The sequence below is a fragment of the Dipteris shenzhenensis genome, chromosome 10 (genome assembly GCF_047967505.1).
Source record: "Dipteris shenzhenensis isolate YYH24624 ecotype China chromosome 10, Dip_SZ_1.0, whole genome shotgun sequence".
In the NCBI taxonomy this organism is placed as follows: domain Eukaryota; kingdom Viridiplantae; phylum Streptophyta; class Polypodiopsida; order Gleicheniales; family Dipteridaceae; genus Dipteris; species Dipteris shenzhenensis.
The window spans coordinates 51,385,518-51,457,606 of NC_141605.1; the positions used below are offsets into that span (position 1 = coordinate 51,385,518).

The window sequence follows — 72,089 nt, forward strand, 5'->3', positions numbered from 1 at the left end:
GTGATTCTTTACCAGTTATTGTAAGAGCAAGCACACTATTATGATCAGAATCTCACTATTTTACGATCAAAACTGAATACAAATGCTCATATAAAATTGCCCAGAATACTCACACAGTTAAGGGCCAGATTTTAATCACACAGTTAAGGGCCAATTATACTATCGGCAAATTTTAGTGAAGGCAATCACCCTTCTTCCTAATTTGATGACATTGTTAACATTCAATTACACTAACTAGCTTTGTGAAGGGTTGCAATAGTTTGCATAATATACCTTTCCATTCCATGAGGCCTTCGTGTGGGCTAGACATAGCACTTAGGACATCGCTATCCATTCCTAGAGATTGAGAAAGCTTATCATAGAGTAGACTGGGTTTCTTGGAAGGTGCATTCATGGATTTTTTAATTGTGATCCTTGGATCAAACAGGTATCCTCACTTTATAGATTAGCCCATAGTCAAGTTCTTATTAGGGACTTTAGATGGGACAGATTTCAGATTTTTAGATCACTCCAACAAGAGTGTTCACTCACTCCTTTTTCGTACTTATTTGTGGCGCTATGAGTCTTTTTCTTAAATCCCAGACATCCTGTTTAAGACCCCTCCTTAGCTTGTTGGATAGCAAGCTTGCAACTTTGGAGCATGACATCACTCACCTAGTCATGGAGGCAACATCCTTAAACCTTGCAACCTCCTCCAATAGTACACCTCTCGATTTTTTGGAGCACATCCAACCAACCTTAGTCCAGTTTGCTGCCTCTGCACAGTGTGCCACCGTGCAACATCAGCATGAGCCTATTCTTCTGGCCTTCACTATCATCAAATTTGGAGACTTGTGCTTCTAAAACAAAGACACTCCCAGTGAGAAAAAGAGATTCTGCAAGTAATGAATAGAAAGGCGATGGGAGGGATGGGATGGGAATGAAAGAGTAACGGGAGAGATGGGAAAGAATGTGAAATGGGAGCCAGGTTAAAGGAAAGAAATAGTGTTGCATGTCTACATAGCATCTAGGATGGAGCAAATTGGATGTCTACATAGCATCTAGGATGGAGCAAATTGGAGCTGATTTGGTGGTCAAGGCAAAGCAGAATCTATGCATCTAGAGTTGGACTGATACGTGGCAGAAAGATGGGCTATTCTAAGGAAAGGTTGGAGGTGTTTTACAGGTCAGACCATGTTGGAAAGAGTCTGCAAACAGATGAGATGCCTATGCAAAAGACAGTTGTAAACGATGCAATAGTCAAGTCCACTTTGGAGCTGTCAGATAGGTCACTTGCAAAGCACAAAAAGTGTTTGACAATAAGCCAGTTCATAATGAGGTCTCAAGAGATGTAGTAATGGTACGATATGCAGAGCATGCACTTTGTAAGGAAGGTCTGAATGCACTCTAGTTCATGCCTAGAGGTACTATCACCACATGATATAGGCCTTGTGTAGGGCACAAAGACCCACCAGCAAGGGGTCAGCTCCCTGCCTACATACCCAACCCTATGGTGCCCAAAATTGACCCTCAAGTTGGCCTATTTGTTGGCCCACTTGGCTGACCTTGAATGGCTAGTAGGCATGGACTATAATTAGGCCCATGTGTTGAGCACATGGACTGCTACTACGAGTCCCATATGCATCTCTACAGACCCAGATGATGGCCCTACTGCTGCTCATCAGATGGTGCCACAAAAGCTACGACATGCTGCCCTTAAATGTTACGCTAGTAAGGGTGGATAATCTACTAGGAGCTACGAGCAGAAAGGTTGGATTGTATGTGCTACCTGCCTAGAATGCAACCTACAAAGAGTGTCTAGAGCTACCATGTCTGGCCAACTTTTTGGTCTATCCATCCGACTAGATCTGGTTAGCTAATGTGGCCGACTTAGTCAGCCAAGCAAGGCTGATTGGATTGGTTGCAACTAGCTTTTCTATGCCCTCTTGTTGCCCCGATGGGCCCTAGTCTTACTGTGCATGAGCTAGCCCTAGAGGACCCCATAAATCTACACCGAATTGGCATTGAAGAGCTTCAAACTTGCAAATGGATACCTTGACCTGTGGATCCACATGGTGGCTAGGGAGATCTGGAGGGTGATGCAAGGCATGGAGCCAAAACAAATTGATGTGTTGGCTACCTCAGGGAAGATTACCAAGCAAGACAAGGAATTGATCTAACCTGGTCCAATCAATTGTGAGTGATTTTTTGGATCAATTTTTTGAACATATTCCATTAACCCTCTCTAACAATCTGAGCATATATATATGAAGCCTTGGTCACTGCTCAGATGTTGCTACATAATTTAATATGGATATCCATTGAATTTGACACGAAATTGGTTTACATTTTCATCAATGCCTTGCCATCCAAGATACCTAGATATGCATGATATGACCTAGATAAAGACACCAAATTATATCTGTACAAGACATCGTTTATCCTATAACTAACTCTACCCAACCACATGTACATAGTCTATTGGAAGAAATTTGAGAATACACTCACCATCAACCTCTATTGGTGAAGATTGCCATGCAATGCGAAACCTTTAATTGCAATCAGCTTGCCCATTGCCATCTCCATAAGCCCTTCAAGTTCAGCCACAAGTATAATTTATCAACAATCAAGAAGAAATGCAGAATGATAGCCCTCACTTTGAGATGACTTCAAAATTCATCCGTAGATAGTGCATGATTAGGATGACTTTGAAACCTATGAGGTGGCTTGAAATTATGTAAAACATTCAAGGTTGCAAAGGACAAGAGAGTTGTGACAAAAGAATCACATTTAGCTTCATATAATCCTTGAGGAAATATATCTTGCCTGCCAAGGATTGCATCAACAATGTAGTCCCATCACACATGGCCACCTTGAAAGTCAGAAATATAGTTGAGCCCTACTAGTTTTAAATAGGACATGAGGGGAAGGCTATGGCATCAAAAACAAAAATCCTAGGATATAAACCCTACAAAGCACATGAAATACAAGACCAAGCATATTTCCAAGGTAGTGCATAGCTATCTTAAAAAAGTTGTGAATTTCAGCCCCAAAGTTAGGAGAATAAGAGCCACAGCTTCTGGTAATTTGTCACTAAAGAGGTTGTGATGCCCTCCAGAGAAGATATTTGGCAATCGGCAAGCCTACATCATCAATGCCAAATATTGCTTCACCTTGGGAAAAAAACTATCTCCAGTTCCAACTCTTTCAATCTTCCTGGGAATACTCCAAGATATGGATCTGCAGTCATTCACCAGCATATGATTCAGTGAACATCATAAAAGCATGCTTGCAATAAGGCAATGTTCCTTTTAATTCTCTTGAAGCTTGCACTACAGAGAAAATTCTAGAGCTTTTTAGAATGTTTCCACCTCATTTTGGCCCATTGTCACAAGATTGAGAAAGCCATGAAATAAGATAGGTTCCCATGCTGCTTCCAGCTAGAACACTTTCTGGCACGTCTACATTGTTAGACAAAGTAGTAGCCTTCTCCACACTAGAGGGAGGACCCTTGACCACTTTGATGACATCAAAAACCTTTGAAGTCGTTGAAAACATTTTTCTTCCCATAGATGACTGCCAGTAGTGTATATGCATATTTTCTAGTCTTAAATGCAGCTTCTGATTCATCATTCCTCAAAAACATGATAACCCAAACCACCACAATGTCAAAAAAACAAATTCTATGTACAACCTTAAAAGTGCCCCAACAGATGAGCGGAACCTAAGCTCCATGATGCTATCCTTGGTCCTTGGAAACTCGGGAAATTCCTTCACTGCAAAACAGTTCTACTAATAAAAAATGCCCAAGTTGGGTGGTAACAACACTGAGCTGCCACAGCTAGAAACGTTAAGAGGATCCTTTGCCATGGAAGTTGCTAAGATTACATAGCTGCTGCTAAGACACTTCCTGGTCAGAAATGTGGTAGCTACCCAAATTTATCAGATCATGGAGATCGCACACCAAGCTAGGATGGGCAAGGCATTTAGGGCATGAGGGTAGCTCCGCTTGCTACTATTCAGGGAATTGTTCTCCATTGCCTAGAGTTCTTGCTCTGGATTACGAAAGCGTCTTGGCTGCAATAAAACGACTAGGCAGTCTTATATTGAGCCACAAGCTCTTGAATCGTCTCCCCTTCCTTTTTGCTTCTATACCATGCCCATCAACTTCTCATCTTCTCTCTCTCGATCCCTTACCTTATCTCTTTCTTCTTCTTTGTAGCATAATCAATAGGCCAAAGGCAATGAAGGGAGATGAAGGGACCAGACAGCCTCAATAGGCACAATGAAAATCCCCTCATGAAACCGAGCAGGACAAAGGCAGGTGTGAGGAAAGGAAGAGCTGAGCGTCATAAGGAATGGATGCGATAGCAAATTGCCCATGTTCTAGAGAACATGGGTCGTAAGGTCCTCTCTAAACATGGGTTGTAAGGTCCTCTCTAGATCTCCATGAAACTTGGATGGGGTTACCCAAGCTCTACTAGGTAATTCCAACTACATTGCAACCTACCAATGCCTTCATAGAGGATGCATGGGACAAGCTAGGCCCTTCAATGATGTAAGTGATGTAAGCCATTATACCGATGGTTGTGATCATTTGGATGCTTCCATGTGGATTTATCTGCTCATCACTCATCTAGGAGGTGCTAAGGCTCCAATATGAGGTGACATTAGGTTACTAAATTGCCACTATCTCAAATCATAGCTTAAAAGATACAATTTGAGTCCTCTCTCTCTCTATGTGTGTGTGTGTATGTGTGTGTGTGTGTGTGTGTGTGTGTGTGTGTGTGTGTGTGTGTGTGTGTGTGTGTGTGTGTGTGTGTGTGTGTGTGTGTGTGTGTGTGTGTGTGTGTGTGTGTGTGTGTGTGTGTGTGTGTGTGTGTGTGTGTGTGTGTGTGTGTGTGTGTGTGTGTCTCGCTGAATCCAACACCAATATCTTATTATCATGACTACAAGGTCTAGTCAGCACATTAAAACTTTGAGCTACCCATGAACAAATTATGACATCTCTTACACATCATCCTAGATGAGAGAATATTTAAAAAATAACTTTTAATTTGGATTTGAGAATAAACACACCCTACCTGTTAATTTTAAAACGGTGTATAAAATTACCCCTACTATAAATATATTTCTATAAGTCTTAAGAATTAAAATACCCCTCATTTTGAACTCTCATAGTATACTTACATTTCCCAGATGGACCCCTCGAGTTGTGGACACAAATTCACAGGTGGTTCTACTCGCATCAAGCAACATTTTCTCAGAATAGGTAGTGATGTTGGAGCTTGCACATGCACTAGGATCCATGCTTGTAACTCCTCAGCAATAACACCTTGTTGACGGAGAGGTATGCCAGATGTGGCCAAGTTAACAAGATCACTGTGTGCCTGGGGAGTTAGCACATGAGGTCTCTGAGACACGGGCTCTCTGTTCTTTGTCCTTGCTTGCTTGCGCTCTATAGGACGTCCCTTTCTTGTTCCTAACAAGTGATACTTGTCATTCCAATCCACGCATCGATGCAAGACATCATAGACATACACCTGTTGGATGAAATACATGGGTATTTGCTAGTTATTGGGGATGCTTCCTTCCACCTCTATGAATCATTGGAGAAGGATGTGGGCTAGGGTTTTGTACCACAAGTCCGACAACTTGGTCTGTGCATATTTATTCCTAGCACTTCCTGAATGAAGAAACAAGGTGTTTCTTACAAACTCTGATGGGCATATTCTCTGTACTTGTCGAAGAGAGACCATGTCGCCTTGCATGGTATCGTCATCCACTGGACCAGTAGCAAAAATATCTAGTAGCTCTCTGTCCAGCATCTCTCTTTGTGCTTGTACGATAGCCTGAGCCTCGATGTGATTTAGCTGGTCTACTAAATCAGCCTCTTGAGGCACAAAAGCACCTTGTAGGCCCTCTTGGACTGGAGGTTGTGGGGAGGGTCTTGTGGGAGAATGTTCTCTAAGTTCTTTCCCTCCATGCTCATACTTAGCCTAAAAAATGACAACAAGATAAAATTAATTTGTAACCACCAAAAATATTAAATATTTAAACAATATTAAACAATTAAATAATATTAAGCAGACTACAAAATCATTGCTTTGAATAAATTTGGCAAGATTCTTCTGATAGAAGGAATAATTGCTATTGCACTAATGATGAAAGAAATGATCGAAAGGCTAACACAAGGCTCAAAATTACGCTGGTGCTACTAGGCTTAATAGTCGTAGGCTAGTAGTAGTACTAGTGTATTTACTAAGTAGTGTGCATGCCTCTCCTCATTCAAATTCATAGTCTTTAAAAATATATAATACATAAGTCAAGACTCAAAATATTCTAATTAGTTTTATCATCCTAATGTTGAAACTAACCTAAATTCATAGTCTTAAAAAAGGTATAATACATAGTAAAAATATTCCAATTAGTTTTATTGTCCTCATGTTGAAACTAGCTTCTCTTCCTTCATCTCCTATGAGCCTCAAACCTTCAATCCATTAATCTCTTAAATAGTAAGAATGGTCTTGTATAAAGAGGTGATGATATCTAAAGTGATCTACATATACTAAGAATGGTCTTGTATTAAGAGGTGATGATATCTCAAGTGTTTTACAAATCATAAGAATTGTTTTGTATTAAGAGGTGATGATATCTCAAGTGTTCTACAAATAGTAAGAATGGTCTTGTATTAAGAGGTGATGATATCTCAAGTGTTCTACAAATAGTAATAATGTTTTTGTATTAGGAGGTGATGATATCTCAAGTGTTCTACAAAACTATTAGGTACCTCTTAGTGGTTGAAGGGAAGGGATTGGAAGTATAGGAAAAATCTCTAGGAACTACAGGATGGTTGCAAGAACAATTTTGAATGTCATAAATGACACTTGGGTTTTTCAACATATGAGAGAAGAACCATTTTGAATTTCATAAGTGTTGATGCAATCCCATGCTATAAAGTCTACAGACAGTTTTTTTTCCCCGCATATGGGTGAAGTGATGTTTACATTACTAAGATCAACATATCAAGCAACGCATTTGTTTTGATTATTGAAGGAGTTGTGATAATAAGACCCATTTCAAATGCAAAAGAATTGTTGTATCAATAATGGAATCCTATGCTTTGGAGTGGAAATTCGATTTCTTTCAAACCCACATACTATTGTTGCATAATGTGAGTATGGCTCCAATTAGAAGTTAAGGTAGACTATAATTCGCAATGTTGGTATAGTTACACATAGTAAGATAAGTTTTATTTTCAAGAATCTTCCCAAATAGCGGTTTCCTTAAAGCTACATTGAGTACCTCGATAAGGAAATTGTGGAAAAAGCTCACTCACTTTTTTGGGCCCACTCGCTTTTCCTCATTCACTCTATCGATTGCCTCAGCTCCACTCAGCCGAAGAGGCTAGGAGGAAAGCCATGCGGGTTGCTATTCCTATGGACAAAAGCTCACGAGAAGCACCCAACTGGTCAAAATTCTCTGAAGCAGGATGCCTTGGTCCTTTGAGTGTAGAGGTCACCTTTGTAACCTGTTGTAGAAGGCGGATGGAGCGGCATTGTAGAAGGGCCATTGAGCATGAAGCTTATTGCAGTTAAGCCGAAAGCTATTGATGAGCAGGATGGAGTTCTGTTGCTTCGTCCTTGGAGAGCCAGTGCATTTCTGTCGTTACATTTCTGATAGATTTTCTTTCAGCATATTCTTCAAGTCATTCAATTTACATGTGCAATGCAGTAGATAGACATGGAGTGCAGAGGTTGGCCTTGGAAAAAAAAGGTCACCAAGAAGATTGCTTTTGTTACTAATGAATTCAAACAGAGAAAGGAGCAACTGGTAATCTACTTGCCGGAGGAGTTCTTGGGTAGGTTCTAGTGCCAAATTTTGGATCTTCTTCTCACCATGCTATACTTGTGGTAAGACCCGTGTTGAAGCACCTAAGTGCCTAGTTGATGGGTGGAGAGCACTTGTTCAAGGTGCATTCAACTAATGAAAACACAAAACACACGTCAACACAAATGCAACCAGTGCAAGGAGTTGGACAAGAGACTGATAGGAGTCAGACTACATGTAGACTGAACTAAACAACGTAAGAACAACAAAAAACTTATGAACTTTCAAAATGGATCTTTGGTATTATGCTTTAGCAGAGATAAACAACAACTCAATCTCAAAATGGGTTGTTATAGGAATTTTGTAGCTGTTCGGATCCCTTCCGATTGTTAGAAGTCTACAATCAGTTATATTTTTTAGTAATAGCCCTTGTTACAAAACATCATACTATTGCATTAGCCCACTACTTATCCGTTATAGACAGTGGTATTCACTACATGCTTAGTAATCGCCTTTTTCATGGGACTGACTTATCCTTGTTGAGATATCGAGCTCCACTCGTGATATGCCAGGGTGACTGTTGTGCATTTATGTCACCGACTTGTTAGCTGCAGATGCAGTTGGTACACTGCCCATGAATAATAGCTGGATGACAGCTATCTTTACGTACTCTAGTTAGTGGCTCAGTTAGTATGCCACCTAGGTTACCTGAGTTTGGTTTGAGACCCACATATAGGGTTCATCTATTCCTTTTGTAATAAGAGAGTTCTTTTGGCTTTCACAACTAAGAAGAGGAAAACTATTTTCAGCCTCCACCTTTGTGTGTATTCCCCCATTGTGTATCTGAGAAAGCTGCAAGTGAGACTCCTTACTTCTCTCCCACTCTCTTCGCATGGTATCAGAGCTCGATTTGTGGTAAGGAGCTCAAGAAAGCAAACCAAGTTCGTGGTGTCTTGGTAAGAGGATCAGTGTTGCTTTTCTTTTTCGAGTTTGGGAGCAAACTTTGCAAGTAGCACAACCGAAAAGTGCAAGAGTGCACTATCTCAGATTGGGACACCCTTTGCGGTGCAGTGAGAGGGCAGTATATTTTTTTTTATTCGAGGTCATTTTGGGGCCCGTTTTGGTGACGGAAGTTTTCTGCAGGCACTCAGGAAAGTGCCCTATTTTTTGTTGTGCAACCACTATTCTGTAGGTCGGTGAAAAGTTGCCATAAAAATTGCATCGTATGCTTGTGTGCAGAGATATTAGGAGTGGTAGGATCATTCTTATTGCTTGTTAATGCAAAATCGTCACTAGGAAGTGACTGTGTGGTCAAATACCACTTTCATTAGATTTGCAGATTTACCCTTGTGAGGCAGAAGTTGTGTTTTTTGCAGTGACAGAGTATTTTTGCAGTGTTCTGTAATGGTGTCTGATGCTCTTTCACAGATTGTCACTGAAAAGCTTGACAAGAACAACTTCCCAGCATGGAAGTTTAGAATGACGAATTTCCTCAAGGGAAAAGGCTATTGGGAGTTCATTACTAGAGCTGAACAAGAACCAATAATTCCTAATGTTCCAAATCAATAGGAGTTGCAGGCATTTAAAGGATGGCATGAGAGAGCCAGAAAAGTTATGTATTGGATGTCTATCAGTATATCAAATTCTATGGTTGTGCATATTCAGGATGCAAGCACACCGAAGGAGGCGTGGGATACTTTGACAAAAATGTATAGCACAAATACGCAAGCCAAGAAAATTCAGCTCAAGCATGAGTTACATAATGTGCAGAGAGAAAATATGAGCATCAATGACTACCACATGAAGGTGAAGAATATTGCAGATGCACTTGCTTCTATTGGGTCGCCAGTGGAAGATGATGATTCAGTTTTTGTGACCTTGAATGGTCTAGGAAATGATTATGCACAGTTTCGGACGTTCATTGCCATCTGTGAGAACTTTTCTAATTTTGGGGAGTTGATTGCTCTTCTAATTTCTGAAGAGCAGAGAAATGGTAGTGCATCTTCTTCAGGAGGAACTTTAAAAGAAGTTTTCTACTCAAATGCTGGAAGAGGTAGAGGCAGAGGTAGAGCAAGCCGATCTGGAGGCTGTGGCAGAAATCAAAATATGCAGCAAATTCAGGAAAACCAATCCTATGGAGGAGGACGTGGTAACTTTAGAGGTAGGGGGAGCCGAAGAGGTCATGGTGGATGGCAGAGAGGCCAAAATGCAAACAACAATGTTGAATGCTACTACTGTGGTAAATGGGTCATATGGCTAAAGACTGCTATAAAAAGCAAAATGACATCATGAATGGAAAATTGCAGCAAGGCAATTATGCATCCTCTAGTAGACAGGGTGATGATAGAAATGAGCATTTGTTTATGGTGCAGAACATGATCAATTCTATGAAAAGTGCAAAAGAAAGCAATGATGTGTGATATGTTGACTCAGATGCATCAAACCACATGACAGGTCATGCGCAATGGATGCAAGATGCAAGGAAAATGGAAAGACCAAGATTTGTGGAGACTGGTGACATTCCCTTGTAAGCTCATCAATGCTGAAGGCACGTATTGCCAAAGATTGTTTCATGTCTTCAAGCTTGCCAAAGATTGTTTCATGTCTTCAAGCTTGTCTTTGCAATCTTGGAGCTTGTCTTCTTTGTGAATTAGAGTGAGTCGAGCTTGTGCCACTACCTCCATTTGTTGAGCATGTGCACATGTCAAGGAGTTATAGTAGGTCTGTAGGATTGCCGTTGCTTGTACTGCTACTGTCAGCTGTGTTTGACTTTGGTGGAGGTTAGAGGTCACATCCCTCACTGCCTTATCTTGAGCTTGGAGAGCTTGGTTCATGCACACTTCTTCTACCTCCTTCTCATCTATCTGTGTCCGAAGTGCCTTAACCTCTATGGCGATTGGTCTTCAATTTCTGTTGTAGTCTGTCTATCCAATTCTCTTGCATATTCTTCCTTGGCCAAGCTAGTGAATAGTTCTGACATTTGGATCATCTGGCTAGCTTGATGTTGGAGAATGACAAACGGTGATGAGGTCTGGCGATACTACTGATACAAGTGGTGCCCATGTAGCCATCCCAATGATTCTGTAGTACTTGGGGGAGGTTGTTTCAATGGTATTCCAGTCCCTTGTGTACAATAGTCATACTATTGATCTGGCACTAGCTCCCCTTGTGGCTCATCGACTGGCATGGCATCGATGGGTAGTTCTAGTGATGATGTAGCCTCATGCTCTGGTGCCGATCTTTCCTTAGGTTTTGGTGCCAATCTTGCCTCAAGCTCTGGTTGCTGCTATTGTTGGAGATATATTGGTTGCAGTTGTGCACCGAGCTATAGCATCTTGTGGGGCAATTCCTCAATCCCGAACTCCAGAATAGGTATTTCTTCTAAGGCATCTCTCAGGCATCTGCACTCATCAATGTGATAGTAGGAGAAGTTGGTGACAGCTCCCATACTGGTGAGAAGGGTATGTCCAACTCCTCAATTGGTTTTGGTGACTGGGGCAGAGTCGTTTCTCTTTCTTGTAGTCCGTTTTTTATGATTATAGCCAATAAGTGTGGAGTTTTACATTTTTGTCCTGATGAACCATCTAGTTTCTTTGTAAAGAAGATGACTAAGTGCTGGACCCAATCTTGTTTTAGCTTCCTACTTACCAAAACAAATGTGCGGAGTGGAAGGGATTGATTCTTTCCACACTTAACCCCCAAGATTTTGGATAGGAATTGTGCTACTTCCTTGAGGCAATGGTTAAGGATTGTGTGAAGCAATATGCAGGCCATGTAGGGTATTTGGCACCTTGTATTGGTAGTGAGAAAGCCCTTTGAATGACTGTACTATCGAGGATAAGGTTTAGTGGGCTCTGATGTACAGTGATTGTGCCATACTTGCCAACCTTTGCATTGCTGGAGTGGTAAGAATGGAGATGTAGAAAACTATAACACTCTTGAATATTCAAGAAATTAAAAGGTTTATATAGACATGAGACATGATGGAAGCCTCTTTTGTACTCCAAAAAATAGCAATAGCTATGCTTGCAATTTGACATTATCATATAATAAGTATTACAACAAATATTGCTCTGGATGAGTCTTTGTACAAAGGATCTCCTGTGGCCTTTTCAATAATTTATTTTTCCTTTACAGTGAGTTTAGTACAAATGGGTGATCCTAACATTTGCTTGTTTGAATGTCCTTTTCTATCATCACAGAAATGAGTGATCCAAACATTTGCTTGTTTATGGGGGTGTGCCCGCTTGAGGATGGGACTAGTTTTCTAATGGGTAGTCTTTCTTATGTTCACCAGGTTGACAAAGCACACTCCCAATTGCATACTTGGATCCATCAATATGAACATAAAAATCAATATCCAATTGGGAGATATAAGGATGGGTGCTGCGATTAGGCACCACTTTAAAAGCTCAAAGGCTTGGTCGCACTCTTCGGTCCATAAGAATTCCACTAATAATTTGTACAATGGTCTAGCTATCATGGCATACCGTAACATAAATCTTCTATAATAGCCGGCATGTCCCATAAAGACCTTACACCTTTGGAATTTGTAGGAGCAAACAATTCCTTTCTGTCATCACTTGTCGCTTGGGTGCCATCTTCATTCACTCTCATCTGACTACCACCACCACCTTCACTCTTTCTCGATATTTGAATGGTGTTATCATGGGCATACTTCATTTGTGCTATCTCCTACTTTTTCTTGGGTGAGCATCTTTATGAACTCTGTAATGTGCGAAATAATTGGTTGTGGTAATTTTATTTTGTCTTCTACATCATACCCCATGTGCTTCTTTGTTTTCTTTGACCTTGATTTCCAGGATACTATGACTGTCTATATGGATAGTCTTGAAATTGCATCATGGTTTGGGACCCATTCCTTTTTCAGACAACTACTATACAATGTATTGTTATCTTGGTTCTCCTTCCTATCCCTTGGCTCATACCATACTGTTGTAAATGTTGTAGCTCTCCCCCGGTCATCCATGCTCACGTCAACTACTTTCGCAACCCAAAACTTCACATTCTCATGTTCATCATCCGATGGTCGAACTGTAACAAAACAATGGACGTCTATGTCTATTTATGGCATAAAATCTCTCCTCTTGGGTCCACAGTATGGACGTGGGAGTAGCGATTCAAACTCATTTTCAAAGAGACCACATGCTGGATGCAAGTCATTACCAACATTTGGCCAAAATAAAGGCCGTTTTGCCTTAATATCATCTTCTCGCATTTTTGCAAGGTCCTTTATCAATTGGTAGGTCTTGCTAATTACAACAGTAGTGTGTTCCTTCCAAGAGGGCTTCCAATCAGGAAATCTCCGGAGCATTTCCTCTTTGTATGTAATAAAAGCTTTCAAGCCTTCTATTTCACCTTTGGATTTCTCGCTGAATTCTTTTATAGGAGCCCATGTTGGATGCATTTCTTTGCTCGAGATTGAAGTGAAGAGAGAGTAAGGTTCTTCAGGTTCCCATTTTGTATCAAGAGAATAGTGTTGCCATTGCATCACTGGTTTTTCATCCTTTAAGAAAAAGTGAAAATAGTGTGGAGCGCTATGACGGTTAAGTCTTGCCAAATGATGTTTAATATGAACACGACTTGGATCAGGGATTGTGATACATTTTTCAACATTGTATCCATGCTTCTTTGTAAACCTTCGTGCCCTCGATTTCCAGCAATGAATAATGCTACTGACTTCCACATTTGTTAATCCCTTATTATTTGGAACCCATTCATGTTTCTTTTGCAAGCATCGCTCATAGAGTTGTTTTATTGTATATCTTCTTGGGACATTTTTCAATGGCTTTGGTTCATACCATAAAGCTATAAATGTTATAGGAGTTCCCTTGTCATCCCTTTCTATCTTAGCAACCTTTGCAACCCAAATTGGGCCACCTTGGTCATCCAACTCTGAACCTAGATCAGATGCCCAAACTGCAATAAATAGACCCTCTTTAATCTCATTAGATGGTATAAACTCTGGTAAGGGTTTATCTCCCTTTCTGCTACAATAATTTCGAGGTAAAATGCATTCCTCTTCTTCCTCCTTATCTACTAACATATTTATATCCAAAGGAAAACTTGGTGACCTAGCTTGTTCCGACCAAAAGGATTCACAGTATTCAATGCTCATTAAGTTTTCTTATCTTTCTAAAGATTGGATAAGTGCTTCAGTTGATTTAATTGTCTCCAAATTCTTAGTTGATTGCTCAGGATATTTCTGCATCATACTTTGAAGATGTTTAATGAAGGCTTTCAAGCCTTTCACTTCATCTATGTCAAGTGATTTGTTTTTTGCAAGAACAAATCTAGTTTCCTCCAATGGAATTATTCATTGTAATAAAGCATATGACTCACTCCATAAATGATCTCCATCTAATGAGTAGTGCTTCCATTGCATCACTGGAATATTGTTATGCATGTGAAACCGAAAGTAGTGTGGATTTGTGTGTCCTATTAGGGCATCATCTCCTGCTTGTAAATGTGGCTCTATGAATGCTCTCCAATCTACCATCCTCTCTAAGATAGCCACTTCTGATTCCTCCTTGTGAGACCCTCCAATTTTTTTCCCAATTCGAAATAGCATATTCTCCATTGTCAAAACATCCATTGACTTCAACTCACTAGAGATAACACTGAAGATTTGATCTATGTCTTCATGTGTATGGCCGACAAGAAGAAAGCCAACTTCCACTTCTTCAAATATTTTCAAACCAACCAACATAGAGCATAAAGCAAATGTATATTTACTCTTGTTCTCTCTCCAAAAGTTAGGTAAACATCCGCGAGCATCTTTGACCTTTCTTATTGCTTTCATGATTGATGTAACAACCTGGTTACTATCATGGTCATGCAAACTATCAATCCATACGTCACAAAAGATTCGGTATCCATGTACTAATACTCCACACAAGTGTGTTTTTAGTCCACGTTTGCCCTCCAATGCTAGTGGGATATGTCTATATCATAGCAAAGTTGTATTCTGGTCCATGCCATCAATGGTGATGCACATGGACTTATCGACATGTGAAATAGCTTCCTCTCTCCAAGAAGCATACAACTTTTGAGCATCCTGCACATGATGTAAATGGATTGATTGCCATTTAATATATCTTCCTCGTTGCTACTGCTCACATTTACTATGTTCAATGGCATTTTTTAATTCATCACATGTCTTACATTTTGAAATCCTTTGCTTTGATGGTGTCTTGACATGGCAAAAATCTCTATGCCAAATTTTGTATAATGTTGATCGTGAAATCATACTCTCGTCTCTATCTTGTAAAGTTTTATTGATAGTTCCTAGGATGACCTTCTTTGTCATTCCCAAAGGAAGATGTTGTTGACATTCGACACGTCCATCTAGCATTGTTTGTTGAAGATGAGGCTGTGGTAATGCATGGTCTTTGAGAACTTGCTTTAATGTTGCGGTTGCATTTATAGTGCTTCCATGGCATTTAAGCTTGTAGGTATTTCCATGAATTGTATGAACCACTTTTTCTTTCACCTCTTCCCAGATGGTCCAGTATGTGCCATGTGATAGTCTAGTTAACCATTGATATTCTCGATTGCAAATGGGTCTTCCATTAACCATGGGTTTCAATCTAGGTTTGCAGTGTCTTGTGCTCAAATCTTGATCAGTGCCTTGATGAAGAAAGCTTGAAAACTCTTGAAGAATATAGTTATGTCTATTAGGCACTGTCTTACTCCAAATACCAAGGCGTATGGCTACACAATGATCTTTCCCAACCTTTCTAATGCAAAGTCTCTTGCATGACAAACTCGCATAAGCATCCTTTCCATATTTTCCTCGGATAACATTACATGTCTCTTTGGTTCTGAAATTAATGCCATGATTCTTCGCCTCTTCACACTCACATACTTTCTTTTTGTAAATAGTGTCTTGCGTTTTCCAGTTGTAAGACCATCAAACCTCGAATCCATTTCCCTTGAATCTTCATCTCTATAATCAAATGCTATGTGGGCTTGAGAATTATTTGATGCCTTATAATATCTTAGAAATGTAAGAAAATAATACAACGTCTATGCTCAACAGATAACAGGATCTCGTATGCAAGAGAGAAAACAAGATAGTATGGAGAATCAAAAATTTGATTACTGTAGAACTGATACAATAGATGGCGCTGCCTCCCAACCGTGCGCTCCTGTGAAAGAAGCTTCGATGGCATGCTGGAAACAGTAGAAGACGGAGGCTAGATGCTAAGGAATCAGGGTGGTTGTAGCCAATGATGAAATGGGCTTCACGGGCTTGCTCTTATATAGCCACCAGTCATAGTCGGTTAGGCTCAATTGGGTGACCGACCCAGTCCGCCCAAAACGGTCGACTGGGGGTCGGTCCCGAAATAGGCCACTGACCATATGATAGAATTGATGCGCAAAACAGAGCAACTAACCTACGGTGTCCGTTCGGCTGAGAGCCACCCAGGATCATCTGAGGCTCCAAACAGGCCTCGCAACCCGAGAGTGGACTGGCCCTGAGAAATGCTCCGTCTATCCTTAGAGCGATCAATCAAGGGATGCCTTCCCGCACTTGCATGTAGCCTAGTTGGCGGTGTGCCAACTCTATCTGAAGCCATCCAGCCATCAGGCCACACATGGTCCCCATCTGGTGTGCAAACCAGGACCTACTATATAACAAAGCTACTCAAATGCCTTCTCCTCATATGGGGGGCTTACAAGTAGAGTTAGCTGGTTCCCACGTAGTTACACGAGAGTGGAGCATTGATATCTAACAAGAAATGGCAATCTAGTAGACATGTTCATTGATGTCAATTTGTTGCCAATGCCTCTTGAATTTTGTGGTTGAACTCTTTCTCCTTCGTAACTCAAGATTCTCCCATCTATATTCTTTAGCATGCTAATAACAATATTACGAACAACATGACAAGTCTCAAATTCTCTGTCCCCTTTGCCCTACATTCGAATGTTAACATCATAATCATTGTCACACTAATATCATCAATTCCTATTATTGCATCACGTATCCCATCGATCTTTGCATGTATTTTTCTTTGTGGTCCTATCTTATTATTCTCAACACAAGACAAGTCTTCTATATCAGTAAGCATGTTTGAGTCACTTGCAACACAAGACATGTCTTTTATACCAGTGAGCCTGTTTGAGTTACTTGCAACACAAGACAAGTCTTCTATACTAGTGAGCCTGTTCGAGTCACTTGCAACACAGGACAAGTCTTCTATACTAGTGAGCCTGTTCGAGTCACTTGCAACACTAGACAAGTCTTCTATACCAGTGAGTATATTTGAGTCACTTGCAACACAAGAAACCTTTTATGCATCAACATCTGTTACTATAATGTCCTCAATACTTGTGAGCATGCCACTATGATACTCTTGATCACTACTATAGCTTCTTATCAATTTGGATCCCATTTGTGTTATAGTCCTTTTCTTCTTATAATATCATTGTTCTATCTTCCATGACATTGAAGGAAACTATCTTGGGCAAACTTGATTTCAAGAAAGCTAACCCTTATTTACAAGTACTATGAACTTATAGATGAGACGTAGTATTATGGACGTCTAGATGTACGTCTAGATGTGAAGTACTATCCATTGCATTTTGAATGACACCTGCACTAGTCAACTTAATTATCTCCACTATATAGAGAAAACTCTGAGCATAGCCCTTAACGTTACCAATTGCTTAAACTTCTCCGGAGCAAGATAACATCTCTACTTTTTTCCTCTTAAAATAAGTTTTCTTGATATCTTGAAAGTATGTCTTTGGAACAATTTCATCTTGGTCCTAGAGCATTCTGTGTGCTTGCATATCAAATATGTCACATTGTAAGATATCTCCCAATGTTTCAAAGTCTCCATGTAGATATTTTAAATGTACTTCAGGATTTACAACGTTGGTGATTATCACTACACATTTTCTCTCACCACAACGTTGGAAACATCACACATTCATAGGATCAAGACTATGAATTCGTCCAAAAGCCACCACTTCATTCTTCTTATATAACACCACATCCATACCCTTTGTTTAAGTGAATAACTGTAGCAACTCAAAAAAAAACAATAAATAATCATTGAGCTTATTATTACTTAATAACTTTTATATCAAAACTAGCAGAGAAGGCATTAAACCTAAACCCTAGATCCTAAACTTTAAACAATTAATACCAAAACACTAAACCCTAAATCTTAAACTCCTAAACACTAAATCCTAAACCCTAAACCCTGAACTCTAAATCCTAAACCCTAAATCCTTAATCCTAAATACTAAACCCTAAACCCCAGCCCTAAAATACAACCAAAATTTAATGATTTTTTTTTATTTATGCAATTAATTACCTTTTCTAAAGCTAAGCTCAAAACACTCATGAGATTCGAATAGTGCTCAAAGGAATTACCATTTCCAAAAAAGCACATTAGGTTGTTCGAGCTTAAAGGAGCAACATGATTCGTCAAACAACATGAACATATTAAGACACATTGGCCATCAATCAAAGCACATTAGTTGCAAAATTTTGCACACGAAAGTGTCACTTGAATGGCATTACAATAACTTTGACAATTTGTTGAAGAACATACTACCCAATTTTTAGTTAAACTAACTAATTGCTCCTATAAGCATAGATCCTCCGTGCCCAAAGACATGAAGATTTTCTTTATGAGGCCTTATCTAAGACATGATATCTCCCAAAAATCCAATGATCAAGGTTTAAGAACTTTTCATGAAGCTATCCAAATCATATTCTTTACATCTTTCACACTGATTAAGAACTATCATATCTTTCAATGCCATCAAATGCTACCTGAATTTTTTTGTAATTTGTTAATGAGTTAAACGAACCCCTTGGTATGCCATTGTTTCACTTGTGATTGTTAGGAACTTTTGTCGTTTCATATGATTCCATGCATATGTGTACTATTGTTTCACTTGTGATCTTGCTAGAAACTTATGTTGTTTCGTATGATTCCACACAGCTATGTACCATTATTTCATTTGTGATTGCTAGTAGAAACTTATGTTTTTTCATACAATCCATGCCATTGGTTCGTGATTGCTAGGAACTAAAGTCGTTTGTGGGAAGGTGTGTACAATCCAAAAAAGTATTAGACATAGAAAATTGGAGTACGTGGAATCAGCTGATAGGTGACTTTCCATGTAAGAAAAAATAGCATGGGAGAAGCCTTAATTGAAGGTATAATGAGGCAAAGGAGGATAGGATGGTTTAGGAATCTAAAATCTGCAGGGGAACACATTGGCCACTAATTGGACACATTCTCTAGTGCTGATTTTGCTGATGAGGTCTTCTACAATCCCCACTCCTTCCTCTCACTAGGCTCCCTCTTGTCCCCTTTCCATAGAGTTTTAGAGGGTGTACCGTTGCTTTCAATTGTGATTGTTACGTAGTAGGACCTTATGTCGTTTCATATGATTCTATGCAGGGGTGTAAGTTCCACCGTCAACATAAGGGCAAGCGCCCACGTTGCTAGTAGCTAGCGGAATGCACAACTGTGTGGACTCGGTGAGCACACCTCGCGTCGCAAGTTCGCAGTATGATGCATCCAGCTTTTGCATGACGCATCCAATTTCTGTTTCATTTACGCTGGATTGGCGTCGAGTGGGAATGCCCCCTAAGAGGCCTTTCCCACGTATGCCAGGGCTGGCAAATATGCTACGAGCCCTGGCAATGGCAAGCATAGCAAGGCTTCAGTCCTCGCGATCATTAAAGCTAGCTACGAGCTCTGAATCAACGCTGCAGACGATAGCTAGCTAATTTGGATAGATGTGAGTTAATGGAGGGAAATTGTACTAAAACAAAATGAAGCCCGGTAATGCCCGGGTGAAATTCCGTCTCCACCGGGCACCTGCAACGCCAAAACGCTGTCAGCGAAAACATAGGTGCTGAGGTGGGAACGAAGCAAGTTCGAGCAAATTGGAGCAAGATTTAGCGGGAACAGCCTCTACTGAAGGCTCAACGTACTGGCAACTCGGTGAAACGCCACGACAAGCTACGGTGTTCAGACTTCAGTCCGTAAGCGGCCATCCACGCGGCTGTACTGTGATCACATACATCTGCGTGACGTCTGAGGAGATTCTTCTCTGCATCATTCTTGACAAAAATCATAAAACGGGCCTGAGCTCGGGAATCGTGATTCTGTGAAGTTTTGTCAGCCGCAAATTTTGAGCTCCAATTCAGGTGCAGCCTCATCAATGATCGAGCAAACTCTGCCTGGTTTCCATACCTATTACTCTAGATTGTAGAGTGAAGATCTTTCCATTTTATTGGAGGGCGGCGGCAGCAAGGAGGGGCCGAAGTTGGAACCGCGGGAGCGGCGGGACGGAGGCACGGTCTCAATATATATATATCATTCGTCCAATGCAGGGTCCTGCTCGTGAGTCGTATCAACAGTGTGTGATTCCACTGTAACTACTAAGAAGGGAGTCCAAATAGGTTACAGTACAAAAGTTGACAAAAGTAACGACCAGTCACCTTCCAAATCCTGCGTTCTAATTTCGACCTCTCTTTTCCCACGCAAACATTCTATTGGTGCACAAAAGCCTACAAGGCTCAAGCTGCCAATCATTACTACTGTGTGACGTCAAAGTTGGCGAGGCATCACAGCATTGTTCACGCACGACCAAATAGTGCGTCAAAATGGAGCTTGGGCCACGCATTAAATGGTGGCTACCGGTTCTCCTTTAGGCTGGTTTAGAGCTGGTTCCCGCAATCGCTGCGTTCAGCAAATTTCCCAAAGCCCTGACAATGGGATGCTTCACCACAGATCTGCCAAAGCCTGCAATTGGGTCCCTCTTGTCTACACTTCCACCAGTGATTTCTCCCGCGAGTAGCCACCAGCAGCCTCTCCCGCACTGTAGTTCCACTACTCCAACGTGCTACTCCCTTCTAGCACCTTCTGCCTCCTCATACGTTCCTCAAACACCATGAATCGGAGGGGCTGAGAAGAGAACCTGCTACCGTTATCGACGAACCGGGTCTCCTTTGGCTCTGCATCGAATGTTTTGAATTGCAAAAGGGGCTGACATTCACAAATAGAGGTGTTAACACACATTGCCCTAATTGGCTTTACTCAACCTAATTCAACACTTCGACTACACTTAACCATGTCCAACACAAATTGGGGCATAAGGCTAAATCCATTGGCCTCGAGTTGCCTACACCGAATACAACACACACTCAAGCTCCCAAGGCGATCACATACTACATCAACTCATCTCGCAAGCGGGCAGGTGAGTCCTCGTCTGCAGCAAACGCAACATTCATGCGATCGAGCAAGGGATCATTCATGTCCAACTCAGGAACCTGATCACGCTCCTCGTCATAATCTAGAGTCAAAATGTGCAATATGCAACATGCATGTATGAGCTTCGACATATGGGGCACATCGGCATTCTTGATTGAGTACATCAGTACCTTCCAAGTGTTCTTCAAGCATCCAAATGTACTCTCCACCACAATGTGCGTCGAAGAAAGGAGAAAATTAAACTGTGCCCGTTGTCCATCCCCTAGTGGTCACGCCTGAAGGGTATCATCAATCAGCGTAGCAAGGGGTACTCCCATCACCAATGACGTACTCTTTGAAGTGGGGCCTTCTAATGGAGATGGGAGCATCGGCCAAACGCTCGCCGGCTTGGCACTTTTAAAAGAAGGCATTGTTTTATGGAGGACTCTCTTGTCGTTATTGCATCCAAGCCACCCTACAAAGATGCCCATGAATCGCATGTTGGAGTCCACAATTGCTTGCACTACCATACTATAGTTCTTGTCTTTGTCGTACCAGTGCATGCTATTCTCATTTGTTGGCAGATCCAAAAGAATGTGTGCAATCAATAAAGCCACAACAATTCGAAAACCCATGAAGAGCATGAAAACCTCTTCCATCTATGATTGTGTCTCAGGCCAATGAATGGTTCGAGAAGCATGTCGCCTTAGTGCATCAATGAACTGCCTAACATAACAACAAGTTGTGGACTTCCCGCAACCAAATTGCTCAGATATGTACTTGTACTTGTGGCTAGATGAAAGGCAAAGCAAGCAAATGGAAACTTTCTTCTCGATTGAGAACACACGCCCTATCACATTGCGCAATCCCACTAGAATGGGGCCCTACTGCAAATCCTCTTGTAGCATGTCACACTAGCACATGTAAAGCTCGCATGGGAGGCTCAACACATCACGAAACCAAACATCATCTGTAGCAACGAAGAAGTTATAGTGATTCCACCAATGGATGGAGTGTGGCTTGATGTACCATCAATGGATGGAGTGTGGCTTGATGTACCAGCTCCTTGTTGTTGGATCATGTAGTCATCGGATGCAAGATAGCAATCCAGAAAAGATTGTGTTCGCACATGCTAGACCATGCCATATTGTCATCCAGATCTGAATCCTCTTCATAAACATTGTGGTTGCCTATCATCAAAAGCCCCCACATGTGATAGAAAGACACAAGATAAAGCCAATGGCATTAAGAAGGAACTCGACTTTTGCATCAGTCGTGGCTTCTTCTATATCCATTGTTTGCCTGCACAATGATTAAAAATTATTCAAAGACCGCCCTTACACATCAAAATACAAAATTTGACAAAAGAAATACGCCCTATGATGTGAATACCGAGATCATTGAACACAATAGACCAGACCAATCAATCAAGTAGAATTCACACCAAGTTCCCATTAATAAGGGAATACACAATGCATGGCAAAGACCAGAAGAAATTATGAAGTACAATGTCTCAAGGATTGACTCTTGGCAAGCTTTTCAACTATTGCTACCAATCGCTCCAAAGCCCCTGCAAACATTGTTCCGATTTGTAGGTTCACATTTACACTCTTCTGGCTTACTTCTAGAGATTCCTTGTGCCTCTTGTTAAGGCCATTCTTAGCATCCTTGAATGACTACTCCAAGTTCACATTCACCTCTTCGATGTGTCGCTTTATGGCTCTATGGTTCTCCCAGTAGATGAGGGGGCCATTGCTTCACCTTCTTGCACATCTCTATCCTCCACTCGGACACATTATCACTTGCAGGACCCATAGGGGGAGATTGGTGATTTAAAACTTTTTAACAAAAACATTAAAAGATTATAATAAGATTTCGATTACAACAAATGCAACGAAGCGTTGTACGACGTTGAGATGCATACCATACTTTGAAGTGTCAAACACAATCGTTGAAGAATCCACATACCTTTCCTTCTTGAATATAGGATCCATAGTGTCCCATAGCTATTTTGTCCTCTTACCAGGTCGCTGCTTTGGAGTCAAAGACCAATAAGAGGACTTCCTAGAAGGGATGTTTGTCTCTAGTCTCTCACCCATTGATATGCGGACCATATCTTTGAGAACTTATTGCGGGCTTATTCCCATGTGACTTGCACACCTTTCTTAGCACAATCTTGAGCAATGCATTGCCATTGCTCCTCATGAGTTTTAAATTTTTGCATGAGGCCACCCTCCCTTCTACATTGGTCAAAAGCAGCCTTGCAAAGACACAATACCTCCACTGAGATTCCATTGACCAAAACATCTCTCCATCACCATCACTATCCTTTGATAGTATGGGTGCTCTTGCTTTAGACCTCGCACTGAGTTGGCTTGATTGTGGCACATCTTGAGTACTGGCAACAGGTGTAGGCATGGCATTTGCACTATGGCAATGTTGGGGAGGTGCTTACACCTCTTCGAGTTGGGACGAGGGCACGATGTCCACATCTGGTATGTAGGGATCTTGTGAATCCAAGTTTAGATCCACAACTCCCAATCGTGGGTTCGACAATTAGGGGGGTAAGAATTGTGGGATTGAAGTAAGAGTTTGAGAGGCCACTATAGTTTGTAAGGCCAATGGTTGGTTCGGTGTGCAAGGGGGACCATTGACTTGAAACCCATGGTAGGAGAAAGGAAAAGAATATGCCATGGATGGACCTACATGAGAGGACATAATAACCCATTCGTAGTGTGTTGTGAAGGCAGTGTAGTTAGATGACTCTAATTTTTCTATCTTGTGAGAATAGTTCTATTCTACTAATTTGTAAACTTAGCACAAAACAAGGAAAATCACATTTCATTCATGTGCATGGGCAATAGTTGGAACACTCATGGGTCATTCAAACATATAAGATTATGTTGCAATTATGAAAGTTTGACAAAATTGAGACAACTTAATACATCTGTTGTTGTCTCTATTTTACCCAAGTGCAGGTTCCAAGGGTGTTGGTCACCTACAGTCGTGTCGTTGCTCATTGTAGCATAGGTGTTTACAAGTGTAGCATAGGTCCTCGGGTCATGTTCCGGTGAGAGGTGTAGGCTAAAGCATGGAAACCAGATCTCATACACGTGTGAATGAGAAAGAGGGCTTGATTATAATGATTGATGGAGGCTCTTGCCTCCATGGGAGTTCAAGGGTTTAGAAAGGGATTTTAGGGTTCAAAAGGGGAACAGGGTTGAGAGAGCTAACTAGGAGTTCCAGGGTTCAGAAGGGGGTTGCAGGGTTTAGGAGGAGTCCAAGGTTGAGGAGTGGAGAGCTAGTCTCCTTCGCAGATTCCAGGGGTAATGGTTGAGGAGGAGGGAGGGAGGAGGAGGAAAAGGGAGGAGAAGGAGGGAGGAAGGAGGAGGGAGGAGAAGGATGGAGGAAGGAGGAGGAGAAGGGAGGAGGAGGGAGGAGGAGGAGGAGGAAGGAGGAGGAGGAGGAGGAGGAGGAGGAGGGGGGAGAACGAGATCAAGGAGAAGGATGAGCCTACACTTATTTCATTAATTTTGGACTTGTCAATGTACAAATTCATTTTTACATATACTTTTGGACTAGTTTTTGGATAAAATTTAAGAAAAACCCAATCTTCAAAGCACATATAAAAACATAAAAACAAGCATTTTTTTATATTTTTAAAGGAGATGAAACTAAAATTATAAAATTTAACACATCCTAGATAAGTTACACGAAAAAATAAGATTCAGTAGTTGTAAACTCTCTTAATATTTAATGGTGTTAATAGACACCTTCAAAAGTTACTGTAATAGTATTAAGGAAACTCTCACCATATTTATAAAGGTGTTGACAAACACCAAAAGTTACAATAAGCCTGAGATAAGTTACACAAAAAAATAAGATTCAGCAATTGTAAACTCTCTTAATATTTATAATGGTGTTTAGGAAATACTTTCAAAAGTTACAACTGGAAGTAGCAAAGTCTCACAATATTTATAAAGGTGTTGAAAAACACGAAAAGTTACAATAAGCCTCTCACTGGAAGGCATATCTATTTTCTCTCTCTGTCCTAAATTCAACCCATTCAAGAGCTGAGCTCATCTCATTCTCATCGATGTAGTTAAAATTACAGAAGAGAAGTAAGGATTGATGAATTTTCTCCTATATAACACTTTGTTTATTCCAAATGGCTTGTGCTTCCTGGGGTGGAAATTTTCCATAATGAGCCACACACGAAGATATCTCACTTTGAAAGTCTATCAGCTCTCTCCTATATGACTGCAATTTATCTATTTCACTAGTAGCCATACTTATTTTTATTTTCTCCTCCTTCTCTAAGCCCTTCTGACAAGCAAAGTCATCCTTCTCGTACTGGGTTAACAAAGCAGGATTTTGCTTTCTCTCCTCTCTCTTTCCTTGGTTCTCGGCAATCCATAGTTTGGTGCTGCTGATGGCTTGCTCGACGGAATAGATTACTTCAAAAAGATCCATGGAAACAAGAGGAGGAAGGTAACTACAGGAGGTAAGGCAAGATGGAAGGAGTATGCTTGAGGAGTGGAGGTAAGGCTATGGGCAAGATGGAAGGAGTAAGCTTGAGGAGAGGAGTAAGGTAAGAAGAGCAAAGGGGAAGAAGTGTTTGCTGCAGGTGAGATATAGAAGACGAACGACTACAGAGGGATTTATAGAACTGCAGACTCATAATGTGACATGAAATATTTAGAAAAAAGAATTGGGAGAGGCTGAGATGACTAGATTGTCCGAGGTAATAGATGCAAGACTGTAATGCATGTTCTAATTTGTAATAGTGTCTTCCCTAGAGGATCAATAACTGTCCATTCAGCTGAAACAATAGTAGCAATAAAATAAAATAGCAATCTACACCGTCGTATTTTGCGGCTCTTCTTTGGGAGCCAAATGAGCCACCACTCGAAGTACAATAGTGCTTGCGATTCATGGATGGGGGCACAGCTTTCGAACTATGGATCTTGTTCTAGGCTCAGGAGGCTTAAAGTTGGGAGGCGTGACCTCATTGTAGACTTTGACTGTGACTCCAGCAAGATCATTCCGTGAAACAGGTCTCTTGTAGACAACCAAGGGAGAGGGGCCAAGGAAGAGGGTGTACCATAAGCCAGAGAACCTTGCGGTGATGTTGAGGTGGTAAGGAGAGGCTCTACCAAAGGGGAGGCCATAGAAGCTTGACCCATAAGCACAGGGAAGGAGAAAGAAGGCTCGATGTTCTTGGCCATCATCATTGTCTGGCCATGAGAAAGTACCAGCTGTGGGGTGGAGGTCGAGGGCATATCTTCCTTTCCCACTTGTATGTGAGACATGTAAGACATTGAGTACATTGAAATCTATAAAATAAAATGATGGAACACAAGAATGATATAATTATTAGAGTCTCATCATGAGATATTTTTTTAATATAATAAGTTAGACTTGTTGATGCAAGACCATAATGCGACACATGTGAGATGATAGATTTTGAGTACATTGAAATCTATAAAATAAAGTGATGGAACACAAGAATGATATAATTATTAGATTCTCATCATGAGATATTTATTGTATATAATAAGTTAGACTTCGAAAAAAGTAAAACCAATTTAATAAATTTAGAGAGGTGAGTTGTCCATTGAGTGAAGTAAAAAATGAAAGACCGTAAATATGAGAGACACATGAGATGATAGATTTTGAATCAGTTTAAATCTATGAAATAAAGTGATTGAAGACAAGAATAATATAATTAGACTACCTTCTTTCGTCCATCCTAGTCCTTCTACAAGCACATTCTTCGTTCATCACTCTTAATTTATCATCTCTCCGCCCACCATGGATGTCCTTGGCATCGTCGGAGACGTGGAGTCTGGAATCGAATGGGTTGCTAACCAAGGAGCAAGGAGAGATGCAAGAATTTGACAAGGCTCTCGACTGACATGGATGGAGAGAGAGGAATGCAATGCATAGAGGCAGACAGAGAGGGAGGAGACTCATAAGATAGCAGAGAGCAAAAGACTTTTATAATGTATTATAAAAGCACAACAAGATCTCTTGGACTTCTTAAGCAACCTACGTTATCGAAGCACTCAGTATGGCCGATTTTTGATCGAGATGCTGAAATAACAATAAAGGCCTCCCAAAGAGATTATAAAGAAATACTCTATGATTGCTTGAATTTCCTCCTTCATTGTAATTATGTTGAGGATACGGACGTGAAGTCCATGGAAGATTGGATTGTTGAGAAGATAAGAGATACTAATGATGAGATCTTCTAGTGTGATCTCAACCTCTGTGGCTTGTCCATCATGACTGCTTGAATTTCTTCCTTCATTGTAATTATGTTGAGGATACGGACGTGGAGTCTGCGGAAGATTGGATTGTTGAGAAGATAAGAGATACTAATGATGAGATCTTCTAGTGTGATCTTGGCCTCTGTGGTCTATAATAGTTTTGTATTCTTTGCAACAAGCCTGGTAGGGCTAAGCAGATCAAATTTATTTTTTTAGAATTGCTAATACAATAATAATACAAATTGAATAAATATCATAAGTAAATATCCTAATGTATTGTAACATTTAACATAAGTTAAAAAAACACTATCATTAGTCAACACAAACAAGATAAAAATATTCAAGGACTCATGTTTCTTTCTACATGCTTTACAATGGAATAGACTCTGATGAATCCTCTTGAGGCTGTGATGCTCTAGATAAGAGTACATTGAGTCTCTACTTCTTTGTAGATGGTGTACATTGAGTTTCTACTTCTGGTGCAATCGAGATAGACTCAATCTATTCCTCCTTTGCAAGATGTGACATTGTAGATGCATGTGCATTGAGTCTCTACTTCTTGTGTAGAAGAATGCATTGAGTCTCTAATTCAAGTGGAGACTATAATTCTTCTGGTTGAGGCTGTGATGCAGAAGGAGACTGTTCAATTGTCTCTTGTTTTTCTTTAGCTCCCTCAGGTTCTTCATTGATTCCATCATGTTGTTTCCCAATGGTAGCAATTAGGTAGTGAATAGTCTTAGCCATAAAATCTTGTAGCTCGAGCTTTGTATATTCTTCTATTGAGACATGTTCAAAATTTTCATTGGGGAACAACATGAAGCTGTAGGCAACAACTCTCCACCCACTACTAAACTTGTCTTTCTGCTCCACTGCGAGGTGTGTCTGGAAATTTGGTTCGTCTTGATGCTCCCTAATTTTCATAATCGCAGATACTAACTTGTTTTTAGACCTATCCATCATGACATATGACAAAGTGAATTTGTGTAGTAAATAGTAAGATGCATGTTCATAATGATATGATAAAAGAACACTTACTTGAACACCCTGTGGAAGGTGTAAATGAATTGACAAACCAACAATGGTTGTCATGAAGATCCCATACTATCAGGCTCCAATGTGAGCTACATCGCCAATAAAGAGCGAGGAGATTTATCACAATATTAAGTATTAATTGACACAATATTACAAATAAAAGAGTAAAAGAAATATTGAGATGATACTTCTCATAATATGGCATAAAGACGACTAGCATGCCAGCCAAGTCTAAAGGTTGTAGCATTGAACAAACATCATCTACCATATTCTTAGTATCACTAAGTACAGCTAAAAGGAGAGAGTCGAGCATACACACATGATTCTATACTGATCTAGGAAAGTGAGATATAACTGTACTATAGCAATAAATAAACAAATGTTAGAAGCAGATTGAATCAAATGATTGAAGTATCAAGCCAAGAGATGCTCATATCAAACTTGAGGATTGCCATCATGACTTTGTCATCAGCCTCTTTCAAAGGGTCGGAGAGGATTTTAACTTCCTCACTACCAAATGTCAAAACATGAGGTTGCTTGCTAATGATAACCCTGACCTCAAAAGAGCTCCCCATTTCGTCCAATATAGCCTCAATATAGCACAGTTACATTAGGACAACTTATGGGCATAGCAACCAATGTTTCCTCTGGATGCTCCACCACGTTATCAATAAATGCCTTAATGATAGATGACATAAATGCGTGTAGATGCAAGTCTATATATGTCGACAATGAGGTTTCACCGTGCCGCTCAAATTAAAAATTTGAGCAAGGAGCAAAAAGCAGTTATATCTGACTCTCCACCCACAACTGTAACCATCATTCTGCTTAGGCTGTGGGGCATGTTACATACTCTATTTGATCTTCTAAGTCACTGTCCATTTGCATACTTGCATCTATAGCACCTACCAACTTTTGATTCGATCTACACATCAAAATAGATAACATAAATGAATGTGCGCATTACATAGGATGCATCTCATTGACGTAGTTGTGACACAGATAGGTTATACTTACTCTGACACACTACCATGGATAGATGCTATGAATTGACAAAGAAACATTGCTTGGCTAAGATGTCCATAGTCACCAAGCTCCAATGCGAGCTGTATTATCAGTTAAGAATAATTATTATTTAACATAATCCTCCACAATGTAAGAGATAAGCTAAGTAGGGATTGATACTCACTCCTCATGATATGTCGTAAAGATAACTCACGTTGGAGTCAAATCAACAGGTTGCAACCACTTAGAAACATCATCTATGGTCTTTTGCTTATTGCTAAGTACATTAGAAACAAGAGGATCGATCATATATGCACATCTCTGTATATATAGGGGAAGTTGTTCTAAAACCATACTACAATAAAAAGAAAAGAATATTAGTCCATTTGATCCAATGGAAATACAAAATCATAAAGTCAAGAAAAATTTTGTGTCAAACCTGAGGATGGCTACTATGACCTTGTCATTAACCACTTTTTTGGAGTTTAAAAGGATTGAAATGTCCTCTTCATCGAATAGAAAAGTAAGAGGTTGTTCTTGAACTTGAAACCTAACTTGAAATGACTTCTCCATCTGCTGCAAGGTATGATTATTTTCTAGACTCATTCGATGGATAGCCAGAGCAGCTTTGCTTTCTTGAGATGGGCTTCCTATATTCTCTACTCCAGCTATGTCCTCCTCATCCTCCTCCTTTTCCTCCTCCTATAAAAGGATAAAATAATTATGAGATTCAAAATTTTAAATTAATTATAATTTAAAAAAGGCTTTTAAATAAATAAATAAAATTAAAGATAAGTTTTCATACCTCTAGATATCTTCGTGGTCCTTTTATGTAACCTTCTGAGGCAAGGTCAGTGTCATATCCATCTCCTTCAGCTTCCTTACTATCGCTTGTGTCCTCACTATCATATCTAGAGCTTTCAAGATTTTCATCCTCTTTCTTGCTCTCATCATACATGGCCATCTCTATGTCAGCATCCTCTTCATGTGAGATCGGACCTTTCTTATCATACTTTATTGTGAGAGAAGCCACAGTATCAAGGTATTCCAAGCAAGTAGGGCTCTCAATAATATTTACATGGTGTCCTTCTCTGATAAGAGCTTCAAACAAATGTCCCATTCAACACAATGTGACTTCCCATCCAGGCAGCAGCAAAAATTCCATCATACTAATTAAAAGATCAGCACTTTTTGCTGGCCTTTCATAGTGATTTGCGTTTCGATGGAGGGGAGTTGGAGCTTCATGCTCTTCCAGCACTAGTTGCAATCTCTTTGCATTCCCTCTTATGTTGTTTTGTAAGGAGTGATCATTGTAAGGGCTCTTCATGCACAAGAAAAAGGTTTCAAGACTCTGTATCTTGAGACCGCATTCTCTCTTGTCCCTCTTTCTTGAGTATATACCATTGTAAATCTTAAGCTCATTGCCATAATGTTTTTCTAGGGTAGCAGACATTTTTTCCTTATCATCTTTATTAGCAAATATGACTATGTTACATAGTCCCACTCTACGAATGGTGGTATGTAATATTCTATCAAGGAGTAAATGAATGTCCTCCGGTGATATTTCATAGACAAAGAAAAGCTGAGTCCTCTCCCAAGTAGTGTCGTCGGACAAGAAATCATTCAATGAAACTCCCTTGCACTCAACACTCTTTCCAGACTCTGAAATGATCTCATGTATAAAAAAAAAGCCCTTGTTCAAAGTTTTTGCTTTTCTGGGAGTGTGCTTATTGATGAATTTTTGTGCATATGCATACACATTTTCCAGAATGTCCCTTGCCATAGAAGGAGTAATTTCAGATCCATCATCTTCTACCTTCACCCATTTATGCGCCCAAGCCTTCTGTTTAGCCGACGGTAAAGCTGATGCCATCTACCTCACAATGCTATGATCAATTTTACATTGGCTAATTGGAATATTTTTTTCTGTGAGCAAATATTCAATTGCACTCTTTACTACATCACGCTTGACCTGTTGGATGATGCAATCTTCCATGCAATGATCTTTATCCTTTTTGCCAAAAAACCATTCTTTGGACATTAATTTCTTTGTAGCAAGACTTGCGTATTTGTCTGGCAAGTTTCTTAGAGGCCTCCACATTCGAACTTTCATCTCTTTTTCCTCAATCTTATTTGCCTTGTCTTTAATCAATGATGGAGCCTCATATGTGACATCTCCCTTCTCACATGCAAGACACACGTCTTTTATCTGATGAAAAACTTCATCACTACGAAAAAGTATGCTTGTGTAGTCTTGATACTTGTCCCTTACTGTCTTAAAGCTTGTAATCACCTCTATTCTTTCCTGTTTGCCCCTTGGTACAATGGCACTCAAGCATGTGTAGAAGTCAACAAGATTGTTCACTTCCACTTTAGTTGCAGTTCTTTTGAGACTGGTCACAGAAGAATGAAAAGTTCTCCATATGGTCCTAGCTTTGAGCAACATCTTTGAAGTGGAGGTAATCATTTGTAGTTCATGAATGTCATGATTAAGTCTTTCCAACTCAATCAAATATTTTTTCTCATTCTTGAAGATACAAATGCTTGCAAAATAGTAGTGGAATTGAGGCACACTAGCAAATGTTTGATAAGTAATTTCTCCTTTGTTGTATGCCTCTCTAGAATGCTCATTACAAGCATAGTCATAGTGCTGACCATCTATTGCCTCAAATGTGCAATGAGCTAAGAAATTTCTCTTAGCATCCATTATATGTCATTTTGGATCATTCACTGAACTCTATCCTTCCTGAAGTGAGGGAACTTGTTTTCCGAGGAACTTAGTGAATTGCATCTCAAAATCTATAGGTTGAAAGAAATTGATGGATTGATTAGAATCTCCTTTGACAGGCCAAAATGCCTTTGGACGAAGTACCAAATTAGAAACAATTGGTTTTTTTCCATCAATCAAAGCCTGAAAAATCTTTTCAACATAGACAATATCTAAGGTCCTACTGTTGGTGAAGACGCTTGCTTTGACCACCTTTGAGGCATGTACAACTTGAGTCTTCTGGCCCCATATATATCCTGGATCCTCATCTGTCACTGCTCATTCAAACGAAGATTTAGGTTCTTCATTGATGACATTTTTGCTTCTGAATCTGACTCCATTTCAAGACCCTCTGCATCCTCTTCATTTCTTCCTCTTCTCTTCTTTGCCCTTTCTTTGTATATAAACGACCTCTTTTTTGAGTTATAGGACTTCGAACTATAGCTCGTAAAGTACTCACCTTTTGCATTTGACGTCGGGGTTTATTTTTTAGGGGCTCTATGTGAACCGCTTTAGATCACCCTACTTCTTCTTCTATTGCCTCCACTTCAAGTATACGCAAGGGCTGCACTTGTTCTATTATTCCATCAACTTCATGAGTTACACCATCTAAGTGTGAGTAATACCATCAATGAGAGAAACATGTGCATGTCCTATCTCATGTGATGCATGTTGTGTCTCAGCCAATTCACTTCATGTCTGAGATGCATGTGCATGTCCTCAACCAGTTCAATTCCTGTCTCAGATGTAGATCCCTTGTAAGCATCCACGTATACAAGACCCTCATCCAACACTACAATGTGTTCTATCTCATCCACTCTAATTCCTCTCTCATTTGTATTACCATGAACCAGGTCTACATGGCGTTTCTCATCTCTTCCTTTCTCATGTGTGGATTCTTGCACCTTAGGTCCCTCCAATGAAGTTGAACCTTGTTCAATGACACCCTGAAAGTATTCAAGGATTATCTTTGACTACATTTTTCTTGCTTCCTCAATGGAAAATTCCTCCCACACATGTTGGAGGATCTCCAATGCAGGAACCAATTCAGAAAATCTAGGTGCTTTTGGCGGCAACATCACAAAGTGCAATATTGCATCTTTCTTTGAAAGAAGAAACAATCTGTTTCTCATTCTTGACTTTGTGTAAATCATCATTGTATTGCTATCTTTTTCAATTTTAATTCCTAGTAAGGTGCCCCCTTGAATCAAATTGCTCTTTGAGAAAGATACATCTGATGCCCGCTCATCTTTCTCCAACTCTCTCTTTGTCATCACTAGAATGAGATTTCCTTTGCTCAGTACCAAGAACCATGCTTTCTTTGTTGTGTCAACAATGGTCCAGTTTGTGAAGTCCTTTGGGGCATAAATTCTTCCATTGTATTTCAGTGTCATACCATTAACAAATGCTGTAGCCTCAAGATCCATCCTATATTAAAGCACAACAAAAATTTTAGGTACAAATAATATAATACTTTTGCATGAAAACTAAAATTACTTTGATAAATCAAAAGTACAATGAGTCCCATTGATACACCTCAAGTTTTCATTCTTCCCAATCGTATAAGTGTCAATTTCATGCTTTGGGAATAGCCTAAAAGGCTTTACAAGGCTTAGATACATGCATAAATGTGAAAAAAAATAAGGATTTATAATGAACTCATGGATAGTATAAAATGAAATAAAGTACAATCAATACAAATTCGAAGTCTGTCTGATATAAGTGCAATATGCTTTGTCAACTCCTACAACTGGTACAAATATAATCTGCTCTATCCAATCCCACAACTAATACAACTGTAATCTATCCTGTCCACTAATACAACTTCCAATCATCTTGAAAGTTTTATAACCTTGATCGTTGCTTAAATGGTAGGGTTGTTGTGAGTGTCAAACCGAATGTGAATGAATGGACTAACTCCGATTAGGAACTAGTCGGGAAATTTAGAGCATGGCTTTGATTGGTTTTTTTGGAGTTCCCTCCTCTAAGCACAAACTAATCTATGCTAATGTAGACTACACCAACCCTCGAAGCGAATAAAAGCAAGAAAGAATCTATTTTCCATTGTTCTTTTTAATATACTCAGGTTGCGAGTTTAAAAAAGATAATTACTATTGAGATAAACAATTTTAAAAATGAGATCAAATTTTTATTTACAAAAACTAATTTACTGACAACTCATAAGAATTTAGCATTCACATTACTAAGAAGTTAAAATCTTAATAAATTTAAATTTGACTTTATGAAAAATAATAAAAACTAAAAATTTAAATTGACTCCAAACCCTAAACCCTAAACCCGAAACCCAAACCCTCAAATCCTAAAACCTAACCCCCAAACCCTAAACCCTAAACCCTAAACCCCAAACCCTCAAATCCTAAAACCTAACCCCCAAACCCTAAACCCTAAACCCAAACCCCCAAACCCTAAACACTAAACTCCAAACCCTAAACCCTAAACCCAAACATCCAAACCCTAAACCGTAACCCCCAAACCCTAAATCCAAACCATCAAACCCTAAACCCTAAACCCAAACCAAACCCTAAACCCAAATTCCCAATCCTAAACCCTAAACCCTAAACCCAAACTCCTAAACCCTAAACCCTAACCCCCAAACCCAAACCCTCAAACTCCCAAACCCTAAATCCTAAACCCAAGCCCTCAAACCCTAAATCCTAAACTCAAACTGTAAACCCTAAACCCAAACCCCTAAACCCCAAACCCCAAGCCCTAAACCCAAACCCTAAACCTTAATCCCTAAACCCTAAATTCTAAATCCCAAAACCTAAACCCTAAACCCTAACCCCCAAATCCTAACCCCCTAAACACTAACCCCAAACCCAAACCCTAAACCCTAAACCCCTAACCCCAAACTCTAGGCCCTAACTCGCAAACCCTAAACCCCTAATCGCCAAACCTTAAACCCAAACCCCAAAACCCTTTTTTAATTCAAATTAATTTAACTTAAAACTAATAAGAATTTAAAATTCACATTCATGAGAAGTTTAAATTTTGACAAAACAAATTCATATTAGTTTGAATCACAAAATTTAAAATATTTATCAGTGTGATAAGCGACGTTTGTAGGAGCCAACATTATGGGAACCATTTTTCACCACTGCCCACAAATACATATGCTTCTTGAGCATCATGAACTGCCAAGCTAGAGCAGTCTCTTACCATCTTTACAGTGTTGAAAGATATTGAATAGTATTCAAGGGTGGCTGGAATCTGTAGGCTGTGAACCCCTACAAACCTAAAGTTGTTCCTCTAGAAGGTGATGTTTCAATTTTGAGACATAATATCTAGTTTTTTAAGGGTTAGTCTCCATTGTATTATTTGAAAGGCGCATCTGGAGATAGTAGTTTGTCCTACTCCATTGCTACATTTGGTAGAAGGTCAAAAAACAATTAGGTAAGTCAAGGATTGTTTCATCAATTCACTACTCAAGATCGCTTTTTCCATTGCTTACTAATAACGAATATTTGGGTTTCCTTCATCCTAGCCTTAGTTTGGCTTGACATTCAAGCTCAAACTTTACAATGCATCTGGTTGGTTTGTAATAGGTCGATTTTTTAGAGAGCGTGATTTTCAAGGTAGAAATAGGTGGAGCACAATTGTGGGTCATGCCTACAATGGAATTTGGCTTTTCCTCTCTCTATAGGAGATAGAATTCAACAAGATTCATCAACATTGCTTTCTGTGGCTTCAACACTCTACTAATTATTCTTCTTCTTAATGCTTATAGGGCTATGCCAATCTTTGTAATAAAAAGCATAATCTTTTCAACAAAAAAAAACTAGTTTTAAAATGCCTCCCTCAAGTCCTTGACACATGTGAAATGCCTTTGAGTTGGTGAAAATGCTCACAATTATCTGTTGTTCACCATTTTTTCCAAAAATTAGCTCTCCATAGGCTTTCACTTATATTCTTAGAGAAAAGTACTAGCTATGAATTTGTTCTACATGTAACAAAACAAATGCCATTTCTAAATTGTCAAATGAACTCTTTTTTTGCCCAAAAAACAAAGGTTGTCAAATGAAAAATGCATTCAATGGAAAGTGTTTGCTAAAATGGTTGCAATAATAAATGAATGCAAGACAAGTTAGCAAGAGAATTACTCAAGACAGACCATGGAATGAATGCAATCTTCTTTTTATTACTTAGGAAAATACTATGCACATAGATAGTACAACTGGCTCACTCGTTGAACACAACACACCCACTACTAGTTACAATAGCAATTGGAGGACCCTATCTATCTCTCATCCCTTCCTTTACGTATAACTCCCTCTAAGAGGGCATGATGGGTACCACTTGTCCGCATTTACATTTGGTTGCATCTAGCCATCAACATGGTTGTTTTCGTTAAGGCCAATGTTTAAATACTTTCTAATAAGGAGGCTCTCATTGCTCAATGGATCTCTCCTCACTTCGCTAGGACCCTCTCTTCATTGGGGTGCGTTTATTTACTAACACACTTCATTTGGCTTCGGCTTCGGCTTTATCCTTTGTTGAAGCCCTTCATTCAAGGGAGGTCAACGTAAACCCCAAGGTGGGTGCATGTGTAAGTGGTCCAAAAGCTAGAGTCTCAATTAGGGACTACTATTATAGAGATTTAGGATAGGTACGACATATGCTGACACAAATGTGAACATGTAATTTACTCAATCATGTCCAACAATTGGGTTGGTACTTTATGCGCCCCCATCTCTCAAAATTGCTAATTGGTGAGGAATAGCTCATGGTTAGGTCACTTGCATTTTATCTTTTCACCCTTTTGATGCTTGTGGATGTTTTAGGTGGCCTTGGTAATCGAGGCTATTGGGGTAATTGTGGTGGATGCCCCTCTTGCTCTTGATTTAGAACCATCCTCCTTCTTTAGCTTTGGTCCAAAAGGCTCTAGGGGTGTCTTCAAGAATCCCAAGGACTCCTTGACCTCTTTGTGCAATTTGTCCCGTTGGGACTTTTTTGAGATCTTGTCAACTTGGGTTTCTATAATGTGGATGAGCTGTTAGGTCAATGTTTTCCTCTTCAATTTGTTCTAGAATTCTCATTTAGCTTCTACCCTATGCTCTCTTCTCTTCGTAACATGCTTCATCTTTTTAAGCTCTTCTTCAATACCTTATTGCACACTTCATGTCCTTGGATTACCCTTGCTCCTTCAAGCTTCCACCTTTCCCTTTCAACCTATAAGCTTAAGGTTGCACATGTTGCTTGGAGGGTTTCCTTCTCCTCATTTGCTTATCGTGCACAAAACTCTACCATGGCAGGAGGTTGAAAGTTCTTTTAGGCATGGCATAAAACATTGCAGCTATATTTATAGCAATATGCTTTGACATCAAAGAGCTAATGGCCATTCAAGATATTGCCAGCAAGAGATTTCCACATGGCTTCCATTTGTTAATTTGGAAGTGTGACATTGCCTTCAACCTACTCTTCCACCATGGGATTCTTTTCCTTTTGTGCTTTCGATGATCCACTTTGTTGGTCTTGTCCTACAAGTTTTGTTCATTGTTTGTGGTACAATAATTGTTGTAGTGGCTTGCTATTATTGTTGTGGCTACTTGGCTAGTTGTAGGTCTAATCATTGATGCCTTTGGGGATGGATTGAGAAAGAGTACATCCAATAAACTGGTTGCTTTGGTTGGTAGTTAGTTTGTTGATCGTTGGCCCTTCACATGAGGATCCAACTCTTAAGAGTAAGTATATCAAAGGGGGAATGTTGACTAGCTTTAGAGTTCATTGGAGATAATTGTCTCATAATAATTGTCATGTAATAATAAAATATGGTTGAGTTGAAATTTGAATAAACCTTTTGGTTCTATTCCCATAGCTATTGAGGTTTAGCTTGATAAGGGTAGGGACTTATGGAGGTCAGTTCCGAATTAGGTCTCCTATGCGTATGGGTTGTCTTGGAGAGGAAATTAGATATTGTTGAAATTTCGAAAGAGCTTGGAAGAACCCCCTACCAACGAACTGGAAGTCCACCAAGGTAGCTTTTCCTTGGTAAGCTACTTGGAACCACTTTGGGAACTCATCTTCTGACGAGATTCTTCCCATGAATAGCATGAAGATGCCACAGTCAAGCAGTCAACTATCCTAATCTCAATAAAGAAATATAAATATCTAGGTCCCCATGCTTGAACTTAATTTGCATTTTTTAGACCTCATTAAAAAAACCAATTAGATATGCTTATTGAATCTTGCTAAAGGGGTTCCCTTTCCCTTTTTACGTAGGTTCAATTAACATATTTCCAAATGTCAACCCCGATAGGTTGGTTGTAAGTTTCTAGAGGTCGATCCCCATGAAAAATGCTTCATACAAAAATTTTGGCCAAGGCACTAGCAATTAGGGTAATGGAAGATATGCATGGATGTGGTACATAGGGTGAAAAGTGGATATCTCAAAGGGTGTGAAATATATGAAAATACATTTGATGCATGGCAGTTGGTTTCCCTCATAAGGGTTGGACTTGGGTAAACCATATGATATGCTCTGATGGGATTACTACATGTTTTTCTAAGATAACTTGGGTTTGGAGACAAGTTCCTTAATATGACTATGGCAATATTCTCAAATGCATCAGTATTTGTTCTTTGGTTGAGTTACCTCACATGTTTAAGAAGAATGTGGCATCAGTTGACATTTCCAAGTGGTTCACGATGTGAGCTAAAGGGAGACGACTGGGTAGGTGGTTCTTTTGGTGGTTGGTGGACAGGGGTAGTGCTAGAATTATGAAGAGGAAGGTCTCATGCTCATGTGAAAAAATGGGATTGGTAGGCATGATTTGTCTTAGAGGGCCTAATTGGGTAGACCAGATTTACACCTTACGTAGAGAGAAATTAATGCTTCTTCTAGTTACTAGCCTGCCAACAGGTGTATATCAACTAGTTGGAGATTCAATTATTGGGTTATTCGATAAATTTTGCCTTACATAAATAAACGGTGGTAGTGGGATTACCAATCTACTTTGAATAGGCTAAATGATGTATGCATGGGTGAGATGTGGTTACAATGTCCAATGTTGTATGAAATTTGTTTCAAGACTATGGAAGGAGTCTCATTTTGAAAAACTTAAGTTTTTGGAATATCTTGAACAATTTGTTGCCTTTAAGGAATTAACTGAATGGTACACATAGATACCAATGCCCATTATGCAACACTAGAAACTAGAGAAAGTAGTTTTCTTGCATGTGGCCCTTAAATCAAAGTTTGTGTGGAGGAAGCTCGAAATTGACGTTCACTCAATAGGGTTAACATGGTATTTCACACTTGGTGATCAGTGGAAGGAATGGCTACCTAGTGTAGTGGAATAATTGCCCTCCTCAACTATTCTATGGAAAATATTGAGAGCTATCTCGCTCAAAACAAAGTGGTTTTTTAGTCTTGATCTCCATTATAGCTAGTACTAGTAGTGTGACCACAAGATCTATTAAACCTTGATTATGGATGCCATGGCTAGGGTGGGAGGTATATTTTAGAATACTCACACGTTTAATTACCTAAGGTTTTGATACTCCTATTGTACTTCATGAGCCGATAATAAAACATTAAGCTTCTTGGGACCTAGATATGGGAGATCTAGTCTTTAATGCAAACGACATTGAAGACATTGCACTAGGATGAACATGATGGCATTGATATGTCACTATAGGATTTGCAAGGAACTCATCTAATGATTTGTACATATACATATTTATTATGTTATAATCACTTTTCAAGAGCTCTTTCATGGGTCACATTGTAGTTTAAGTGTACTTGTATGCAATTCCACCCCTTGCACTTTAAGGTGGAGTAGTGGACAATAGAGCTAGTTGTTACACATCAATCTCTCCTATTTTCATTTCTTTAAGCTATTGTTATTGTACAATTTTCAATAGTTGAAAATACAAGTGCCATAATATCATTTTAATGTTGGCCCATCTTTTCCTCCCCTCAATTCGTCTTCTCCTTCCTTCCCTTCATCAAGTCACCCTACTTCAAATATACTCATTAATAAACGTTTTTCCCCCTTCCTCATTTAGATATACTACTAAAAAAAGCACTTTGCAACTTTATCATCATTTTTTGAAGGTTACATACAATGTCAATGAAGTATCCCACTATGAAACTCAAAAGATACCATATCAAGGTGTGATTGCAAAATTGCTGCTCTACAAGAGTTCACAAAAAATGGTCCACTATGTAGAGAGACAACTCTCATGAGGAAAAATCCCTATACCATGGGTAAGATGGGGAAATGTACTAAGTACAAAGTAGAAGATGCCATAATTTAGGTTGCAAGGGGACAAATCAACCAATCAAAGATATACCAAGTGTAGGGCAATATTGCAAATAGCTTCCTACTCACATAACTACTTTAAGTACCAATTTTGAAAAGAAAATAAGGGAATAGTTAGCTTGGCTACTATGCTTGAACCATTAAGACACTTTTAAAATCCCCCTTATGGTTGATGTGGCAATAATGACCTTTGCAAAGTGTTAGAAGTAAAACAATCAAGAAAGCAACCATTGATAGGTTATAAGTATCAACAACACCTTGAAAAATCTGGTGCAAATGATTAAGAAACATTTAAACTATCACTTTTCTAAGTAACCTTCCACATGCTTCCACAATGGATGGTAAACTAGGATGTTGTAGAATGAATGCATCAACATTGGTGATATTTTAGTCTAGTCACGTTGAGAGTCATAGAAATAAAGAGAATGATTATCCTATTTTACTAAAAAGACCTTGGTTTAAAAAGCTAGGGTTGCAAAGGATTGGAATAATGAGATAATTTTCAACTACACCAAGGAATGGAAGTCAAAATCCCCTGACCCTCATAGAGTGCCAACACCTTATAAAACGATGTATTAGAAATGGCCATTTAGATTCCCTAAGGTATCAAAATTTGGTTTAGGGACATGAACATTGTGTAACTAAAATCTATTCAACATGGGATAATCTAAAGCACATGCAATAGGCTAATAAAATAGCAAAGCAACAAGGCAGCCAAATTCGGAAAAGACACCCACTTTTTTTTTTTTTTTTAAAGATTAAACACACACACACACACACAGTTTTAATAATGAGAAGAGTCACAGATGAGAGATTATCTCTGGTAGATTACAGATTTGGACGCATTTCTATCAGCTATAAGTTCAAATATCAAATACCATTGGCATGACAAAAAGATTATATGTATTTTCACAGGAAAATACTGGCCGCTTCTGTAATTTCACAGTAGACCTGAGCATCCACGACCGACATGGCAACAGCCTTCAAAAACAGCTGCTTCATATATACAGGATACTTCAGACGTACACACTCTCTCCACAACATATTTTCAGTCTGATGTACAAGACTGCAATCAACTCGAGTGCCTAGGCCTGCCTTAATCATGCATTCATTCACTGATAGCATGCACTGTGCAATGATGAAAACCAGCCAGGGTTCCACATTCAGATAGGTGGAACTCAAGTCGCCTGCAAGATAAATTCTTTTACAGACTGGTGAGATATCAACCTTTCAGGGTATACCATTTGGGCCGAACAATTCCATACCGTCTCACCAAGGCAATGATACTTGCCGCACCCCAGTTATGTAAAATATTAGTTATATTCTGCTGGCGAACACATTATCATCTGTCTTCAGCCCTTGAGAAGGATTCGATAGAGGATAGGGGTGATGTACAATCAGATGCAATCACCCTTCCGTAAGCTTTGTAGCAGTTCAAGGTAGCCAGTTTGATCAGAGCTGATATACCTGTCATATACATAGTAACAAGTGTTAAGAAGTCGATAAAAAATGCAAGTAATGCTAAGCAGACACATTCAGATCTTTTGCTTCAGTGAAGCCTGGAAATCCTGAGGGTTTTGTAGATATACTTCAGAGTTCCTTTCCTATCTTCAGCCCATTCTACTGTTTTGACTTCACATGATGCAATGTCTAAAGTGGGGTCAAAGGTGCACACCCATGGCGAATGAGAAAATCAATGATAACAAGTGCACAGTCTGGCTTGTAAAGTCTTGTTGTCTGAAGAATCCTTGCAACTTTGGCAACAGGTACCAGAGTGAAGCTGTCAACTTCACCATCTGTCATAACCAAATTTACATATTCTTAAAAGATGATTAAAATGTGTTTGTGTTCTCGACTGATGATTCAATATATACAAACGTCATCTACTAAAGGCATACCCAGTTTAGAGAGATACATAAGTTCATACCTTTGTTTACTGGCTGAAAATCACGTGGAAGTTCCAGATCATAGCAAAACAATATAAATCTATCAAATCGATCGCCTTCAATGCATTCATAGCTAACGGCTCCCACTGCTTTAGCCCTACATTACAAACAATATTGATACATAGATGGTGAGAACTTAAAATAAGAACATGCCTAAAGATTTCGAGGCAGATCTTGCACTAATGACATTCAACATAAAAACCTTAGGCATCCACATAGTTGGTCAGTACGAATTGAACCACTTGCATACATCCTTCACATCTAGAGTACAGGGCATGCACCTCTCTGAAATGGACCTTGGAATGCTTGCCTCTTCATCACATTCCTTGATTACATTCTCTTTGCAACTCAGCCCCTCAGGCTGCAAAGACAATTTGCAATAAAGCCTCATAATGATGTGTCAATGTAGACCATACAGGACTAGAAAGTACAAGAAGGAAATCAAAAGGCAATCAAGGAATAGTTATTTGGTACTGTCTAAGCAGAAAAACATATAGGAGGTGATTATGGGTAGAAAGACAGACACACTAATGCTAATTGGAGACTCAGTAAATGTAACTGCTATTCCACAGCTGAATCTACAACATCCTCCCTGAAGTCTGACAGAAGCCAATACGATGTCCCCTCCCTGGCCTCAACACTTGCATATTTCCTCTCCATTTCCCTCCATTTCTTGCCCCAAAATCTCTGTTTTCACCGGCACGTCTCTCGTGTTTCCCTGAACTTTTTCACCCACAGGCCTGTCCTCAATTGATTACCCTCTTCCATGCCTAATCCTCTGCCCTATCATCCTTTTCCTTAATTCTTCCTAGTCCCCATGAACAATGCACTGTAGAACTGGAGCTGCCCCCTTAGACCCCACAAACTGTTTCAAATACTTTACGTACTTGTTATTCCTCTCTCTTTGCCACCCTCCTAACCTTACATTTCTCTCTTCTACCTTTTTTTCTCACCCTCCCCTCGTGTTATTTCTCCTGCTAGTTTAAGGCATCCTATTTCATTTTTCAGCCGTACATCATAGTACCCTCAACTGTCATATCACTTATCTTCTTTAATAACAGTGGTGGGCGTATAAAATATATTCAAGCTAATTAAGGGCGAGCCAAACAATCCCCACAAAGTAGGGGGTTGGATCAGAATTAGGACTTTAATTGTATCGCATTAGAAGCGTGGTAATTTTAATGATCCAGTAACAAATTGAATAGAAGGAAAACCAGCACAACCGGTGTACTAACCTGTCCACCAGCCACCAAATGGTCAAACATGCCTGGAAAGGTCGGTTTTGTCACACTGCGTCTTGCAACCCATAAGTACTTTTCCCCAGTGGCCATGGTGACAAATCCATTCATGTGTATTGCATAAGCCTAAACATCATATCAAAGTATTTGATGAGCAATCTCAGGTATACTTGTAAATAATCTGAATGCAGAGCATCTTAATTACAACTACTAAGGCTTCAGAAACAATCATTATATATACAAAAGCCTGAAAAGCTTGATATCATAGCCTAAAGCAAATTCAGGATATGCTTGCAAACAGATGTATGGGATCAAATACATTCACATACTCTAAAACCCTTCTTGAAATGAAAATGAATGTGTCAGAAAGAATGCCCAACCTAATATGCAGAAACCTAATTCTACTCTAAACCTCTGAGACCAAAAACAGACAAAAGAAAGGTCAATTTCCTCTAAGTCAGTCTGCAGTTCCCACTATGCACTAACCAATTCATGGACAGAATGAGCAAGAAGAGTTGTGAGGAGACAATCCATTCCATCACTCTTCATGCTCTGACCCACTTTGACGGGCAGCTTGACAATATGGGACCAGGGGTAACAGTCTTATGTCGCATGATGTATCTTGTGATACCACACTTGCGGCGCTTGCTTGTGCCCATATAAGTGCTTTCTTAAGCCTGCACACCTTGTGCTCGTGCTTTGACCACAAATCCTTGGGGTTGCTGCACATAGACCTCCTCCTTGAGATCCCCATTCAAAAAGGTGCCAATACATAAGTATCTGTGTATAGTCAATTAGTATGAATTGAGGGAGAGGGAGGGACGTGTGTGGGGGCGCCAGGGACGGGGGTGTGTGGAGATGGAAAGGGCGGGGGGGGGGGAGAACAGGGTGAGGAATCTAACATTCCCGCATTGCAGTGCCAACAAGAAATCAGATAATCCTTGATGAACGCATGTGATGGTAGCGGTACACTAGTGTGAGAGGCCCCTCTAAGCAAGGTAACGCCAACTCGTAGACCCCATGAGCAAGATTCACATGCAGGTCATGTGAGATTAAGCACACTAACTCTTTAATGTCATACACAGCAGGCATCATGAGATCATGAACCCAAGACGGCCTATACAAAATTCAGTTGGGAATCACAAACGGTTTGACGAAATTGTAACACGCAGAATGTCTACCATAAATGCACACTTCAGATGACAATCACGTCCTGATTGGCAAACTGTAGCATATTCAAAACTATGAGACAAGAACATTGCGTACTGAGCATTGTCAAGCAGAGGCACTAATCCCGCTCAGCAGGTAGCTGAACCTAGCTCATTTTGTGGAGACCTGCGGGGTTTTCTCCAAAGGTCAGTAAAAAAAAAGGCTTTGCTCATGTTAAAAGCAACGTGTTCCACATGTCAAACAATATACTTACAGGGATTCATAAAAGAGTTTGAGCTAGTCTTTTTTTTTCTTTTTCTTTTTTTGAGCTACAGTCTTAACGTATTCTAACTAGCGTCCCCAAAAGCTCCCTTAGACCCCAAGGGAAAAGGCATAGTCTTAGACAGGAATGCTACAGTCCCCAACGACTTGTGAACTAAAACAAGAGACTGGATCAATAGTGTACAATAAAATGAATTTATAAAAAATTGCGATGTTTATCCAAATTTAAAAGTTCCTTGCAGCTTGATGTATCTAGACAATGTCCATGACCTTTATTACCTTGATGCCAAAATATGGAACTGCAGCTCTCTCCAAGGAAAAAAGAGATCTTGTCCCGAAAGCTTCCACGACTGGGTAAAACTGTCACAAAGGGAGAGAAAGCAGGTAACATTCTTCTCAGTGTACAATCTCAAACGACACAAAATTCTACGAGCAGACACAAGGTAAAAATGAGGAATACACACACACACACACACATATATATTAAAACGAGATTTACGAACTTAGCCTTATGGAATCAAGCGCTAAAGTGGTTCTTCCCGAAGCTCACTAAGGTCAGTGGAAATCAAACTACAAAAACTCGATGAAAGCGTGTCGGTCAGAGAGCAACGAGAAAGGAACTGAGGTGCGACGGGAGCGCGGGGAGACGATCGCGTACGTAAGGACGTGCCGTGCCACCTGCAGTTGGCACAATGTCTAGCGTAAAAAATGTCAACTGAGCAACGCAAAGACATACGCGACCACATTCGTTTGCAAAAAAATATTCCACGGCAAAAATGCGCGAAGACGCCTACGTCAGTTCACGCCTGAAGCTTTGAACGAAGGATCGTTCCATGAGTTTGCACTCTTCCCTATCTACTCCTGCTATCTAGTTTTCTAGCTGCCCTTTTTCACTATAGCTAAGGCTGGTTTCACACCACCCGGGCAAACAAGGAAGACGAAAATGGAGAGGACGTGAGCTCCCGGGCATGGTGGTTCACACGAGCTGTTGGACAAACTTACGTTACAGTTACACCTTTTTTTTTTTTTTAAAGGATAAAGCTAGACTTGTATTGCATCACCGGGAAAAAACTCCCAAACATAATCCCCTTACAAAAAAAAGGCCACACCAAGACACCAAGAGATCAACACCCGTGGCCCCATCTAAATTTAGCACCTAGACTCATCTCCACACGGGATGATATTGACACCAGTAAAAAACCCACCGTGTCCTTCAAGGACTGAGCAACCAGTGAATCACTTTTGAACAAAATACTCGAAAAATCTAGCAATGTATTTTTACAATAAAGCACCATCGTTGATTCTGCACATTGAATGCAACAAAAGGTGATTGGCTTAGTGGTGGAAGCAATCTTGTATGAGAGGTGTGTCAAGGGTTCAAATCCCAATCAGCGTAATCCCTCCTCAATTTTTGCTCACCCATATTTTTCAATTGCCCGTGTCCGAGCCCACCACATCCTACTAAGAACCTACCCACCATTTTTCATCCATGTCCGTCCGGGTGGTGTGAACCAGCCCTAAGCCAAACGTGATATAGAAGGTCCAAGAGGCAGGCAGGCAACTAGCGGTAGTCGAAAGCTTGCCCTACCGACTCATGGTGCCACCAATCACCTACTGATTGGCCTTCTCCCTATCGAGGGAAGGGGTAAGGGTGATTGCGATAGGCTCCCAGTGATCATGGTAGATCATGATGGATTCTAGAAATTCTGTCGAATTACCCAACCACCTACACGGCAATGATCTTGACAAACACCGTATTTCTCAATTGTGAAAGCAGACCCTTTGGAGTAACGTGGAGATGCTTGGCGTAAGCGAGTGGTCGCATTTGCACCAAGTGGAAAGAGGCTCAAAGAAAAGCTAAGTTTAGCACTACCACCTTGCAGTATTAGCATTGCCTACTTAGAGATAGTGCTATAGTGAAGGACCTAAACTCTTTTGTGAATATCCAAGTGAAAATTTATTAAGTTGTGTTTCAAATTACCATTTATGGTGATCATCCTATACAATTTGCCTTTTAATATCCCACTGACCTTTAACAAATCATATAGACGCACTTGATTACCAATATAAATTAGGAGGCCATACCCACACGCACGTGTACACTTATTTAATCTTCTTTAATAGAACCAAAATTTATTGTTCTTTAATGGAATAAATGTATTCCATTAAAGAAAAGAAATCTAAAAAGAAATCTCAGGATTGGAGGTAGCTTAAGTAGTAGGGTGTTTGCATACCCAAGTACCTATTGTCATTCACATTTTGCTCAAAGAGACTAAGCCTCAAGCGATTGTGCCCCTCATATTGGACCATGGATACGTGAGTGGTTGGATGCATGAAAAAAGAAGAGTAATTTACCTTAACATGCCTTAGAAAGGTGCATCAAACTATTCCTAATTAAGAAAATTATGGAATTCTTTTACATTTATATCAAAGGATTCTTTTAAATTTATAAAGTTCTTCTCTAGAGCCTTGGTAATTGTACTAGGCTCTAAGGCTTAGATAATAGCAAAGATCTTGCCATGAATACCTCCTCCATGTATGCTCCTCTCAATATAATCTAATCTAAGATAACGGTAACACATGCTAAGCATTATATCCTTAAGAGTGAGAAAAATGACTTTCGCCACTAATTACACTGCTAGACTACTTCCACTCCACCTAATAAATCACTCAATGTTTTACTATATTTTCATTATTTAAGCATTCTTGTATATTTTTGTCACCCAATTAAAAAGCATGTGTGTCTCTTCAATCACAAAAACATTCATTCTCTCATTTAAGGGACTTTGTCTAATAAGAAAAGTTTAATTCAACTTAGGGACATACCAAATCTCCAACGTACCTCTTCAATCACAAAAACATTCATTCTCTCATTTAAGGGACTTTGGCTAATAAGAAAAGTTTAATTCAACTTAGGGACATACCAAATCTCGTGAAATTCAGAGGATCACATGGTCTAAAACAAGGTCGAGGATAACATGGTCATAGACTTCGCGTAATCCATGATATTCAATCTCAGATAGATTTTTTTCTCTCATATTCCCCTTTTTGGATGATGCCATTTTCAAGATCCTACCATTGGGTGAAGCCATTTTCAAAATGAAAGATAACCTTTTCCTCAAAGGCCCCATTTAGTCTACCATTTTTCACCATAGATAAATAGCGAAGTAAGTCACAATTCGTGACAATGATGAGTCATCACTACCAAATAAAGACTCTTTCATATTTCTCAATCTTCCATCCTGGTGAATTCAAAGAAAGTCACCATTCGGCTAGCTATCGCTAGGCGATTTTGTATAGAACCAAGATTTCCTCCTTTGATCAAAGCTGGTCAATGACGCAGCTTCAGTGTTAGACTGGACTCACGAGACCGACTCTAACAGATTGTTGGATCTATGCCTGCACTTAATGGAATGCATTGTTGGATCTAAGCCAGCACTTAAGAATGCAGATGGTTGGATCTAAGCCGGCACTTGGTGATTCACATACCTCGTTTCGCCATCCCGGTATCACGCCTTTTTCGTTCAAAGTCTTGAGAGCTTTGTTTACAGCCTTTGTCCGGTCTTCCCTCGTTTTGAGACCGTAGTGCAGAGTCACAAATCTCTCCAATGCTTGCGTCGGCCGTTTGAAACCGTTAACCGCGAGCTGCTGATTAGGTTTGCGACCGTTGCTTGCTGGTGTATGCAGCTGATGCTCCGTATCTACTCCAACAGTTGTGAATACTTCCGGAAAGCACATCAAATACTGCAAAAAACTGCCAATCAACATGATTGATCAATGTCCTGCGCTATATATACAGTCAGTAACACATAGAGTAAACGACGACAGACACAGCTCAGGGCTTCAAAGTGGAAGTAATGAGTAATGAGCGGCAATAAACGTCTTACTTCGGGTGGATGTACCCAACTTTAATATTGTCTATAACAAAAGGAATGAACTTCGTTCGTTCTTCCTGCAAGACAAACCGGTGGTTTAACTTACTCGCCGCACACCATCCGAATACACGAAATATGCCTCAAACCAAATCAACCTTCACATGGGCAAGCTTCCAATTGGCTTCCAATTGGCTTCCAATTGGAACAGTGTCTAGCAACAAACACAGATTGACCTGCCCATAAAATGCAGGGGGCGCGTAACATCCTCTTGCTTGCGGCTTTCAGCAAACAACTACAACGGGATTCGACTTACTAAACCACACGAATCTAAGCTACTGAGTAGAAGTTGCAGGAATGCGGGAAAACGTGCATGGAAGGTGTCGATCCACTATTATTGCTGCGGAGTTTGAAGCAAGACATGGCTAGGTTGGCGACACCTACACTTCCACTATTAACGAACTTGACGTGATCCATGTAGATCTCGAGGCCAGGTGGGTATCGAGTTTCCTCCTTGGAGATTTGGAATGCTTCCTTGAGACTGAGAAGACCCGCAGCGCCGGAGGGCTGGATGAGGAGGTTGGAGGCGGGGTTGGAGGGGGACTTGACGCCAGCACTAGTGGGGCTGAAAGAAAGAGTGGCATGGAAGCGATAACCGGTGGAAGAGGAGGAGGAGGAGGAGGAAGTGACGAGGGAGGCGGAGGCCAAGCGGAGGAAAGAGGGAGGGGGGGCGAGGGAGGCCATGGGAGGAGAGGAAAGGAGAAGAAGCGAGGGAGCGGGGGTGAGGAGGAGAGGCGGGAGTAGGACGCAGGGGATAGAGAGCTCGAGGGTGGTAAACTTTGATGCAGGGCCGTAGTTATTTCAAGGAGGAGAGCAGATACGGGTGGTGGTAATGGAAGGCTTCAATTATTGTTTTGATATTTAATGGAGGCAAGGCGAGGCAAGGCAAGGGGGGAGGGCAGGAGGGGCAATGAAGAAGAGGAGAAGTGTGGGGAGTGCATGGGCTCGAAACGCGAGACGAGCCTGTGTGGTTTCTTTGCTGGTGCTTTTGCTTACGCCACCCAACACTGCTCAGCCTCTCAATTCTCGAGAGAGTCCGGACCCCTCCCCTGGGCCAGCACCGCCCTCGCTTGATTGCCTTAGACTCACGCGACACAGCATGCCTCGCGCACCCTTACTGATTGACGCCTCGGGGTCTGGGAAGGTCGGAGAGTGATACTCGACGTTCAAAACTTTAATGGAGGGTGGAACGGGAAATTTCAAATGTTTCGAGCATTTCTCCTAACCACTTTAGCCAAGTGGTTAATCTTCTTCTTCTTCTTCTTCTTCTTGCGCTCGAGAGTTAGGACAACCCAAATCTCATCCCCCCATGGATGTTGTTGGCGTCGAGGAGCCTAGCACAAGGAGGAGAACCCAAATCTCGAGAGTTGGGACAACCCAAATCGCATCCCCCCATGGATGATGGTGTTGGGGAGCCTAGCACAAGTAGGAGTCGCAATCCCCATGGAAGCTGTCGATGCCCAATAGCCTACAAGCTCCCAACTGCATCAGATGCCACCGGGCTGCTGGCCTGTCTCAAAGGAGAAGCTATTTACAAAACACAGTCCAAATCAACAAAGAATTAGCAACACACAGAGCATTGAAGGCCTCTGACAAGGAAGCTCAACCGGTTCAATCCAATCCAATGGTGGAATGCTAGGATGAAATCCGAAAAATCACTGAAGCTATTGCATATAGAAGTTGCAAGTAGGCGTTGCAAGTTGCATGTTGCATGTACGAGTTGCATGTAGAACTCGCATCTAGAACATGCATGTAGGAATCGCATGTAGGACTTGCATGTAGGACTTGCATGTAGAACTCGCATGTAGGAATTGCATGTAGAATTCGCATGTAGGAGTTGCATGTGGAAATCATATGTAGAACTTGCATGTAGAACATGCAAGTTGGATTTCTAAGAGGGATTATTTCTAGCCTTATGCAAGTACAAGCAAAGCTTTGCCGCTACTCTACACACACATTCTGTACTACCTAAGTCCATGTTGGCATAGAGACAACATACTCCCGGATCCATTTAATTACCCATCCTCGGGTTATGGCTTATTGCGAGCATGTAGCTGGATTGCCATGCCTTTAGTCCAGTGGTTGTGGAACTTGTGTCGTGCCAGTTGATCCTGTTGTAAAGCCTTGGTACCATACAACTTTTGCTTAGTAGTCACGAAGCTTATTTCCTCTTAAGGAGGGGTAGACGGCTGTGAATTTTAGAGGGGATCTCATTGCTGAGGGTGCGGACTCTGCCATCAAATCATCTTGGGAAGAGGTTTGGCGGGGGTCTCGTTATTGAGGCTAGCATTTCTTGCTATCTTACATACATGTTAGGTGCGATTGCACCCCTATCATTGAGCTTGTAGATAAGTTTGTATGCAAGTCTGACATTTTTGCATTTAGGAGATGACTGTGATGTTTGGCAGGGGTCTCGTTGCTGAGGCTGCAGACTCTTTTGCCAATTCATCTTGAGTTTTGGCATAGCTTCTTGTCCTACTTGTGAATTCATTGCATGCTTTGAGAGTATGGAATGAAAGTGTGTGATACTATTATTGATGCAATCTATTATGTGCCTATGCAAAATCGTGTGAATGCATGTGATGTGTCAATTAGGTAGGGACTAACTATATGCTTATTTGTGGGATTTAATACGGAAACTAAGACTCAATCATCCCTAATACAAAATTGATTAGGTCTTCCTAAATGTGCAAAAGTGTGCATATGCTAGCTAGTGTGCATGTTACAATCTAGTGCAAAAAAATGTGCATATGCTAGTGAGTGCACGTGTAACAATCTAGTGCAAACTATTGAAGGCTTGGGGTTCCCAAAACTTCGTTTTTGTCGGGGATGGCTTGCGTATTGAAGTAGTAGCGCTTCAATCAACTCCCGTTTATTGTTATGTTGAATTGGACTCCATCCAATGTTTCTAGCAACACAGCTCCGATGGGATTCATCCTTCTTACTCAATAGGGTCCTTGACCTAGATACTTCAGTTTCCCCTTGTGTACTTTGGCATTGTATACCAGGACCAAGTCACCTTCCTTGACATCTTTAGCTTTAAGATTTCTATCAAACATGCCTTTCTTCTACGTTTTTCTATTGTCATGGCATGGTAGGCGACTAGTCTTGTCTCTATATGCTTCTCCAACTGATAAAGTCTTTTTTTCAAGGATTCATGGTCTCCCATGCATTCCTGTACTGCTATGCATAGACTTGGTATTACAAATTCTAGTGGGACCACTACTTCAAGGGCCAAGGCCGTACACCAATTGAAAAGGTGTGTTCCCTGCACTGACCTTGAGTGTGGTTTTATATGCCCATAAGGCTACATTCAGTTTCTCTGCCCAATCAAAACACTATGGTTCTACTACCTTGGTGAGGATAATGCATAATATTTTGTTGGTGGATTCAGCCTGTCCATTCCCTTGGGGGTAGCAGGGTGTGCTTTTTCTATGGATTACCATAAAACCAGACGAGTTCTTGGATTACCTCATTGACAAAATTATGCCTCTATCCGATACAATTTCAATGGGGCATTCGAATCGGGTGATCACATTTTTGTATAAGAATCTTGTTGTGCTTCTGGCATCTACATTTATGACTGCTTTAGCTTCAACCCATTTTGTAAAGTAATCAGTGGGGTCACAATGATGTAGTGTGCCTGTGTTCTCTTTGCTGCTGGATGGATGGGACCCACATAGTCAATCCCCCATTTTTCAAATGGTTTTTGTGCAACAACTGTTGTTAAGGGATTGAAGTCTTTGTGTTGTGGTTTAGTAGTCCGTTGGCATACATCACAGCCTTTTACATATTCATAGGCATCTGCCCACAGTGTTGGCCACCAGTAGCCTACGAGGAGGACTTTTCTTACTGTGGCTTCCCCTTGGAAGTGTCCTCCTGCAATGCCTTCATGGACTTCACTCAAGATTGGCATGATCTCATAAGGCATTACACATCTTAATATCTGGTCCTTGCCCATCTTGTACAGTTGTCCTGCAATGAGTTGATAGGGTGGAGCCTTCAGAATTAGTTTTCCGGCATCTACTGCTTTCATTTCAGGGGGTGGTCTTCTTGCCATTAAGTACCCAATGATATCTCCACACCACTCTCGAACAACATCTATTTGAAATAGTGTGGCATTTGGTAAGTCGTCTTCTACTCTAGTGGCTTCTTCTCCTGACTTGACACGAGACATGTGATCGGCAATGTAGTGTTGGGCACCTTTGCGGACCACTATTTTGAATGTACACGGACGGTTCACAAGATAAAGCAATGCTTGATGGTCAGTGTAGAAGACAAAATCATTTGCCAGTAGATAGTGCCGAAATTTCTTAACACTATACACCATTGCTAGGGCTTCTCTTTCTGTGGTGGTATAGTTGATCTCTGCATCATTGAGTTATTGACTGGCGAAGTAGAATGGGTAGTCTTTCTTATGTTCACCAGGTTGACAAAGCACACTCCCACTTGCATACTTAGATCCATCAGTATGAACATGAAAATCAATATCCCAATTGGGAGATATAAGGATGGGTGTTGTGATTAGGCGCCACTTTAAAAGCTCAAAGGCTTGGTCCCACTCTTCTGTCCATAAGAATTCCACTATTAATTTGTAAAGTGGTCTAGCTATCATGGCATACCGCAATATAAATCTTCTATAATAGCCGGCATGTCCCATAAAGACCTGTACACCTTTGGAATTTGTAGGAGGAGGCAATTCCATGATGATTTTGATTTTGTCCCTGTCAGTTTTGCAATCCCATGTTGAGAAACGATGTGTCCCAAAACAACTCCATGGGTGACCATGAGCTGGCATTTTGTTGGATTTAAAAAGATGCCATACTCCCTGCATTTGATTAGTACTACTTCAAGACATTTGAAGTGGTCTTTTTTGTTTGAATGGATGCACAAATCATCCAAGAACACTTGTAAAAACTTATTCAAAAATGACTTGAAAGCTGTGAACATGACTTGCTCTGGAATGTGGCCAGGGCATTACAAAGGCCGAATGGCATGACTCTATATGCAAAAATACCCCATTCTATAGCAAATGCTATTTTTTATTGGTCTTTAGGAGCAATTTGCACTTGGTTATAGCCACTAAAACCATCCAAGAAGCTATATATTTCAGAACCTGCCACACTATTTCTATTAAGGGTAGGGGATAGTGATCCCTAATTACGGCGGCATTCACATTCTTTAACTTTACACATATTCTGAGCTTCTTGTTGTGCTTAGGTACAGTGACAATGGGTGAAACCCAATCAATGTGCTCTATCTCGTAGATGAAGCTGGCATCTAGGAGTTTTTCTAGCTCATCATAAACCATGGTGCCATACTTAGGATTTGTGCGATAAGGTCCACATACCTTAGGGTGAGCACCTTCCCTTATAGGTATCATGTGTACTGCCACGTTTGGTGAAATTCTTTTCATCTCTTTGTATGACCATGCTAGGCAATCATAGTATTCCATTAGGAGTGCTTTGAGTTTGGTTTCATCTTCTTGTCGAAGCTGTTTTCCAATGAAAACTAGTTTTTCTTCCTCTCCTTCAAGGGCAAGGTTTATTATGCGTGTTTTTGACGGTCCCTCATAGATTGGAGTTTCTCCAATGCTATCGGTTTCTTGAACTTCAAATTCTCTTAGTGGTCTTGGCATTGCTATTGGGACCATGCCACTTGTCTAATTCTTGAAATATTCTAGCACTTCTCGAAGATCGGTCTCTGACGGTGTTGAACTAGCCTAACATGTGCCATGTGTGCTGGGTGGCATAGTTTCATTTACCAATTTGTTAGGCTTTTTTTGACTTTCTTTTTCTAAAGTCTCTTGATCGAGCTTCATCTGCACATGTGGCTTATATTTCCAAAACTTCTTACATTGGGAACTATGGGGTAACTTTTCCACTGTTAAATTACATAGCGCAGTGGAACAGAAACTGAACAAAGAATAGAGAGTACACAGCAAACTGGAGATGAACAAAATTTCCCTTCAATACTGATGTAGTACAGATTGATGGCTCCGTCCACCCGTGCACTCCCACAGTGGAGCTTAGATGGCGATCTAGACAGATACTAGGTAAAGAGCTACTAGCTGGAAGATCTCTGCTAAAAGATCTGATCTGGTACAATGGACTAGGGAGGTTGCCTCTTTATAGCTATGAGGGCGGTAGTTAGATCAACGTAGTCAGTGGAACCGACCAGTCAACTTCGCCAATGAAGCCAACCAATCAACCTAGTCGATAGAACCGACTAGTCGTCCATGGAATATTCAGGGAATATTTCATGTACCATCACCTCGACGGCTCTCGCTCCCGTGTTGAGATATCGAGCTGATATGCCAAGGTGAGCATTGTGCATTTATGTCATCGACTTGTTAGCTGCAGATGCGGTTGGTACACTACCCATGAATAATAGCTGGATGATAGCTATCTTTATGTACTCTAGTTAGTGGCTCAGTTAGTATGCCACCTAGGTTAGCTGAGTTTGGTTTGAGACCCACATATAGGGTCCACCTATTCCTTTTGTACTAAGAGAGTTCTTTTGGCTTTCACAACTAAGAAGAGGAAAATTGTTTTCAACCTCCACCTTTGTGTATATTCCCCCATTGTGTATGTGAGAAAGCCGTAAGTGAGACTCCTTACTTCTCTCCCACTCTCTTCACATGGTATCAGAGCCATGGTAAGGAGCTCAAGAAAGCAAACCAAGTTCACGGTGTCTTGGTAAGATGATCAGTGTTGCTTTCCTTTTTCAAGTTTGGGAGCAAATCTTTGCAGGTAGCACAGCCGAAAAGTGCAAGAGTGCACTGTCTCAGATTGGGATGCCCTTTGCGGTGTGGTGAGAGCGTAGTATATTATTTTTTTGATTCGAGGCCATTTCGGGGCCCATTTTGGTGGCGGAAGTTTTCCGCAGGCACTCAAAAAAGCGCCTTGTTTTTGTAAGAAAATAATACGTCTGTGCTCAACAGATAACAGGATCTCATACGCAAGAGAGAAAACAAATAGTATGGAGAATCAAAAATCTGATTACTGTAGAACTAATACAATAGATGGCGCTGCCTCCCAACCGTGCGCTCCTGTGAAAGAAGCTATGATGGCGAGCTGGAAACAGTAGAGAACGGAGGCTGGATGCTAAGGAATCAGGGTTGCTATAGCCAGTAATCAAATGGGGTTCACGGGCTTGCTCTTATATAGCCACCAGTCATAGTCGGTTGGGCTCAATTGGGCAATCGACCCAGTTTGCCCAAAACGGTCGACTGGCAGTTAGGGCCACTGACCACACGATAGAACCGATGTGCAAAATAGAGCAACTAACCTACGGTTACCGTTCGGCCCACAACCATCCGGGATCATCTGGGACTCCAAACGGGCCCCGCAACTCGAGAGTGGGCTGCCCTAAGAAAAGCTCCATCTACCCTCAATGCGGTCAGTCATGGGATGCCTTCCTTCACTTGCATGTAGCCTAGTTGGCAGTGTGCCAACTCCATCCAGCCATCAGGGCACACATGGCCCCCATCTGGTGTCCAAACTAGGACCTACCGGATAACCGAGCTACTCAAATGCCTTCTCATATGGGGGGCTTACAAGTAGAGTTAGTTGGTTCTCGCATAGTTACATGAGAGTGGAGCATTGATATCTAACACCCCCCCTCAATGTCCACCTGCAAGTGAACTTACTTTTTCGGTCCAATGCCAAGTCGATGAAGATTCCTCTCTAACAAGTCTCTTCCAAGAGCCTTTGTGAAGATTTCCGCAGCATTCTCTGTAGTCGGACAGTACACCAAGTCGACCTCTCCATCTATGATGAGCTTGCGTACAAAGTGATATTGAATCTCAATGTGTTTTGTGCGAGCGTGGAACACAGGGTTCTTTGCAATCACCATGCAACTCTGATTGTCACATGACTGCGTAGGCTTGTTCTGCACTGCACCCATGTCCCCTAGAATCCTCCTCAACCACACTGCTTCACAAGAAGCAAAGCATGCTGATTTGTACTTAGCCTCGGTAGAAGAAAGAGCAACTGTGGGTTGCTTCTTGCTGACCCATGACACAGCTCCAGATCTAAGTGAGAAACAGTAACCTATCACTGATCTCCTACTGTCCACGTCTCCTGCCCAATCTGAGTCACAGAGTCTGATCAAGATGTTGCCCTTGGTATAGGTGATGCCATAATCAAGTGTGCCTTTTTGATGTATTTCAGCACCCGCATCCCTGCCCTCCAATGGTCCTCCCGCCGGGGCTTATTGGAAAACCTGCTAAGTACACCAGTCGCAAAGTTGATGTCTGGCCGTGTGTTGCACAAGTAAATCAAACTACCCACAAGCCTTCTGTACTTCGCTTCATCCACTAGTGGTGATGAATCCTCGTTTGAGAGCTTCACGTCAACCTCCATAGGGGTACCAACTGTGTTGCACTCAGCCATGCCAAATGCCTTCAGTATCTCACTAGCATACTTCAGCTGTGAAATGAAGATCTGTTTCGGCTCTTGCCAAACTTCAATCCCCAAACAGAAATGCATCAGTCCGAGGTCTGTCATTTCAAACTCTCTTCCTAGCAAATGCTTTGTCTGCAAGATCTTCTCTTCATGGTTCCCTGTTATGACAAGGTCGTCCACATAAAGGACCATGATCATACACCTGCCTCCTTCTCTGAAGATATACAAATTTGCATCTGATGGGCTCCTCCTGAACCCATTTTGTAGAAAATAGGCATCAATTCGCTGGTACCATGCTCGTGGGGCCTGTTTAAGCCCGTAAAGTGCCTTCTTTAATTTAGAGACCCTTCTGAACCGGGGATCACAAAAACTAGTGGTTGTCCACGTATACCTCCTCCTTGAGATCCCCATTCAGAAAGGCAGATTTTATATCCATTTGAAACACGGGCCAACTTCCTTGGGCAGCTAAAGCCAAAACACTGCGAATTGTGGTTAGTCGAGCTATGGGAGCAAAAGTATCCTGATAATCAAAACCATATACCTATGCAAATCCTTTTGCCATGAGCCGAGCTTTGTACTTATCCAACGTGCCGTCGGACTTGTACACCCACTTGGTGCTGATTACCTTGTGTTTTGGTGGACGATCCACAAGGTCCCAAGTTTTGTTCTTCATTATGGAGCCATACTCCAACTGCATAGCCTCCATCCACCTATCATCACCCTGTGCCTCTTCAAGACACTTGGGTTCATCAGCACAGATCACTTCTGTCATCAAAGCATAGTTGACCAAGTGTTCTGCGCTCTTCTTTGCTCCGCTAATCTCTTGGACCGGCGGTGTTCGGATGGTTCCTCCTCAAAGGCTGGAGGTTCTCTGCCGTCCAAAAGCTGCTTTACCCACTTCGGGAATGGATTTTGCCATTGTGGTTCTGTAGGCTCTTCTTCATCTTCTTTATCTTGAATCCTCCCAAGCACCGTTGGGGGAGTTCGGTCTGCTGTTGCTAGTGGTACTAGATGGATATCCTGGTCCTGGTTGTCTGGAAAGGAAGCATCCTCCTCCAATTAATGCGGCTGTTCTGAGAAGACCACATCACGACTTACTATTACCTTCTTGGTAATAGGGTTATAGAGACGGTAAACCTTCGCCTCTTCACTGTAGCCCAAGAAATACACTTCCAACTCTTCGGTTCCCATTTGGTCTTGTTAGCATCAGGGACATGCACAAAACAGTCACATCCAAAAAATTTGAAATGTGCAGATAGAAGCACTTGATCTTCTTCTTTCTCTTTTTATCATCAGAAGAAGATGGGTTACCAGAGTCCTTACCCTTACCTTTCTTTGATCCAGCGTAGAAAGCCGAATCTTCTCCAGTCCTCATCTTTTGATGCATCTCCTCCTCTAGAAGCATCGTGCTAAAATCCTCAAAGTTGAGGGGCGGATTTCTGTTTTGCATATTCAGTGCTGTAACAAGATCGTCGTACTTTGATGGGAGAATCCATATACACCTTCGTGCTAAATTCTCGCTGGTGATGGTGATGCCAATCGCAGTCATCTGATCGTGCAGATTCTTCACCCTAATGATGAACTTCTCTGACACTTCAGACAGACAATTTCTCATTCGCGAGTTGAGTCTCCAAATTCTGAATCCGCATCTGATTCGTGGTTTCGTATTGATTTTTCAAGACCGTCCATGCCTCCTCCGTTGTGGTGACATGTTGAATTAACGCCATGACGGAATCACTTACACTATAGACAATAGAACACAGTGCATCTGGATTTCTTCTTGTCCATGCGAGAATCTCATCTGCAGTTGGTACTATCTGTTATCCTGCATTGGCTGGATCCGGCCTCGCAACCGGCCTCACATCCACCCCAGTAGCAGTGTCCCAAAGTTCATATGCGCTTAGGATGGTCTTCATCTTGAACTTCTAGAGTGGATGGTTAGAGCCGTCCAACTTTCCACCTTCGCCGAACGGTGGGATTTGCAGTCTTGCGGGCTGGGCCATCTCTCACAATCTGCTCGCAAACAGAAACACACTACCAAATCTTCTTGCTAGAGTCCAGGATCTGATACCATGTAAGAAAATAATACGTCGTCTTTGCTCAACAGATAACAGGATCTCGTACGCAAGAGAGAAAATAGATAGTATGGAGAATCAAAAATTTGATTACTGTAGAACTGACACAATAGATGGCGCTGCCTCCCACCCGTGCGCTCCTATGAAAGAAGCTTCGATGGCGAGCTGGAAACAATAGAGGACGGAGGCTAGATGCTAAGGAATCAGGGTTGCTGTAGCCAGTGATGAAATGGGCTTCACGAGGTTGCTCTTATATAGCCACCACTCATAGTCAGTTGGGCTCAATTGGGTGACCGACTCAGTCTGCCCAAAACAGTCGACTGGGGGTCGGTCCCGAAATAGGCCCACAGCCATCCGAGATCATCTGGGACTCCAAACGGGCCCCGCAACCCAAGAGTGGGCTACCCCGGGAAAAGCTCCATGTACCCTCAATGCAGACAGTCATGGGATTCCTTCCCGCACTTATATCTAGCCTAGTTGGCAGTGTGCCAACTCCGTCCAGCAATCAGGCCACACATGGCCCCCATCTGGTGTCCAAACCAGGACCTACCGGATAACCGAGCTACTCAAATGCCTTCTCCTCATATGGGGGACTTACAAGTAGAGTTAGCTGGTTCCCGCGTAGTTACATAAGAGTGGAGCATTGATGTGCGACCACTGCTCTACAGGTCGGTGAAAAGTTGCCACAGAAATTGCATCGTATGCCTGTGCGTAGAGATATTGGGAGTGACAGAATCATTCTTATTGCCTGTTGATGCATAATCATCACTAGGAAGTGATTGCGTGGTCAAATACCACTCTCGACAGTTTTGCATATTTGCCCTTGTGAGGCAAAAGTTGTGTTTTTTTGTAGTGACAGAATATTTTGCAGTGTTCTGCAATGGCGTCTGATGCTCTTTCACAAATTGTCACTGAAAAGCTTGACAAGAACAACTTCCTAGCATGGAAGTTTAGAATGACGAATTTCCTTAAGGAAAAAGGCTATTCGGAGTTCATTACTACAAGAACCAGTTATTCCTAATGTTCCCAATCAATAGGAGTTGCAAGCATTTAAAGGATGGCATGAGAGAGTGTAAAGAATAAGGGAGAGAGATAGGAGACTCAAGTTCAGCTTTCTTCACAACACACAAAAGAGAGAGGACACAAGGTTGGAGGGTGAAGCCTTTCTTCACTTTTGCACACAACAACAATACAATAGAAGAGGGAAATACCCTATATGTCAAAACCTAGAATACGTGGTTCATATGTGAACCCAAACCAAAAACATACGTGGTAGTCTAACTACACCACGAGTACAACTAACATAGGCGGTGACATAAATGATAGTCATCCAGGAGATATGTCGGGGATAGAGCTTGATATCTCAACACTCCCCCTCAAGCTCAAATCCATCTCACGTACACCAAGCAAGCTCCTAAATCTGCGAAGCTTCTCGGTACCCAATGCCTTCGTAAAAATATCAGCCACCTGCTCCTCAGTGCTGACATAGACAAGATCAATCTCACCAGCTAGAACCTTCTCTCTCACAAAGTGATAATGCACCTCAATGTGCTTCGTTCTAGCATGATAAACTGGGTTATTAGCAAGCATGATGCTGCTAATGTTGTCACAATGAATGACAACTGCTGCATGAACTGACTGTCCCATATCTGCAAGTAGCTTCCGTAACCAAGCTACCTCACATGCAGCCATTGCTGCACCCCTGTACTCTGCCTCTATGCTCGACAAGGCAACTGTTGGCTGCTTCTTGCTGCTCCAACTGATGGCACCACTCCCAAGGGAAAACATAAAACCACTAGTAGATCTCCTGTCTGAGACACTACCAGCCCAGTCAGCATCTGTGTATCCATGTACCTGTAATGCACACCCAGCTTCATAAAACAGTCCATAATGCAATGTGGACTTCACATACCGCAGTATGCGCCTAGCCGCATCCAAATGTGGCTTCCTTGGTGCCTGCATAAACTGACTCACCAGCCCCACAGCATAGCTCAAATCTGGTCTGGTTATAGTCATGTAAATCAAGCTACCTACTATGCGCCTGTACATAGTAATATCTTCAAGAAGCTCACCTGACTCTGCATTGAGCTTCACATTCTGCTCCAATGGAACAGAGATAGGCTTACAGCCTGTCATCCCATATTTGGACAGCATGTCCAAACCGTATTGCCTTTGCAACAGCCATATCCCACTTGGGGATCTAATAACCTCAATGCCCAAGAAGTAACGCAGCTCTCCCAAATCCTTCATCTCAAATTTCTGCTTCAACAGCAGCTTCACTTCATTAATGTCTGCATCACTATCACCTGTAATAATCAAGTCATCAACATAGATGACTATAAGCACAATTCCTCTGTTTGTCCTTTTCACATAAAGTGAAAAATCTGAATTGGAAATCTGAAATCCAATAGTGACAAGATATTGCCCTATCTTGTCTGACCATGCCCTCGGCGCCTGTTTTAAGCCATACAAGGCTTTGCGCAACCTGCATACAAAATCGGGGTGTGCTTTATCCTCATAACCTTCTGGCTGCATCATATAAACCTCTTCCTGCAAATCACCATGCAAAAAGGCATTTTTCACATCCATCTGATGCAAAGACCATCCCTTTGCAGCAGCCATAGCAATTACTGCTCTCACGGTTGCCATCCTTGCAACTGGGCTGAAAGTTTCCTCATAGTCAATTCCATATGTCTGTGCAAAACCTTTGGCAACCAATCTTGCCTTGTACCTGCTAACAGACCCATCAGCATTGTGCTTTACTTTGTAAACCCACTTGCAGCCAATAGCCTTCTTATCATGAGGCAAAGGCATCAAATCCCAAGTGTGGTTTGCATCCAAGGCAGTCATCTCTTCATCCATAGCTGCTTCCCAATTTTTATGCCCTGCTGCATCCTCAAAACATGTGGGCTCTGGCTCCTCTAGAACCTTGACCATATAAGCATAGTGATGTGCTGTATACCCATCATATCTCAGCCTGTCAACTGGATACTTAATACGAGTGGACCTCCGTACAACTGGATCAGTTGCAGGAGTCTTTAAATCATGCCTGCTTTTCCTTGCACCAGGTGTAACAACAGAAGGAATCCCAAGTTCCTCATCAAGGCTCATTTCAGAGCCACTTGACTCTCCATCAACATGAGAGCTACCAGCAGACACATCAAACACTGGAGCATGGTCCACTTTTTCTTTTCCCTTATGTGATACCTGCACAACACTATCAGGACTGCCATGTGACGATTCACTAGATCTCAATCTCCCTGTCCATGCATTAGATCCACTAGTAGAAGACTCTCTGGGTCCACTCAAGGCTTGAGATTGCTGCTCTGCATTTATTGCAGCATTCCCATTTCCTGCATCTGCATCTCCTACCATAACAATTGGTGCATACCAGCTGCTCATTTCATCAAAAACAACATCTCTGCTCACTTGCATTTTGCGGGTGGAAGGGTTATAACAGCAATACCCTTTCTGGTGCTGAGCATATCCAATAAAGATGCATTTTTCTGCCTTTGGATCCAGCTTGGTTCTCTTCTCATCAGGAACATGAACATACGCTATGCAACCAAATACCTTCAAGTGAGAAATATCTGGTTTTTGGCCTGTATACATTTCTTCAGGCGTCATGCCATGGACAGCTGCAGTGGGGGTTCTGTTCATAATATAAACAGCAGTTGCTACTGCTTCAGCCCAAAAATAATCAGGCATGTTTTTCTCATTTAGGATCGCCCGTCCTACTTCTGCAATATGCCTGTTCTTCCTTTCTGCAACCCCATTCTGCTGAGGGGTAGACCTGCATGAGTACTTCCTTTGAATTCCCTGTTCTTTCAGATATTCACAAAATTCTTCTGAAAAGTACTCTCCCCCTCCATCAGATCTTAGCACTTTAATATGCACACCTTTCTCTTTTTCAACCATGGCCTTAAAAGCCTTGAAATGGCTGAACACTTCACTTTTGTGCTTCATAAAATAAATCCACACCTTCCTAGTGTAGTCATCAATAAACGTCACATAATAATGGCATCCACCAATAGAAGCAGCTTTGGTTGTCCAAACATCTGAATGGATCACTTCCAAAGGTCTTCTGCTCACCTTAGCTTTTTTGGGAAATGCATGTCTGGCCTGCTTACCCATTTGGCATGCTTCACATACCTTTTGCATTCCCTCAACTCTGAATTTAGGCAAACCTGCAACAATGTTTTTCGTTTGCATAGATTTCAGCCTTTGTATATTCACGTGCCCAATGCGCTTGTGCCATATCTCAATATCTGCAATGACACCTCTCCCATGCGCAAACATAGCAGCTTTCACCTCAGGCATATCAACATCCAAGGTGAACATTCTTCCATTTTTGTTGCCTTTCGCAACCAAGCGGCATTTATTTTTCAGGTCTTCAACAAAGCATCCATCAGGATTAAATCTAACCTGCAGACCTTGCTCAACCATCTGGCCAACTGAAACCAGGTTCTTAGTGATTTTTGGAACATGAAGTACATCTGCCAAGTACTTCGTTTTGCCATCCTGCATAGCCAATGGCACTTTACCAACCTGCGTAATTGGGTGCGCAGTATCATCACCTGTTTCAACATAACCTGGCTTATCCAAATTTCTGACATCATGAAACCACTCACCATGACTGGTCATGTGGTTAGAGGCACCTAAATCAACATACCAAACATCATTGCAAGCTGCAGCATCTCCTGACATGGAGTTAACCATATGCTGCATCACAAAAAGGTGCTCATTTCTGTCGTCACCATGCCCACTTGATGATGCATAGTTGCTTTGCTGCAACTTTCCACTTTTGATGTCATTCTGCTTTTTATAGCATGTATTCTCCTTGTGTCCAGGCTTTCCACAATAATAGCATTCTGTGCTGCTATTTACTTGCTGGTTCCTTTGCCATGAACCACGGCCTCTTTGGCTCCCCCTGCCTCTAGAACTACCACGTCCTCCTCCATAGGACTGGTTTTCCTGTTGTTGCTGTTGGTTCTGATTTCCTGCACGGCCACCAGAACGGCCTCTTCCTCTACCTCTGCCTCTACCTGTATTCGAGTAGAAAGCAGTCTCTTGAGAAGTTGAGGTGGCTGAACCACCATTCCTTTGCTCTTCACTCAGCAAGAGAGCAATAAGTTCCTGAAAATCAGGAAATGTTTCACGGACTCCAATGGATGTCCGAAATTGTGCATAATCTTTCCCAAGACCATTCAAGGTCACGGACACTAAGTCCTCATCATCAACAGGTGCTCCAATGGAGGCAAGAGAATCTGCAAGGCCTTTCACCTTTAAGGAATACTCATTTATATTCATATTTTTCCTTTGCACATTGTGCAACTCCTGCTTTAGCTGCATCTTTCGTGCTTTGGTATTTGTGCTATACAGCTTCACCAATGTATCCCATGCCTCCTTAGGCGTCTCTAGATCCTGTATATGCACAATCATAGAATCTGAAATGCTAACGGATAGCCAATACAGGCATTTTCTGGCTTTTTCATGCCATTCTTTAAAGGCCTTCAATTCAGCAGGAGTGGGAGCAGCACCCAAAACTGGTTCTGCAGTTTCACCACTGATGTAATCCCAAACTCCCTTTCCCATAAAGAAGTTTGTCATCCTGAACTTCCATGCTTGGAAGTTGTTCTTGTCAAGCTTCTCACTGACAATGGTAGAAAGATTCTCAGACATTTTACAAATCACGAATTGCAACAGCAACCTGTAAACACAGCAAATGCCTCAGAAGGGCAAATAGCAAAACTTCTGCAAAGAGCCTCACAGGGGCAGATCTGCAACACTAACGAAAGTGGTATTTCACCACACAGTCACTTCCTCGTGACGATTTTGCATCAACAGGCAACAGGCATGAATCTGCAACTCCCAATATCTCTGCACATAGGCATACGATGCAATTTCTGTGGCACCTTTCCACCGACTAGCCGCGCGGTGGTCGCACAGCAAAAACAGGGCCTTTTTCTGAGTGCCTGCGAAGAACTTCCGCCTTCAAAACGGGCCCCGAAACGGCCTCAAATCAGAAAAATAAAGTCACCAAGGGCTTTGCCCACTCCCGCAGCATATACTGCGCTCTCGCCGCACCGCGAAGGGCCTCTCAATCTGAAGCAGTGCACTCCTGCACTTCTGGCTGTGCTACCTGCAGAGATTTGCTCCCAAACTCGAAATAGGAAAGCTACACTGGTCCTCTTACCAGGACACCAGAAACTTGGCTAGCTTTCTTGAGCTCCTTACCACGAACAAGGCTCTGATACCATGTAAAGAATAAGGGAGAGAGATAGGAGACTCAAGTTCAGCTTTCTTCACAACACACAAAAGAGAGAGGACACAAGGTTGGAGGGTGAAGCCTTTCTTCACTTTTGCACACAACAACAATACAATAGAAGAGGGAAATACCCTATATGTCAAAACCTAGAATACGTGGTTCATATGTGAACCCAAACCAAAAACATACGTGGTAGTCTAACTACACCACGAGTACAACTAACATAGGCGGTGACATAAATGATAGTCATCCAGGAGATATGTCGGGGATAGAGCTTGATATCTCAACAGAGAGCCAGAAAAGTTATGTACTGGCTGTTAATCAGTATTTCAGATTCTATGATTATGCATATTCAAGATGCAAGCATGCCAAAGGAGGCATGGGATACTTTGACAAAAATGTATAGCACAAATATGCAAGCCAGGAAACTATAGCTCAAGCAAGAGTTGCATAATGTGCAGAGAGAAAATATGACCATCAATGACTACCACATGAAGGTGAAGAAGATTACAGATGCACTTGCTTCTATTGGGTCGCCAGTGGAAGATGATCATTTAGTTTTTGTGACCTTGAATGGGGTCTAGGAAAGGATTATGCACAATTCCGAACATCCATTACTGTCCGTGAGAATTTTCCTGATTTTGAGGAGTTGATTGCTCTTCTACTTTCTGAAGAGCAGAGAAATGGTGGTGCATCTTCTTCAGGAGGAATTTCAAAAGAAATTATCTTCTACTCAAATGCTGGAAGAGGTAGAGGCAGAGGTAGAGCAGGACGATCTGGAGGCCGTGGCAGAAATTAGAATATGCAGCAAATTCAAGAAAACCAGTCCTATGGAGGAGGACATGGTAACTTTAAGGGCAGGGGGAGCCAAAGAAGTCGAGGTGGATGGTAGAGAGGCCAAAATGCAAACAGCAATGTTGAATGCTATAAAATGGGTCATATGGTTAAAGACTGCTATAAAAAGCAGAATGACATCATGACTGGAAAATTGCAGCAAGGCAATTATGCATCCTCTAGTAGAAAGGGTGATGACAGAAATGAGCATTTGTTTATGGTGCAGCACATGACCAATTCTGTGACAAGTGCAGGAGAAAGCAATGATGTGTGGTATGTTGACTCAGGTGCATCAAACCACATGATAGGTCATGCAGAATGAATGCAGGATGCAAGAAAAATGGAAAGACTAGGATTTGTGGAGACTGGTGATGATACTGCACATCCTATTGTGCAGATTGGTAAAATTCCTTTGTCTATGCAGGATGGGAAAAAGAAATACATGTCTGATGTATTTCATGTCCCGAATATCACCAAGAACCTGGTTTCTATTGGTCAAATGGTTGAGCAAGGCTTGCAGGTCAGATTTAATCCTCATGGATGCTTTGTTGAGGATATGAAAAATAAAGGTCGCTTGATAGCAAAAGGGAAGAAGAAGGGCAGGATGTTTACGTTGGATGTGGACATGCATGAACTAAGTGTAGCAATATTTGCACATGGGACTGGTGTAGTTGTAGATATTGATATCTGGCATAAACGCATTGGTCATGTTAATGTACAGTGACTTAAATTAATGCAGGCCCAAAATATTGTTGCAGGATTGCCTAAGTTCAAGGTTGCAAAAATGCATAAGGTATGTGAAGCCTGTCAATTTGGAAAATAGGCAAGGAAACCATTTCCTAGACATGTTCAAGAGAGTAAGAGGCCATTGGAATTAATCCACTCTGATGTGTGGACTACTAAAGCTGCATCTATTGGAGGGTATCATTATTTTGTCACCTTTATTGATGACTATAGCATGAAAGTTTGGGTGTATTTTATGAAAAGGAAAAGTGAAGTGTTTGGGCATTTTAAAGCTTTTAAAGCTATGGTTGAAAAAGAAACAGGCCTGCAAATAAACCAAGCCAGATTTGAGCTATGCTGTTGGGTTGGTAAGTCAGTTTATGCAAGCTCCAAGGAAACCGCATTTGGATGCGGCTAGATGCATACTAAGGTATGTGAAGTCCACATTCTATTTTATGAGACTGGGGTTCAAATACAGTTGCATGGATACACTAATGTTGATTGGGTTGGTAGTATTTCTGATAGACAATCTACCAGTGGATATGTGTTCTCTTTTGGGAGTGCTGCAGTCACTTGGAGCAGTAAGAAACAGCCTACAGTTGCCTTGTTGAGCACAGAGGCTGAGTACAAGGGTGTAGCAATGGCTGCATGTGAGGTAGCTTGGTTGCATAAGCTACTTTATGATATGCATTAGTCTACAGATGGGCTAGTTGTCATTTATTGTGACAACATGAGCAGTATACACTTAGCAAATAACCCAGTCTATCATGCTAGAACAAAGCACATTGAGGTGCATTATCACTATGTGCAGGAGAAGGTTTTAGTAGGTTTTATTGATCTAGTTTATTTATGTCAGCACAGAGGATCAGGTAGCTGACATATTCACAAAGGCATTGGGTGCAGAGAAGCTGCACAAGTTCAAAGACCTACTTGGCATGCAAGAATTGGGATTGAGCTCGAGGCTATCTTTATGTACTCTAGTTAGTGGCTCAGTTAGTATGCCACCTAGGTTAGCTGAGTTTTGTTTGAGACCCACATATAGGGTTTACCTATTCCTTTTATACTAAGAGAGTTCTTTTGGCTTTCACAACTAAGAAGAGAAAAACTATTTTCAGCCTCCACCTTTGTGGATATTCCCCCTTACCTCTCTCCCACTCTCTTCACACCCTGGACCCCCATCAGGGGGGCCAACTAGCCCTTAGGGCCCAGAAGAATAAGGGGCTCCCACACAATCACCTTTCTACCATCAATGGTCTCATTGATAGACCTCATCTGGCATGCAAGTCAGGATCCCCATCCAGTGTCCCGGGCTCACACATGGCTTCTCCTCATATGGGTGTGAAGCGAGTGGGAGAGAAGTAAGGAGTCTCACTTCCAGCTTTCTCACATACACAATGGGGGAATACACACAAAGGTGGAGGATGAAAAGCAGTTTTCTTCTTCTTAGTTGTGTAAGCCAAAAGAACTCTCTCTTAGTACAAAAGGAATAGATGAACCCTATATGTGGGTCTCAAACCAAACTCAGCTAACCTAGGTGGCATACTAACTGAGCCACTAGCTAGAGTACATAAAGATAGCTATCATCCAGCTATTATTCATGGGTGGTGTACCAACCGCATCTGCAGCTAACAAGTCTAACAAGTCGGTGACATAAATGCACAATGGTCACCCTGGCATATCACGAGTGTAGCTCGATATCTCAACACTCCCCCTCGAGCTCAATCCCAATTCCTGCACCCCAAGCAGGTCTTTGAACTTGTGCAGCTTCTCTATGCCCAATGAATATGTCAGCTACCTGATCCTCTATGCTGACATAAACTAGATCAATAAAACCTACTAGAACCTTCTCCCGCACATAGTGATAATGCACCTCAATGTGCTTTGTTCTAGCATGATAGACTGGGTTATTGGCCAAGTGTATAGTGCTCATGTTGTCACAATAAATGACAAGAATAAGGGGCTCCCACACAATCACCTTTCTACCATCAACAGTCTCATTGACAGACCTCATCCGACATGCAAGTCAAGATCCATCTAGTGTCCTGGGCTCACACATGGCTTCTCCTCATATGGGGGCCTTACAACTTGAGCACCTTGGACCACTGGTGGTTACCAGGAGGGTGGGGCATCGAGCATATCTAACATGGGGCAATTTTGTAGGAGGATTCCGATGGGAATTGACACAGGGCAACTCAGGATGCTAGAGAGTGCAGCTCCTTCAAGTTGACATGGCGGTACATTATGTTGTGGAGTCTGTTGTTGGAACAGAGGCTCGAGTACAGTATCAATACTTTGTGGGGCCAAGTCATCGATTCGATCTTGAGCTTGTTTCTTAGCCTCAAATTGAGCTTGTTCCTTTTGTATCGAAGTGCCTGAAAATGAGCCTTCTCCACTTTTGCATTTGGGTATGCAGCTAATTTTGTTTGAGGCTCAATAGCTGATGTGGATGAGCTTGGCTGCTCATTGCTTGGCGGAGGTGGAGACACTTGTGCTTTCTTTTTAAGAAGTCATTTTGGTTGGATTGGAATGGTAGGGCCTCTTTCCATTGGCATGTGATTACATTCACAGGTTGTGATATTACACTTGCTTGGACCCAAACTTTGATGGTCTCAACCCCAATGATGCCAATTGGGACGTCAGGTTTAACCTCTGTTTGTTGTGGGACCTTATTTTTCATGGGACAATCCATACAGGCATGTCCTATGCCACAATCTCTGCAGAGTGGTTGGAAAGTAGCGGGGCTACCATGATGAGGGCACTCTACAATCCAGTGATTTTCTCCACAGCCATAGCACTTGATTGGTGCTCGATATGTGTTGGGATGTACTTTGATTTGCATAAACTGGTATTAGACCTTCTGCACCTTCTACATAGTACACTGGGTACTCTGCTTCATACTCAAATGGCGAGTCTACTTCCTCGACTCGTAATTGATGTATTGGAATTGCTCGAGGAGTTGGATTTGGTGCTCTTGGATATGGTCGTGGATTTGGATCCTTGAGTACTTGTGGGACTTGTGTCCGAATGGGAATAGGATTTAGCCTCGGAGCTAGGGGCACTTGTGCAAGTGTTGGTTGCCTATACACTAGCATGGGTGCCACTTGGTATTATTGAGGTCTAGGCAGGTTGTTGCACATGTTGAAGATGCAATTGTTTTCATCATGGCTGCCGATGACACAGATATGGCACCACAACCTTGGCGGTGGATTTGCTTGTGCAGTGATCCTGTCTCTTAGGACCCAGGCACTCATTTGCTGCAGTGTGGAAACCAGACATTTTCTCGCTATAGATATGTTTGAGTTGGCGGCGGCCGAGACAAGTGAAGTTTTTGTTCCATGGCCTGCATCATGTCTTCTTTCAGTTTCATGGTCATGGCCTCTAGGCGATCTTCATTTGATGTTTTGGCAGTGGACTTGGATATGCCCTTTCTAGAGCACTTATCTCGTGTACTAGATCTGCCATCATCACTGCTAGTGTCAGAGTCAGTCATGCCATCCTCGATGTCAATGGCTGCCGCATGAGCAGCACTGAATGTTTCATAGTTGCTAATCTTTTCCATATCCTATTTCATCTTGCCCAGATATGTGCATACATCTTCTCGACGGCCTTGTTCGATCTTGCTTAGTTGGAGAGCGGGATCATCTTGTAGTCTCTCTGTTTGAAAGCATCTTTTAAATTATGTTTGAAGCAGGTCCCATGTGGCTCACTCTTCCACTAGAAGGTCGAGGTACCATTCAGACACTTCATCAGTTCAGGCCATGGGAAACCAAGCCACCTTGGTTCCATAGGATTGATCTCCACCTGCTCGGCATGCAGCATCAAAATGCTAGAGGAAACGGGCTGGATCTCCTCTACCATTATATTTGGGAAGTTACAGTTTTCCCAAGGGGCACTTGCCTTGACACTCTAAGGGAAGATGGAGAGCCATAAGAACAACATAATAGAAGTAGTGAAGAGGAAGATTCTATGAATGACGACGAAAAAATACTAGATATGTCAAACAAATACTTTGATGCTCCTGCACCCAAAAATGAAAGAGATGGAGATATGAAAATGAATAGAGAGGATAACATGAGTCTAGAAGAGGAGAGCTTGGAACATGAGGCAAACAACATGTGGTATGAAGGGGAAAGTCATGTTGAGAGATCATGCTCAACATCATGTTGTTATGTGTGCATAGCACCATCATGTGATCATATGTACATAGCACTAACCCAATAGAGTGCTATAAAGGAAAGGGTTAGATGCCCTGACCCTACTTAAAGAAAAATGGGAGTATGTCTATGGATCTACATCTAAAACATTGGATGATCCAGCCAATAGTACCTCTACTCCACCTGTTATAGCCCCAATAGTAGGATCTACAGCAGGATCTCCAGCTACACAGAAGGTCTCCACACCTATAGTAGTAGATCCTGCCATTGCTCAAGCATAGGTAGAATGGGATAAGAAAGATAAGTATGCATATCCTCTGATCAAGAAGAACGTGCAAGATGCCATGCTAGGATAGCTCAACACCATCAAGACATCAAAATAGGCATGGGATATGTTTGCAGCTCTCTACGAGTCTAGGAACGCTTCCAGGATTCTCACACTGATAAACCAAATCAACTAGAGTTGCTGCAACAGCAGTGAAACCGGTCATGCTTACATACTCAGAATCAAAGACTACAATAATCAACTTACAGTAGCAGGAGAGACTATGAATCCCATAGAAATGGTTCAAGTCATCCTGAATGGGCTAGAGAGGGATACGAGAATCTATTCCAGAGTATTGCCATCCAGTGGTAAATTTTGATACTGGAAGAACTTCA

At 41.4% G+C, this 72,089-nt stretch overlaps 1 protein-coding gene across 1 annotated transcript; it reads right to left on the reverse strand.

Annotated features, from left to right (window-relative positions):
- Positions 1-41,221: 41,221 nt before the first annotated feature.
- Positions 41,222-49,785, reverse strand: LOC147897952 (nudix hydrolase 20, chloroplastic-like). Its single transcript, XM_087380897.1, has 9 exons — positions 49,352-49,785; positions 48,923-48,987; positions 48,525-48,789; positions 45,315-45,395; positions 43,602-43,730; positions 42,648-42,727; positions 42,348-42,463; positions 42,096-42,216; positions 41,222-41,887 (listed from the first exon to the last, which is right to left on the reverse strand). Exons 1-9 carry the CDS (start codon positions 49,649-49,651, stop codon positions 41,818-41,820), a joined length of 1,227 nt encoding a protein of 408 aa, XP_087237023.1. The 5' UTR covers positions 49,652-49,785; the 3' UTR covers positions 41,222-41,817.
- Positions 49,786-72,089: the final 22,304 nt, after the last annotated feature.

What these genes read in the sequence shown, in the direction of transcription:
- LOC147897952 (XM_087380897.1), bottom strand. Translation starts at nt 49,651, where the DNA reads ATGGCCTCCCTCGCCCCCCCTCCCTCTTTCCTCCGCTTGGCCTCCGCC. An exon ending in TACCGGGATGGCGAAACGAG is followed by an intron (nt 45,396 to 48,524) that starts GTATGTGAATCA and finishes CCTTTGTGACAG; the next exon opens with TTTTACCCAGTCGTGGAAGC. An exon ending in ATTTGGTGGCTGGTGGACAG is followed by an intron (nt 42,728 to 43,601) that starts GTTAGTACACCG and finishes TTGTCTTTGCAG; the next exon opens with CCTGAGGGGCTGAGTTGCAA.